This window comes from Poromitra crassiceps, assembly GCF_964638095.1.
Source record: "Poromitra crassiceps genome assembly, chromosome: 2".
Taxonomy (NCBI): domain Eukaryota; kingdom Metazoa; phylum Chordata; class Actinopteri; order Beryciformes; family Melamphaidae; genus Poromitra; species Poromitra crassiceps.
The window spans coordinates 70,106-142,194 of record NC_139624.1 but is presented as its reverse complement, the minus strand read 5'-3'; the positions used below and the strand labels follow the sequence as shown (position 1 = coordinate 142,194).

General features: G+C 44.1%; 2 protein-coding genes and 1 pseudogene across 3 annotated transcripts; all 3 read left to right on the top strand.

Moving 5' to 3' along the window:
- Positions 1-12,714: 12,714 nt before the first annotated feature.
- Positions 12,715-29,506, top strand: LOC310772377 (angiotensin-converting enzyme-like; annotated as a pseudogene). The gene is made up of 13 exons: positions 12,715-12,916; positions 14,062-14,316; positions 17,478-17,654; positions 19,385-19,472; positions 21,282-21,425; positions 23,290-23,481; positions 24,118-24,215; positions 24,374-24,543; positions 25,916-26,139; positions 26,262-26,406; positions 28,216-28,313; positions 28,927-29,049; positions 29,158-29,506. The product of its transcript is annotated as an angiotensin-converting enzyme-like (transcript).
- Positions 29,507-37,675: 8,169 nt separating this feature from the next.
- Positions 37,676-45,290, top strand: LOC310791532 (uncharacterized protein). The gene is made up of 11 exons (XM_083653206.1): positions 37,676-37,814; positions 40,069-40,117; positions 40,266-40,335; positions 40,474-40,644; positions 41,192-41,299; positions 41,520-41,720; positions 41,848-42,057; positions 43,778-43,903; positions 44,021-44,185; positions 44,939-45,022; positions 45,139-45,290. Exons 1-11 carry the CDS (start codon positions 37,745-37,747, stop codon positions 45,163-45,165), a joined length of 1,281 nt encoding a protein of 426 aa, XP_083509332.1. The 5' UTR covers positions 37,676-37,744; the 3' UTR covers positions 45,166-45,290.
- A 5,448-nt stretch (positions 45,291-50,738) lies between these two features.
- LOC310794853 (coiled-coil domain-containing protein 106-like) lies at positions 50,739-67,991 on the top strand. The gene is made up of 4 exons (XM_083656905.1): positions 50,739-50,998; positions 51,223-51,576; positions 57,875-58,048; positions 67,753-67,991. The coding sequence occupies exons 2-4, from the start codon at positions 51,507-51,509 to the stop codon at positions 67,965-67,967; spliced, it is 459 nt and encodes a 152-aa protein (XP_083513031.1). The 5' UTR covers positions 50,739-50,998; positions 51,223-51,506; the 3' UTR covers positions 67,968-67,991.
- The last annotated feature ends 4,098 nt before the right edge of the window (positions 67,992-72,089 follow it).

Here is a 72,089-nt window from a genome sequence, read left to right as displayed (position 1 = left end):
ACATTTAGTCTTTAGGCTTTAGGCAAGGTGCCACAATAGTCTACTGGAAATTTCTTGGACCCAGTAATGTTGTTTCTTATGAACTTTTATGATTGAAATGTCATATTTATGCCTAGTGGATGAAATTCAACTTGGTTGCTAAAAGGGGTTTTAGCAACCAAGTTGAATTTCATCCACTAGGCATAAATATCAAATATGACATTTCAATCATAAAAGTTCATAAGAAACAACATTACCTTGCCTTGCCTAAAGCCTAAAGAGTAAATGTGGAGTGACACCAGAGGTTTAGCGCAGGTTTAAGCAACCACCACCACCAAGCTGAATCTAACTGACTGTACCTGAATGCAACGTGGGTGTCCTCTGGGTAAGAGACATAGAACAGAGAGAGAGGTGTGAAAAAGTGTTGTTTTGCTTGCACCTGTGTTTATTCTGCCTTTTCGACACAAAATGGGCCCCGTGAAAAGGGTCTATGATGTTCCCTGCACCTTCGTCGAAATATGCCACTCCCACAAGGGCTATGTTCAGAGAGAAAAAAGACATCCCTGATCAGGGTTCAATCTCAGCACACCTGCTTCAGAGTCCTCTGTCTTAACCCCTCAGCTATTGACTTGAATGAAAATAACCTCTTGGAAGTAATATATATACTTTTTTTTATTTTTTTATTTTACCTTTATTTATACAGGGAGTCTCACTGAGAGCAATGCTCTGTTTTTCAGGAGCACCCTGTTCACATTCACACACACATTCATACCTGGAAACTGACCAGTACAACCATAGTCTGATCTGCTGGCCACTGATCAGCTGATAAGTTCAACCAGTTTGATGAGTCTAACCGATGAGACAGTTGGGTGTATCCCATTTGGTGAGAATGTATCCTTTCCTCCGTCCTCACAGCCTTGTCTCCTTGTTGACACAGAAACCAAAAAAGAGCTGCTTAATAGCAGATCCTGTGCCCCATCAGACAGGTCACTGAACTGCACACCAGAATCACCCATGGTGCCAACATTTCAACTTATAACTTTGCAGATAACTAACATCATGCATATAGAACAAGAAATCATTTTAACCTCCAAAACACATTGACAAACAAACAATTGACAAACAAATCTACAAACAGAACACACTACCCCAGGGCATGCTGGGAACTCCGTCCACTTTCCTCTTCCACAGGTAGAATTTCCCAGAAAGCTTTGAGGCATAACTTTTGACACTCTGTTGGACCTTGATGGGATGCAAACACATGGAAAAATGGCCATGGATTCTGTTACCATTAGCCTACATAAAACAATGTAAGATAAATCAAGGTCCAAATGATTGGTAGCTTTGAATTTAGAAACTGAAAATCATACAATCTTATTGAGATTGTTTTAGATGGGAACCCTCCTTTGCAGTATAGAGACAGTCCGCATGTCTGGGAACGCCCATACAGGCTCTAGGAACGCCCACAATAGACGCTGGTTAGCTGGCTCAGCCTGGCTGGGGGCGTGGTCAGGGTGGGGTAAAAACCCCCGTTCTATCCATTCAGCAAAGTTAGAATTTAGCTGCTAGTCCAGCCCAGGCAGACACGATCGGGGATTTAACCACCGCAGAAAACGCACATCTGAGCAGACGTCTTGTGTTCTGCTCTAGAACCCCCAAACCTGTAGTTTAGAGCCGCAGCACCGTCTTTTGGTGAGTCAGCCCATGAGATATATCTGCGGTTTTACCCCACTCGCGCGCCAGCCGTTTAACATTTTGTGGGCGTTCCCAGACATGCGGACTGTCTCTATAGTTTATTGAGGAACACACCCTGAACTCATTTGATTGGTCACTGCAACTGCTTCTTCCTGAAAACATGCGGCAGGTAAATAAAATGTGGTTAAGATTAGGGTTTAGGGTGTGAAATTAGTGCAGTTTTTGGGTGTCCTTGGTCTTGTGGCATAATGGTTAAGGTGCTTGCCTTCCAATCTGAGAACTGGGGTTCGATTCCCAGTCAAACCATACACATCTTTATAAAACATTAGGTTTAGGCAAGTACAACAGTTTGGGTTATACTAGTCTTCTGGCTAGTTGTATATAAACAACTAGCCAGAGGAAAGAGTGAAAACCCGCTTTAAGAAGGCTGACCTGGTGGTGCAGAGAGGGTGCTTCCTGCCCTGCAGTATTGAGGCCTCGGTCACTTTTGAGGTCGTGGGTTCGAGCCTAGTAAGTAACTGTACTTCTACTTAACTAAAAGGAATGTGTGTACTTTTCCCACCTGTTTATCGATACCGTGTAAAATGAGTTCAAATGCATGTTGACAGATTACATGTGGTTAGAAACTGACAACCACTACCAATCACAGTCATCATGCCTGCTGCTCTAATATAAACTTCTGGAATTGCTGAACTAGAAAGTTTACCACAAAGCGACTCAAAGCCTCAGTCTTCTGATCCAACATCAGACACCTTGTTGTCCATTAGGCCAGGTGGTTTGACTACCGGAACAGGGTAACTTCTTATTTGTTTGCCACTAGAAAAAGGTTTTTGTTAAGTGTCTAAGAGCCTTTAGCCTCGGTCAAACCAGCCACACCTGAACAATCACAACAATCGTGGTAATCCACGACAGCTGCGCTGGATAAGGTAATCTCATCATGAATGGAATTAATGAGGGAGAGAAGTCTTCCTCAGAAAATCTGGGTTAAATCGTAACCATGCGTTCATCTCTATGCAATCTAAATCCCATAGAGATAGGCACTAGAGATAGGCACAGTGCCTATCTCTATGCAATCTAAATCCCATAGAGAGGGAGATGTACTCAGAACTTTAAACAATAATCTGAATTTATTATCAAACCCAAGAAAAAGTAACGAATAAACTACAAAAAGTACAATGGAGTGTGGTAGTCAGTATCAGTATTGTCTGGAAGTGTATGGTGGGTGCAGTGGGAAATGTGTGGTGTGTGTTGTCAGTGTAAAACAAAAGACAAAAAGGTGAGAGCAGCGTGGTGTCAGGAGGCAAGCATGGCTCTGGCTGTAGCTCTGCTGACTGGCAGGGCAGGGAGCCCTAAGTAGAAGACCTGGCAGCAGTGATCAGGTGCTGCCCATCTCCAGCTCCCAGCTCAACAGCAAGCAACCTGTAATGCAAAGCTGGAACAGTATGCAGGCCAAAGTAAATGACGATAGGCCCTATGGCCGTCACCCCCCCCCCCCCTTAAGGAAAATAACATAAACATAACATAAAGAATGATGAAATGATGAAAGCACCTGACTTGTCATCATTGGACAGACAGAGCCCAAGCTCCCTTTTATATATAAATATATATATATATATATATATATATATATAATGAGCTTATATACAATTAAGAAGGATTTAAAAAGAGCAAGTCAAAACAATGAGCGCGGACGTGAATTCTGCAAACAAGTATATTAATGACCCAGACGTGGTCTGAGCTTCAGCTTTTAACATGAATCTTAGTTAAAATTGGCTGTCCGAGCAGTGTCAGTCACAATTTATGACAAGTTATGTCATCAGTCAGTGATGTCATGATGTCACTTGAGCAATTGTGATGTCATCCGTGATGTAATAAATCCTTCCTGGCTGAGGATATAAGTGGTGGGAGTATAAGTAGGGAGAGGCCTATACTCTACATTGGAGACATTTATTTTCGTAAGAAAATGGAGCATAATTGGGCCTTTAAGCAAGAAGTTTACAAAGGTTTACAAAGTTACCAAAAGCAAACAATGAGAAAAGCAAAAAACAAAAAAAAACAAAAATCAAAATTTCTCCTATTCTTTCCATACAGAACGGTAGTTAACTTTCTTTTTACTTTTCGTTCCTCTCAGGTTTTACTCTTTGCAATTCTGCTTCAACACCCCATGTGAAAATTATGATTGTAAATTTCAAAAGGCAACCTTTTCCTAGCCTGGGTAAACCCAGCCTTCAACGTGACGTCACAGGCTATGCCTGTAGCGTAAGTTTCTTCGTGACTCATAGCACATAGAGGTCACGTGGAGGCTGGGTTTACCCAAGCTAACCTTTTCCCCCCTTCTGGCTAAACAGTTCAAGGCTATCATCACACACAATAGTTAGCTTATGGTAATAGCACAGACTTAATTCAGAAATATAGAGAAACTCCCTGGATTCTTGTGCTGCCATTGTGAATTTGTGTGTGTGTGTGTGTGTGTGTGTGTGTGTGTGTGTGCATGCGTCAGGCCCGGCACCACAGGGGGCTAGTGGGGGTTGTATTTTCTGCTGTAGGGGCCTCTCCTCAGCTGCCTCCCACATCTTCGTAGCGCATTAGTTCTCCTCGTCGCTGTGATCGGGACTGATGGCCAGGCTGTATCCCGGCGAGGTAGGGCTGTAAGTGGAGCCTTTAGAACTAGTTGGTGAGTAGGTAGGGGAGGTGGGCGAGTCCATGGGCGAGGTCAGGGAGTAGTGTGGTGAGTGAGGTCGTGAGCCAGGGGGGTGAGTGAGGTCGTGAGCCAGGGGTGAGTGAGGTCGTGAGCCAGGGGGGTGAGTGAGGTTGTGTGCCAGGGGGGTGAGTGAGGTGGTGTGCCAGGGGTGAGTGAGGTGGTGTGCCAGGGGGGTGAGTGAGGTTGTGTGCCAGGGGGGTGAGTGAGGTTGTGTGCCAGGGGTGAGTGAGGTGGTGAGCCAGGGGGGTGAGTGAGGTCGTGTGCCAGGGGTGAGTGAGGTGGTGTGCCAGGGGGGTGAGTGAGGTTGTGTGCCAGGGGTGAGTGAGGTGGTGAGCCAGGGGGGTGAGTGAGGTCGTGTGCCAGGGGTGAGTGAGGTGGTGTGCCAGGGGGGTGAGTGAGGTTGTGTGCCAGGGGGGTGAGTGAGGTTGTGTGCCAGGGGGGTGAGTGAGGTTGTGTGCCAGGGGGGTGAGTGAGGTTGTGTGCCAGGGGGGTGAGTGAGGTTGTGTGCCAGGGGTGAGTGAGGTGGTGAGCCAGGGGGGTGAGTGAGGTCGTGTGCCAGGGGTGAGTGAGGTGGTGTGCCAGGGGGGTGAGTGAGGTCGTGTGCCAGGGGTGAGTGAGGTGGTGTGCCAGGGGGGTGAGTGAGGTTGTGTGCCAGGGGGGTGAGTGAGGTTGTGTGCCAGGGGTGAGTGAGGTGGTGAGCCAGGGGGGTGAGTGAGGTTGTGTGCCAGGGGTGAGTGAGGTGGTGAGCCAGGGGGGTGAGTGAGGTCGTGTGCCAGGGGGGTGAGTGAGGTGGTGTGCCAGGGGTGAGTGAGGTGGTGTGCCAGGGGGGTGAGTGAGGTGGTGTGCCAGGGGGGTGAGTGAGGTCGTGTGCCAGGGGTGAGTGAGGTGGTGTGCCAGGGGTGAGTGAGGTCGTGAACCAGGGGGGTGAGTGAGGTCGTGAACCAGGGGGGTGAGTGAGGTCGTGAGCACACATCCCCAGGAACGTTGTGACTGCAAATGAGGGGCAGACACCGTTAATGGTGAGTTGGTTGCCAAAACAGTGAAGTCTCAATAAGATGAAATGTTTTTAGCATGACCTAATAACACCTTATGTTTCCCTCCAGGCTGTCAAGGTCAAATATGAGAGCAGCAAGCTGTCAAACATCAGACTCCATCCTGCCCTGAAGTCTCCAGTGATCGAGAAGATGGCTGCAAGTCTTCTCTGAACTCTGACCCAGACAAGCCCTCCACTCCTCCTTGCCTCCCCATTCCCTCCCTGATTCTATTCATCCATCCCTCCACCCCGTCCCCCCAAGTCACCCTATTTTCTTATTTCACCCTTCTATCATTATCTATCTTTATTATACTGTTTTCATCTCATTTTAAGATTGTTAAAGTGTTGTTAAAATGTTAAAGTTTGAAATATTTTCATTCTGTTAAATAAATAATGTTGTAGTTTATATTGTAATTTAATGTTTCTTGTTCTATTGTTGTGTTATATTGTTGTAATAAATGTGCTTTAAACCTGTGATTTGACTTTTTAAAGGACAGTAATGAATGACTAGTTGATATTGAATGATGGACTCATCAGGTAAATAATTTTTTCTTCTCAAATATTCATTGGTTGCAGGTTAATTTGGTGCAGCACATGACGTGGCATTTCATAGTCATTATATACACGCACGCACGCACGCACGCACGCGCACGCACGCGCACGCACACACACACACACACACACACACACACACACACACACACACACAGTAGACTATAGTCTAGGTGTGTTGGGGCAGCATGATATACACACCATCTGCAGCTAGAGGGAAGTAGCTTGTGCAAAGCTGACGTGAGCCATCAATGTGAGCCATGAAGAAGAGATACAGATAAGGTGAATAGATTCTGTTTCATTTCTGTCACCCAGACAAAGATCACCGGGTTGATCGGGGGCCGAACAAATATTGTCATGCCGCAACCCAGGAACTTTGAAGATAGAGAGGACCACAAAAAAATGTTCTCGCTACCAGAGGGCCAGATTTAGCTCAGGGTTGGGGACCGAATGGCACCGGCGCGAAACATTTTGGGGCATTTGAAGTCAGGTTTAGAGGAATAACTCATTTTAAATGAACAGTTGTGATGTCATTATTCAGTCTTAAACACCAATATTTGATCCTTTTCTCACTGACTCCTATGTCACCACCTGCTCTCCCTGCAGGGCTTGAAATTAACTTTTTTGACCACCTGCCAATATGGTTGCTAGAAGTTACCAGCCAATTAGAATTTCCACTATCCAAAATGTTTTTCTTGAAATAAACCAGAATATGAGTGGGTTAATTTAAGCATAAGTATCAATAAGTGGCCCGGGATTCTCAAAGCCTGTGTTGAGGGTCATACGAACAAAAATGCACTCTTGAAGCTAAAAAAAAATCCAAAACCAACAAGTTAATTATTTTTACTTCAATGTAGAACAGCCATTTCTTACACATGAGATCACTTTTATCCTTTTAGTCATAAGGATTATTGAAAGATATTCCATATTCCAGACTCAAATGTTATAACAGAAGTGGAGTATTGGCCAGAATGACATGAATGACATGAATGACACTTATTCAGCGGGTATCTTGCATGTTGCGTTCAGGTGCACTGTAAACTTTTTTTTTTTTTTTTTTTTTTTGCAATTCCAGTGCGGGCCACACAGTTGGCGCTCGCGGGCCGCATGTGGCCCACAGGCCGCCAGTTGCCCAGGTCTGGTTTATTATATCGCAATCGCAATATTGTCCACCATAAGCACAAATCGCACCTTTCCCCCAAATCGTGCAGCACTACTGTAAACATTTTGAATGTAGCTGTTTATATACAGTAACACAAATAAAACTATTTTTGACTGAAGCATGCCAGTTTACTCCCTTTTTGACTGAGAAATGTGCCAATTTAGTAGACAATTAGGTATAGTATATCTATCTAGTATAGTATGGTATGTATAGTATCATAGTATGTCTATATCTAGACATATAATATTAACAGTCAGTAGTCCATACACACCCCGGGGAGAGGATATAATGAAAGAAAGACGATTCCAGGGAAGGCACTTTTTTGGTTTTGAATGACAGCAGTCCATAATTTAAGAGGGGGTAACCACTAATAAGCTACCCGTCATCATGGTCTATCTATCATATAAAAACATAATCTAGGGATGTATATGAATTTAAAAAATAATTCATTGCAGCACTCAAAAATAGTACAAAAATATCAAACTGTGTTAGATATAAGATCATACAAATAAAGATAATACACAGGGCTTATATTACACCCTGTACATTAAAGAAAATCGATCATACATGATCTAAACGGTGCTGGCATGGATGTGGAGTAGAGGGGACGCTCATGCACTTGTTGTGGAACTGCCCTCTTGTACTGGTCCGACATTACTGTAATCTTGTCTGGTCTCCTTGGCTTTGATATTAAACCTGGTCCTGTAACCTGCATATTGGGGGTGAAACTGTCTATTGAGCAACCAAAAATGGTCCATGATGTTATAACATCGGCCTTTCACTGCAGCTAAACGGATCATTCTAATGAATTGGAAACAACGGAAGCCAAACTGTTTCAATATGGAGACCTGGCGTAAAGACTTCATGGACTTGTTGTCAATGGAACAGGCAGCTCTACTCCTCCAAGACAGACTCAGGATCTTTATGGACCCTGGAGCTTTGTCACAATCCTCACTGGAATTTCTTAAAGAGACTTTGAATTGCTGAATCTTTGTTTATATTCTGTACACCCCCCCCCCCTTTTTCTATTGTCTTTGTCATGTCCTGTTTGTATTATAGAAAATAAAAAATTATAAAAAATCAAATCACAAATAGAATTTGCCCACCCAGATGGTACCGATATGTACAATTTTGAGCTGTGTCCCATTCCCTCGAGAAGTCATTCTTCTACCTTAAGGGCCAAATTCACCCCTTATGATGGGACAGTATGGGTACATTATACCTTTTCTGAATCCTTATAGTCCTGTGAGTATTCCACTGTTTGTTGTTTGTATCTCTGATGTTCCTATGCCACAGTGCTGAAATAAAGACTATAGTTTAGACGAAAATTGTGGAAAAACGAATGTCACTGACAGTTCGAGGAGCTCCTGTGACCTCTGTATTTGTCAGACAGACATACAACTGAGCTTAAATGAAAGCTAGGAAGCTACCCTTTAAAATTCTATCAAACATGTTCTCATCAAACATGAGGAAAGGTCCTCAAAACGAGCCTAGAATAGGATATGCATCAGCACCTAGAGTCCAAATTATTGTAGGGGCTGGCTAACTTCATGAGCTGATAACTGTGACAAAGCTACCATTCTGCAAAGGCTATTGTTGGAGAAAATATAAGTTCCATGGGTATTTCCTAATCAATATGCTAATAATTGCATATGCATAATTAATGCTATAAGTTAACATGACATGACATCTCACACATATAGATTCACCTGTGGCATTGAGGACTTCTCTCCTTTTGCTGAAACCTTGGACAGTGCATCGCGACCCATAACAATTGATAACAGTTTCCCTGTCAGACGGCACGACGCACACACATTTCCAAAGTTCATCCCCCCTCCTCTCTGCCTTTCCTCCTCTCTGAGTATAAAGCATATGTCAAACGCTCAGTCATCACTGAATATTGGGACTCTGTATAACAATCAGATGTATACATTGAGATTCAGTCACTTCTATAAATCCAGTTTATAGGAGAATGTATGGTAATAAATATACTTTCATAAGACATCTTTCTGGACTCCTGGCTTCAGTTTATTTGGTTTATAGCTGTTACGTATATTATATTGCAGATGAGGAGTGGATAAATTCCATTCTCTAACAGCTATCATACTAAAATATCATCTATACATGTTCAAAAATCCTGATTAGAATTTGCCCACTTGAGTGGTACCGATATGTGAAATTTTGGGGTTTGGCCCATGGACTATCAAGTCTTTGCACTCAAATCCAAAGTGAAGACAGGCAAGTCCTGAGAAGTCCCAGGTCCTAAACTTTGAGTTCCAAGTCCTAAACAAGTCATAATGCGCATAACGCTGACATTGCATTTTCATATAATCCATCATGTACACTTGTCTTGAGCAATGCATTGTATGCACACAGCACACCTCAGTAAAAGAGGAAACATCAAAATAGCCTAGGCCAGAGGTTTTCAAAGTGGGATGTGGGCGGGGGCTCCAAACAGTTTCAAGGGAGCTATAGGCTCATTGAATTAAAGTGAAAAATATTACATTAGATTAGTTATTATTACATTAGTTATCAAAAGAAGATCAGATCACTATATATTTGGCAAGCTGCCACTTTGTACAGTGTCCCCAGCACGTCACCCACCCTGCCGGACGAACTCAACGCGTTCTACGTTAGGTTCAACCCCTCTGCCCAACAGCGACTACACGGACTCAGGCGCCTGAAGAAATTCGGGCTAAGGCCAAAAATTCTCAGGGACTTCTACAGAGGCACCATTGAAAGCCTGCTGACTGGCTGCTTCACCACCTGGTACAGGAACTGCACCACCATCGACCGCAGGGCGCTAAGAAGGGTGAGGCGCGCGGCCCAGCACGTAACAGGATGTGAGCTGCCAGAACTGCAAGATCTGTACAACCAGCGGTGCCTCAGGAGGTCCATGAAGATCATCAAAGACACAAACCACCCCCACAACAGTCTGTTCTCCCTGCTACCCTCAGGGAGGAGATACAGGGTCCCAAGAGCACGCACAAATCGCTTGAGGGACAGTTTCTTCTCGCAGGCCACGAGACTCCTTAACATATACAAATAGTGTAGTAGCCGTACTGTACCGCACTGCAGCTGCTACCATCACGTATGACTAATGTTCAATAGTATGTTAATTGGGTACCGGTATATGCTATTTGCACCTAACAGAATGTTATTATGTTTAGTTATGTTTGAAGTATGTTCATGCCATTTGCACATATGTGCAGTGAATACGCCACTGTCTGTGGCGTGTCTTACTGCTTTATTGCTTGTTGCCTCTTGTTTTTAGTTTTTATTTTTTGCACTATGTTGTAACGGAGTCTACAGCACAAGAATTTCACACATGATACTTGTACTACGGAGTGACAATAAAAATCTTGAATCTAGAATCTTGAATCTTGAAATCTTGAATCTTGAATCTTGAAATCTTTAATCTTGTCCAATTTGTAAAACTATGCACTCCAGTCAACAGCATATTCCATTTGATACTGAAAAGAATGTCCTCAATGTTATTAAAACAGTTATACAGAAACATAATTAGTAATGCATAGCTTCGTTTAAATGCTTGATTTATACTTTTAATGTGCAAATTAATCATTTTCAATGGCTTGTGTGTTCTTTTATTTTGAAAAACTCCGACCGGAAGTTCGTCAATTGCTAGTTCCATAGTATAGTGTGTGTGTGTGTGTGTGTGTGTGTGTGTGTGTGTGTGTGTGTGTGTTTGACACTTATTTTTACAGTCTATGGTTTGACAAGCTGCCACTTCCAGTGAACAGCATTTGTCCGTTAATATACTGAGAATAACGTTAATAAAACAGTTATTGTTATACATAAACATAATGTGTATTGTATCTCTTCTTAAATGCTTAATTTATTGTTTAAATGTGTAAAATTAATCAAGTTATTGGCTTTTGTGTTCTTTTATTTTTAAAAGAAACATACCGGAAGTTCTTACATTTGCCTGGCTAATTTCCCGACTTTTTTGGAACGTTACGTCGTCGACAACTCGGGTGTGACGTCACTCAACCGTGAAATCCTTCGCTCCCAGTTTTAGGAGACTTGCTGCTACCATTTGTTAGAATAGGCTCTTTTCACGCCCAAGTTGAACGCGGAAGTAAATAGAGACGGGGCAGTTTCACTTCCGGTGCGTTGCCATGTAAACAACCAATATGGCGCAATCTCGCAGTAAAGCTCGCTGTAGTGTCCCGTTTTGTTCCAACAACAAGCAACGGCAGCCTTATCTAAGTTTCCACGAGTTTCCAAAGGATGTTAGATTGCGAGCTGCATGGGTTATAGCGATGAGAAGAGACGAGGCTGCCATGTTCAAAATCTACAGCTATGTTTGCAGTCGTCATTTTGATGAGGATGCCATCTACTCGACCCTGAAAGGCTACAGACGTCTTAAATTTGGAGCTGTTCCCTCGAGGTTTGACTGGAACGACTGGGGAAGAGGACGAAGGTCGCCATATGAGAGGGCCGGTGAGCGACTTGGCGTTGTTGATGTCAGGGACGCTGGGTGTCATGAGGATGATAACGGCGGCGCAGATAGCGTTACCTCGGCTGATGAAGCTGTGACTGCTGCTCCTTCAGATCACGACTATGCTTCCCCCCCTCCACCTGGTAAGCTTCAGTGCCTCCCCGTGAGAGTCAGTGATATTATACTAAAATTCTAAATGGAATGAAAACGTGACTGTGTGCTCAGTGCTGCTATCAGCTAGTCAGATGCTAGTCAAACTAGCATGAAACCAACGTTAGCTTGGTAAATATTATTAGGTACTGATGTGTGTGTGTGCGTGTGTGTGTGTGTGTGTGTGTGTGCGTGCGCGTGTGTGGCGGGGGGGGGGGGGGGGGTGCGTGAGAGAGTATTAAAAGCGCTGGTAAGGCAGGGAGTAAGCTGAGGCGCAGGGGCTGCGCTTCCCACAGGTGGAGGTAGTGTAGCGATCCTGGGTCTGTAAGGATAAAAGCCAACACGTGAGCCTTTAGCTAGCTTGATGGTTAACGTGTTGGGCTTGTAAGTTGGAGACCCGGGTTCGCGAACGGCCTCGCCTGTGTTGTTACAATATCTTTAGAGGAGAAACTGTTGAATGTTTGCTATTAATCACCACTAGTAGCGAGTTGCGAGCCCTTCTTCACCACTCATGTGTACAGCAGCCTCAGTGCAACGGTGCAGTGGCGGGGGCCGCCGCCAGCGTGGCCGCTGTTCCTCAACACAAACAAAAACAAAAAACATTTTTATATGAAAAAATTGAAAATTAGGAACACTTCTCACGATTTTGCACGTCATACCCGCGCAGGGGTGCCCATAATAAATCGTCTCTGTATTGACATGCTCCACTTTGATGTGCAACCACCATTGTTACACAATAACTACATGAAAACCACCGGCTAATTACCTGTGGGATTTGGCATGTATGTGGGGATTTACGGGGTTCTGTGGGACCGTGAAGGCAACAGCCAGTGGGTTGGGTGAGAGTTCTCGCTGAGAAGAGCCTGGTGCCGCGAGGTTAGGTGAGAGAGAGAGGCTGGCTCACCTGGGATTGGCTGGGGGAGGGAGGGGAGCTGCGTGAGAGCCTGGGAGAGATGGCTGTGTGTGGAGAGGTGGAGAGCTAGGCTAAGCTAGGAGAGAGCTAGCGAGAATAGCCGTGGGGTTTGTTGTTTTCAGCCGTGGGCACGGCCATCAGTGCTCTTCGGGTTCGCCATGATGACTCCCTGCGTCGGCTATGGGCGGAACACAGGAACCAAAGCTTCAAAGATGTGATGTTATGGATCCGGCAAGTTTCTTCAAGTACTTATTTGAATACTTCGTTTGGTATGTCCATGCTTCTTATTTTTTCTCTAGCTCTGGCGAGGTTCTGGCTGCTAGCTACTGCTGCATTTCTATGGCCGGGGGAACGAAAACACTGGCACACAAATAGACCAGACAAATAGACAAATTATTGTTAGTATTATTATTGTTATTGTTATTATTGTACAAGTAGTGCTGGGTGATAATATAATATTATGGTTTATGGCAGTGATTCTTGCCATAAACCTCACCCGTCCTGCAGCTCACCAAGCTGGCCATGCAGCTTCACCCGCAACTCGGCTGCTGTGTGGCCAATGAGACCGAATGAGACCAGCTGACACCACTGATGATGTCAGATTTATGACATCACTGATGATGTCATCAGTGGGATTTATGACATCCCTGATGCTTTCACAGTGGGATTTATGACATCACGGATGATGTCACAGTGGGATTTATGACATCACTGATGATGTCACAGTGTGATTTATGACATCACGTTTGATGTCACAGTGGGACAGACACACAGAGCCCGAGCTCCCATTTATGTTGGGGATATATAGATAGATTAGATATGGCCAAATGGTGCGAATTAAAAGTGCAATAGAACACAAAGTAATCTAAGAAGGATAGAACATCAAATCAAAATCATTGCATTGCCTAGAGACTAAAATATATATATAAAAAAAATGGGAGTGAGATGGGACGGGAGTCATTCTACCAGGAGTGGGACGAGACAGGATTTTTTTTTTACCCTGGCCTGGGATTGGCACGGGACAGGAGTGAAAAACCACTCCCATGTCATCCTCCACTTTAGACTGCTGAGAGAGGCAAGGCTGCAGAGAAGTGTGGGCTGCTTTAAACGGCTCCTTAACAAGGAGCTGGCTGTGGCTTCTGTGCCTTTCAACCAGCAGACAAGGGTGAGGAAGGAGGTGTGTGAGGGAGTGGATGAGACAACAGCCCCAGGGTGGAGGAGTGTGAGGGAGTGGATGAGACAACAGCCCCAGGGTGGAGGTGTGTGAGGGAGTGGATGATACAACAGCCCCAGGGTGGAGGCGTGTGAGGGAGTGGATGATACAACAGCCCCAGGGTGGAGGAGGCGCACTCTCACTTCACGAAAAGTTTTTTTTTGCCTCTTCTTCTAACTCTTCTGACACGTTGCACTGTAGTGTGTTTCCTCCCTGAGAGCCAAGTGGAGCAGGATGGACAGCTTTGTGTCAGCAGCGCTGCTGCTGCTGCCGGTCTTGGGACTGTGTGAGGCTCTGCCTGCCCGCTGGCTGCCGGGGGAGTACTCCAGCACCGCGGCTGAAGCAGCGAGGTTCGTCAGTGACTACAACAGCACGGCCGAGGAGGTGTTCTTCCAGAGTCAAACCGCCAGCTGGAACTACAACACCAACTTGACAGACCACAACTCCAAGCTGCAGGTAGGTACGACGACGGTTCCATGTCATTGGTCGCACACCCCAAAAGTCTGAAAAATGTCCCATTGGAGAGAAAGCCCGTTTATCTGACAATAGATAAAAAATTAATAAAAATTTAAAATAAAATTAATAAAAATAAATAAATAAATAAATAAAAAACTCACGTTTTGAGTTGAGTTCCCCTCCATTCCTCGGGCCCAGGCCGGTGTCATGTGACCAATGGGCAGTCTATACAGAGATAAGGCATGTTGAACTGGTGTGAGTTGAACCTTTCCCATAGAGAGGTCCCTGCCCGGACTGGCACCTCCCACTCACAAATGGATGCACGGTAGAGGCTGACATTATTTCGGGAATCCTGTGGGGTTTGTTTTGGTTTTTACCTACTTGTTTTTACGAAGTATGTTTTTGATATCTGATTTTAATTACTCTGCTTGAAACTTGCTTCTTATTGATATTCCTTTTTACATTTCTTTTACTACAGTGAAGTTGAGTGGGCTCTGAGTTTCATTGCAGGTGACAGATGTTTGCATTGTTGCCGGTATGACAAGAAACTTGAAAACTTCACAGGAACAAAGTAAATGGGAGCCGGCGGGACAGGAATCATAATACCGTAATTTCCGCACTATAAGCCGCACCGGAGTATAAGCCGCAGCAGCAAAATTGCCTGTTTGTTACATATATAAGCCGCACCGGACTATAAGCCGCAGGTGTTTTAATGTTTTTTTTTTTTTTTTTTAATTGTGTTTTAATGTTTAATTACCATATGTAAGGGTTCATGCACAGAGGGGATTGTCGGGAAAGAGATGGCTGTTTGAGGAAGCTCCCATTTATTATCATTTCAACAAAACAACATAACACAACACCACCTGTGTTTTTTTTTACAGTGCACACAGTGTCCGCGGTGTGGTGAAAAGAGGGCAAGAGAGGAAATTAAAACAGAAGTGGATTTATAGTTAGAAAGAGTGCTAAAGAAGAGAGAATTCAGTTTTTTTTTTTTTTTTCCCCGGAAAAATCCATAGATAAGCCGCACCGTTATATAAGCCGCAGGGCCAAAAAACGGGGAAAAAGCCGTTATATATAGTTTATATAGTTATATATAGTTTATATAGTTTATTATAGTCCGAAATTTACGGTAACAATAAATCAGGTTGATATAAATATGTAGTTAAATAAACAGTCGGAATGGGAGTCATTGTTCTTAAGACGGGCAGGAGTTTTCTTTGTGGGACTGGGTTGGGAGGGACAGGAGTGAAAATCCACTCGAGCCCTGGTTGATTTGGAGAATGACAGGCTCAGTTTCCTCCCAAAGTGGCCAACTTTGCTCGCGTGTTCTGAATAAATGTGCAGGGGGTCTTGCGAGCTTAATATGTCAACTGATTATTTGTTCAACTGTCTGACTTTTTGATATTTTTAGTTTGTGCTGTAAGGTTACCCTTAAACTTTTATCTAAGGATGCCTTTAGGAAAAACATTGTTGCATAAAATCACCCAAAGATTACCTTAGGATGTAGTAAGGGAAAACCATTCGATCTAGAGTGTTTGCTCTTAGCTACTTAACTTAAGTATTCCCTTATATGCTTGTCAAAAGTATCGATAGTATCGATAAAAGTCAATACTAAAAATTTGAAACGGATACAATACTCATTTGCAACAGGTATCGATAGTATCGATATGTATCAATACTAAAAAATTGAAACGGATACAATACTCATTTGCAACTGTATCAATATCAGCAGTGCTTTCTCTTAATGAAAAATCAAACATACCACTGATTTCTCCCTCCCTGTCATTGGTGGGTATCTTTTGCTTCAATAAATTCAAAGTATTCTGATAGGCTGATGACTAGAGCAGGTATAATCTGCTGTGTTGTGATAGGCTGATGACTAGAAGCAGGTGTAATCTGCTGTGTAAGGTCAAAGTTTTTAGTGAATTTTATCAGGTCTAGATTATGGAGAAGCGTGCATCTGTCCGTCCATCTGTTTGTTTCTTTTTTATGCCTCTTGATGTGTTGTCATCCCGCCGAAAATGGTATCGAGTATCGATATTTTCCTGGGTATCGGTATCGAAGTAGAAATTCTAGTATCGTGACATCCCTATTCCCTTATGAATTATGCGTTGCAACAAGGTCCTTAGTAACTAAATTATTTGTGTAACATAGTAACATACCAGAATGGCTGAATTTATGGTGGTTGAAGAGGCTCAGACACAGAGAGAAAAAAGGAAAAGAAAAAAAAACATATATAAGGACGTTCAGTGTTACAACGTAGTGCTACCAGCCACATACGGTGCTTATGTGCTTCTAGGAGATGCTGTGCGTGGGGCCCCACGCAAAGGGTCCGCGAGTCACCCGTCACCCCTGACCTCGTCAAGATAGGCCAGAAACGGGTCCCAGACGTTGTTAACCACAACTGAAATGAAGGGGAAGAGGGAGACTTCCATTCCTTCAGAATTAGTCTTTTGGCGACAGTTGTCCCCTGTGTCAGAGACTGTTGCACAGCTGCAGGGAAGTTCAGAGAAGTCTCCGAGCAGCCAAAGATGGCAAGTTCTGCCTCCGGCTGAAGGTTTATTTTGGAGGCCTTAAGAGTACCAGTCAAATATCCTGGCCCAGAATCCCGCTAGTGAAGCACAGAACCAAAAGGCATGAGATCTTCCACGGTTCTTTTGACAGAGATTTCTTGCATTGATTTTGTCCATTATTTCTGGCCACATCCTCTGTTTGTGCATATTTTTTTTTACGGCTGCTGCATCATAGAAACAATAACTTTGTATAATTTGCTTACGCTTGCCACATTCTACAAGGAGAATAACATTTTCATCTTCGGTCCAGTTTGGCTTTCTATGTCTATATTCTCATTGTTGTCCATTTGGAAGAAGCTAGCTATAACATGCTGTCAAGTCATGTTAATGTTGAAGGATGCTGTGAGTGAAGTGAGCAGAGTGAAGCGTGCTGTATTCTGACAGTAACTACCGTAAAAACCTCAGTCTAAACACAAGCAAGGAGTAAACCTAAGATCCTTTATGGAACGCTCCGAAGTGAATCCCTCAGCTTAGGCAAAGATATTGCCTAAGGGACAAACTTAAGATTGAAACTTAAGGTAATTTATGCAACACCTTAATATTTGCAGAGATGACAAACTCAAACTCATTCCCCCCATGGCTCTATAGGTAAATGCACACCTAGAAAAGCAGGCCTTCACCGAGGCCTGGGGGAAGAAGGCCAAGCAGGTGTTCCCTCCTGAGTTGGTGGACACGTTCCCTGTGCAATTCGCTGACGTCAAGAAGCTGATAGGCCAGATCAGCAGACTGGGAGCCGCCAACCTGCCGGAGAATGACAGAAAGGAGGTTTGTTGTCATCATCATCATATACAAGGAAGTGGGTTCTGTTTGTTTCAATTTCTGTCCCACATTGGATGATGTCATCAGTGATGGTCACTCGAGAACAATTGTGATCTCACTGATGATGTCACAATGTCTATGAAGTTGAGCAATTGTGCGCTGAGTGATGTCACTCGAGCACTGCATGTGGTTTTATTACTTTATTAGTTAGTCTGAAGTAATAATTACACTTCAGGGTTAAAGTGGGTGCATCTCATTGTAAAATTGGACTTCAAACGGCCCAAATCTGGCTTCAAACGGCCCAAATTGGGTTTCAAGCGCCCCAAATTTCACGCGCGTCGGCCCATATCGGCCTGGCCTGCTTGGTATCTAATGCCCGGCCTGAATTATGATCCCAGTCCGCCCCTGTTTTTAACTATATCGCCCAGCCCTACTCATGATATATAATATACAGTCTCTAATGTATGATTCAACTTTTCCCATGTTCTAATCTAGTGTAAAAAAGCAAACAAACTGAAAAAACAAAAGAAAAAAATAAACAAAAATCGCAATAAATCGTAATATCGAATCGCAATAATCGTAGAATCGCAATACTTAACACGTTCACTGCCAATGACGAGTTGATACGTCAAAAAAAATCCAACGGTTGACTGCCAATGACGTGTTGATACGGTGGGACGTGGATCAACGCCCCCCACGTCTCCTATAAAAATATTGGAGCCACCGAACGTGTACAACCCATTCCACCGACCCACTAAGTGGCGACAGTGCTCTCCAGACTAGAAAAAGCAGAGCCAAAACTGCAGGGAAACGCGCGAGGAAACCATTCTCATACTGTAAAATGGATTGGCGAAAACGCTTTCGCTTTCGCGCATTATCGCGCTGGGAGCTGGCGGTGGGGGATTGCAAATTTGCATAATAGATTATGCGTGCAACACACTTTGAAACAGCGGCAGAAAGCCCACAATCGCACGCAGCTTCATTGCAGCTGAGCTCACAACCGAAACGACTCATGCAGACTCGCCCAAAGAGCAGCCGCCAGCAGCCAGGCAGCACAGACAGGCAGAGCCTCGCTTGTGACAAACGCTGCAAAGCCATCAGAGACACACCCACGGAGGGAGGAGTTTGAAGGAGAGGGGGGTTTCCTGCTGCTATGGAGGAAATTACTGTTCAAAACTATTGTTTAGATGTCTGACGTCTTACGCCAAAAATAAATGGTTAAAGTGACTGTTCTATCGAATTTCACAAAAAGCCATTTATCTCAGAATAAATTTTCAGACGCTGAAACCATGCTGTATTCTACTGCTAATGCCTACATCACTACTAACTCTACAAACTATCTCTTTTAGACAGAGAAAGCACACACTCTATTAGTTCTTTTGAGATCATTTGTGTTCACAAAATCTTAGCAGAAAAGAATCCTCGGCTCTTGAAAGATGAGCCAGAATCCTCAAAAAAAAACCTTGGCAGAACCTACCTACAGTATTGAAAAAACGGCTGGCAGTGAATGTGTTAAGAATCGCAATATAAATCGAATCGGCACCCAAGAATCGTGATAGTATCGAATCGGGAGATAAGTGAATCGCCACAGCCCTAATATATATAATGTAATGTACTACTATATATATATGTTATATATATAATATATTATATTATGTAATGTACTACTATATTAGCAGAAATGCTGAACTCTTTCTAAAATGAAAGCATGACTTCCACTCTTTTCTTGTCTCCAGTATAATGAAATTCTCAGCACCATGGACAAAATCTATTCAACAGCCAAGGTGTGTCCAAAGCCAAACGTTTGCTGGAGCCTGGATCCTGGTAAGTTGGTATAAATACATTTTCACATGAATTATTTGAAACCGATTTCTTCGAATATCTGCAGAACAATCTCTGTTGTGTCTACGGGTGGAAACCTGTAATTACACATCCGGAAGATACAGGCTCTCGCATGTTTACAAGGGCTTGGTATGGGAAATGAGCGCTAAAACGAAGTGTGGAGATAGGTCTGGCTATGCAAGACTACTGCGTTGCCACAACGCAATTCCTTTTTTAGGTAGGTAGTTAGGCAAATATATATATTATTTTTTTTACCCTTTATTTATCCATTCCAGGGAGGACCATTGAGAGCAAGCTCTCTCAAGGATGTCCTGATTACAATAATACAATTACAATCACAAAAGTTGCAGTACATCATAAAAATCACAGATGCAGACAAGTAAAAGGGCTATCCAAAGCAGGTGCAGCTCCTATGTAATGCATCCTCAAGTAGCGCCCTGAACGTCTCTATGGAGACCCTGAACGTCTCTATGGAGACCATGAACGTCTCTATGGAGACCATGAACGTCTCTATGGAGACCATGAAAGTCTCTATGGAGACCCTGTAGGTCTCTATGGAGACCCTGAACGTCTCTATGGAGACCCTGACCTGAACGTCTCTATGGAGACCAGTCTGTCCAGTTTAAGAGAGTCCTGAGGTTTTGCAACTAGCCCTGAAGAAGGCCTTATGGCCGAAACATGTTGGCTGTTTTATTCTGTTCTATGTTCTATAAAGCTTTTTAATGAAGAAGAGTGCCTTGGAACCTTTTTTGATGAGTCCTGAAGTTTGTTCCATCTATCAGGAGCATCAAAGGTAGGTCATTCCAGTAGGTGGAATGACCAATCTGTCCGATATCCTGTAGCTCTAAAACTGAAAAGAGAAGACAAATAAAAAGTATGGTTTGGCTGGTTGTTGACTCCTCCTCTAAGGTTAATTTTTTAATAATTAATAATAATAATAAAGGGGATTCAGTTCTAAAAGGAGTTGGCTAAACGTACGCCACTTTTTCAGAAGGGGGGCAGCGAAAGTGATGTAAATTAACGAGTAACATAACTAATTACTTTTGATACCAAGTAATAAGTAAAGTAATCTTTTTACTTTTTCAAAGGAGTAATCAGTAACTAATTATATTTCCTGGGGGCACGGTGGTGCAGTGGTAAGCGCTGTCGCCTCACAGCTAGAAGGTACTGGGTTCGATTCCCACCTGGGACGCTGTGAGCGCTGAAGGAGTGCGTGCCCGTCCGCATGTCCTCGAGTGCCCGCCGCCCGGGTGGGGTCGTCAAAAAGGGCCTTTCTGTGTGGAGTATGCATGTTCTTCCCGTGCCCCCTGGGGGTTTCCTTCATATAGGAACCCCACACCAAAACATGCAATATCCTGGTCGCTGATGTGGTGCCTCCTCTGGTCGTTCGGGGCGCCTGTTCGGAGGGAGGGGAACTGGTTGGAATAACGTGATCCTCCCACGTGCTATTTTCTTACCGGTGAAGCTTCCCCTGTCAGGTGAAAAGAAGCGGCTGGTTAACTGCCCATGTCTCGGAGGAAGCATGGAGCCAGTTTCGGCTCTCCCCAGATCGGCAGAGGGTGGAGCAGCAACCAGGATAAATACATTTAAAAATTTGCACTAACGGGGGATAAAAATGGGATAGAAAAAAGTAACTAATTACATTTCCTGAGTAACTTGCCCATCACTATAAGTGGACACATATCTATTGTTTTAGCCTCCTCTTTCTGTTTGGAGGCGAGGCCTCAGCGTCCCTCTATTTGCTGTCATCTCTGTGACTGAGGGTGTGTTGATTTTGTTCTCTCTCTCCAGAGCTGACATCTATCATGGCCAACTCCAAGAGCTACAAGAAGCTGCTGTACGCCTGGGAGGGCTGGCACAATGCATCAGGTGTACCTCTTCAGAAGTACTACCCCCAATTTGTGGAGCTCAGCAACAAGGCCTCTCAAGCTGATGGTAGGAACTTCACCATGACCTGACATGTTGCAAGAACATGACAAGTCAAAAGTTTGGATACATTTTTCTTTATTTTTACAACACTATCTTCTATCTATCTTCTATATATAAAATTGAGTATGTGGGCTTTGTCTGTTTCAAGTTCTGTGTTCGGCCACAGCTATGCCGTTTTACGTGCGATCGGGCTGAAACCTTCGGGCGTGTAAAGTGACCTGACCGAGCCAAAATTTTTAATTAAGGTTAATTAGCTAATGATGAGGGACTTCATACTCCGGTGTACAACATTAACAACAAATATAGAAGCCTCTGAGGTCGAAAGGGTACTCTTACTTGGCCCTAGTAAAGGTTTTATTGGTTTTCTTTATAGCTTATTAAGGTCTACCTCTACTCTGAACACACTGGCCACCAAGCAGACATGGGAGAGGGACCTTGAGGTGGAGATTGATGACGAGGACTGGTGTGATATATTTGATAATGCCAAAAGAATTTCTGTGTGCAACAGACTGTGGTCGATGCAGCTAAGAATTATACATAGAGTGCAAATATCACCCAGCCTTCGTCATAAAATGAATGCTAGCCTGTCTCCCCTCTGCCTTAAGTGTAAGATAGAGGTGGGAGATTACACTCACTGCATATGGTCATGTCCTAAGATAGAACGATACTGGTCAGACATAGTGCAGCAGTTGAATGTCATTTTTGGTGTGGAGTTGGACCCAGACCCTGTCAGCCTTATTCTTGGTCTTCCCCATAAGAAACTCCTTTATAAACATCACAAACGGCTATTTAATTTATTAACTTTTGCTGCTAGAAAAAATATTCTTTTATTTTGGATTAAAGACAAACTTCCAACACAGAGGAACTGGCACCAGATAATTATGCAGCTTATGCCTCTGGAGTTCATGACATGTATACTGCACTCAACAACCGATGTCTTTTATAAAGTGTGGGAGCCTTATTTGAAATATATTGACCCTAACCTAGCAGAGACACTGACTATTGGATACCTCAACCGAAGTGATATTGCCACCTGATTATTGCCTTTTGCCATGTACATCTAATTTAATTTAAGTTATTTTATTGTATTCTCATTAATTTGTCCATCCTTTCCTTTAATGTTGTCCACATCTATGTCTTTGCTAACTTATGAAGTGTCTGAGCTGCCCTGTCTTTTTGTTTTTGTTTTTTGTCTTTGTCGTTGTCTTGTCTTGTAAAATTTAAAATTTAATACATTTTTTATTGAATTTTGTTTTTTAGCTAATGATGTGATGACATCAGTGATGTCATCAGTGATGATATCATCAGTGATGATGTCAAAAGTGATGTCATAAGGGCGCGCGCACACAGACACACACACACACACACACACACACACACAAGGAGGCATTGTGACAAGACTGATCAGTGATGTCATAGGGGGGTACACACACACACACTGATGATGTCATCAGTGATATTATAATGGGACACATACATACACACACACACACACGGAGGCATTGTTGACATCACTGATGCAATAACATTTAGTGAGCAACACACACACACACACTCGCCAATTGGGCAGGCGAGGCCACGCAGCAGCCGAGCTACGGGGCGAGGGTGCGTACTCGCGTAGCGGCCAAGCCTAGGCATTGAGCGCGCGTAGCGCATGGAAAGAACTTCATACATAGGATCAACTTCACTATTTATATTTGTGCAAGAAACAAGCATTTAAGCATAAGCTTTTAGATTGACATGACTTTAAGATAAGGAAAAACATTGAATCAGGGGTGTTCAAACTTTTGACTGGTAGTGTGTACAGTACATTAAAAAAATATATACATCAGGCAAACATCTGACAAGATGAACATTATGTCCTGTCTAGGTTTTAAGGACACTGGAGATTACTGGCGCTCCTGGTATGACACTCCAACATTTGAGGAGGATTTGGAGAAAATCTACAAGACCGTCGAGCCCCTCTACCAGCAACTGCATGCTTTTGTCCGCCGCAAGCTCTACAAGCAGTACGGCCCCAAGTACATCAACCTCCAAGGACCCATCCCAGCTCACCTGCTAGGTAGGGCAGATGCACCTTTTGATGTTGCCAGTACCTGGCTGGAGGCATGAATGTGTGTTACACACTAGACTAGCCTATACATCAACAGTTATTATAGATGCATAGGAGGAAGTGAAATGTAATCACACCAACTCCTGGTGACAGTCCACAGTATCGAGGGAGGCACGCCATTGCCTGCCAGTCATTTTGCCTCACTGCTTTAAAGAAACGGTGCTTGTGAGTAGAGATGTAATGGTATGAAAATTTCACATCACGATTATCGTGACCAAAATTATCACGGTTATCGTATTATCACGGTATTCGTAATAAATTGCTGAAAATGTTCAAAGAGTAGTGAGAGACTCACTGAAATCATTTTACGTTTTATATTGAAAACTCAGACCCAAAAAGGATTGACACACTCACTGAAATCATTTCTCCAAGGCTGCGCGTCTGCGTCTGGGAGACGGTTGCCAACTTTGGTTGATGATGGACAGTATTTACCATGTTTTTCAAAGCACTGTAACCATGGTAACACGGTAATCACGGTAACACGGTTTTAATGATAATGAAAATTTTAAACGGTGCGGTTATCGTAAGGAATTTGATCAGCAAGTTGATGCTGATGCTCGAGTGTCTGTTCTCCCTCTCCTTCAGGAAACATGTGGGCTCAGACCTGGCACAATATTTATGACATGATGGTCCCCTTCCCTGACAAACCCAACGTGGACGTGACTGATGAAATGGTCAAACAAGTAAGTCAGGGGAAAGCTGACATGACTATGGAAAAAGTGAAATTCAGTTGTTGGGTCTTGCAGACAATGAAATCAAACCCTTTCTGTTTTTCTGTTGAAGGTTGCTTTGCCAGAACCCACTGAGGTGAAGCATTTCATTGTTACCTCTCTTTCTCCAGGGTTACAATGCCACACTCATGTTCCATGTTGCTGAGGACTTCTTCACCTCTCTGGGCTTGTTGGAGATGCCCCAGGAGTTCTGGGACAAATCCATGCTGGTGAAGCCTGTTGATCGGGAGGTGGTGTGCCACGGGGGTGCCTCGGACTTCTTAAACCGCAGAGACTTCAGGTAAAACAGACAAGGTCCTGCGGAGTCAGCTTAGAACATTTTGCCTGGATGGAAAGTCAAAAACTTTGGAAAGAAATTTAAGCAAAAGCCTTTAGATCAGAATGGCTTCAAGTTCATGAGAAATGTATACATTCAATCAGGTGTCAAAACTTTTGACTAGTACTACTGTATTGATCTTCCATTACCGTTGATAATACTGTAACGGCACAGGCGAGGCTGGTATCGAACCCGGGTTTGTCATTCGTAAGCGCAACACATTAACCATTAAAGGGACCAACATGCTCACTTTATGCATAGAGACCGGATCGCTACACTGCCTCCCCTCCCCTGCGCTTCCGCGTACTCTGCCGCCAATCATCCCGTTTATGGCGTCCTTCCGCTCCCCCACGCAACCGGGGCGCCCTGCGCCTCCGGTGACCGCACCGTGATCCCTACCGACTAGGGGTGCACAGATCGATCGGCACGCAATCTGTATCGGCCGATTTTGACCTCATATATGCGATCGGCTGATTGCCGATATTTCTTTATATTAAGTTACTGTATTAAAACTGCTGTCATACAAAAATTTACAAAAAAAAGGTTATTTTCTCTTCCAAAATAGTTTAAAAACAATATACAATATAAAATTGCTTGAAATGCTGCCCATTGAAAATCAAAGCATATACGCTGGTTTACGTAGTTGCTAGAACAATATCAATATACATACTTTTCACACCAAACTGAGCTCAACTTGAAAATAAATAAATAACAAGTATGTTATTAGAGTAGTTGCAGCCAATTTAAATTCTGTCACTTGGATTTTGCTGTTTGAAGATAGTTGTTGAGCTGAGTAAACCCTGCAAAACCTCTCTGCAGAACTAATACAATTTAAACAATTACAGCAGTTAAACACATAAAACAAGTAAGGAATGTAGCTTTTATTTTTTAAATTTTTTTATAAAAAAAAGCCCTATCACTAATCAGGCTTTCCAACAATATAAAATACAATACCAATTGGTATTATTAAAGGGGAGAAATAATCGACCGAATTAACGTTTCCAAACTTTTTTAATCCTACAAGGTAATCGGTGATCAGTCGATGATCGGTTGGGCAGATATTTCCCATAGGCAATCGGTGATCGTGGCAAAAAACGTGATCGGTGCACCCCTACTACCGACAGATCCCACTTCTGACACCAATATAACGACACAGGCAGGGCTGATTTCGAACCCGGGTCTGTCATTCACAAGCACAACATGTTAACCATCAGACCAAAGGGACAATCCGGTTGGCCAAGGACCAACGTGCTCACTTTATCCATCGAGATGGCTACAATACTGTCGTTGATTATACTAACTGATAAGGAATGAATTGATAGTTCCTCCTCTTCAGGATTAGGATGTGCACCACAGTGACTATGGAGGCTCTCTCCACCGTGCACCATGAGATGGGACATGTGGAGTACTACCTGCAATACAAGGACCAGCCTGTAGGCTTCCGGAGAGGAGCCAACCCCGGTTTCCACGAGGCTATCGGCGATGTCCTGGGTCTCTCCGCCTCCACACCCAAACATCTGTACACCATCGGCCTACTGGAGGCTCTGACCGCTGACCATGGTAATTATAATAATAAACTTCACTTAAAAAGCACCTTTCAGAATATAGTGACAACCTTTTCGAAAAACAATCAATAAAATTCACGAGTTATTAAGTGCTTTATTTGTAATCACTTCCTGCAGAGACTGACATTAACTTCCTGTTGAAGACGGCTCTAAGCAAGATCGCGTTCCTCCCCTTTGGCTACCTAATTGACCAATGGAGATGGGGCGTGTTCAGCGGAGGCACGCCCCCAGAGCGCCTAAACTCTGACTGGTGGTACCTCAGGTTGGCAGTTAAGATTACTCATTTGATTTTGATTTTTTAATTTGTTTACAAACCCCCCTCCCCCTCCCATCCCATCCCATTTTTATCCCCCATTAGTGCTAATTCTAATGTATTTATCCTGGTTGCTGCTCCACCCTCTGCTGATCTGGGGAGATCAGCTTCCCCCGAGACATAGCCAGCCGCTTCTTTTCACCTGACAGGGGAAGCTTCACCGGTAGGACATAGCACGTGGGAGGATCACGCTATTCCAACAAGTTCCCCTCCCTCCGAACAGGCGCCCCGAACGATCAGAGGAGGCACCACTTCAGCAACCAGGATATTGCATGTTTTTGGTGAGGGGTTCCTATTCATAGCTTTCAAGGGGCGTTACGTGCTGCCGGGAACGCCCACCTGGCGGTCAAAAAAAAACTTAGGTAGGCTGCCAACCAAGTCGACTAGTTTCTCACGCTGTGTTTGTTCAGCCAAAATGCCGGATACCTGTTGTGCTATCGGTTGCACTAACCGACGAGGAGACACGCCTGGCTTGTGCTTTTACAGAATCCCGTCGGAGAAAGAAAGGAGGAGGTTGTGGATTTGTGCGACGTGGTTCAGTCGCTGGGGAGGGCAAAAAAATTTGCTTTTTTTTCTACCATCAAAGTACACACGTCTTTGCTCTTTGCGGCCAACATTTCATCAAAGGTAAGCTCAAGTAACGTTACAATAATGATTAATACCCCGTTAACGTTACTTGAGCTTACCTTTGATGAAATGTTGGCCGCAAAGAGCAAAGACGTGTGTACTTTGATGGTAGAAAAAAAAGCAATTTTTTTTGCCCTCCCCAGCAACTGAACCACGTCGCACAAATCCACAACCTCCTCCTTTCTTCCTCCCACGGGATTCTGTAAAAACACAAGCCAGGCGTGTCTCCTCGTCGGTTTAGTGCAACCGATAGCACAACAGGTAGGCTATCCGGCACTTTGGCTGAACAAACACAGCGTGAGAAACTAGTCGACACGGCTGGCAAGTTTTTTTTTTGACCGCCAGGTGGGCGTTCTCGGCAGCACGTAACGCCCCTTGAAAGCTATGAATATGAAAGAAACCCCCAGGGGGCACGGGGAGAACATGCAAACTCCACACAGAAAGGCCCTTTTTGACAACCCGACACAGGCAGTGGGCATTTGAGGACATGCGGACGGGCACACACTCCTTCAGCGCTCATAGCATCCCGGGTGGGAATCGAACCCAGGACCTTCTAGCTGTGAGGCGACAACGCTACCACTGCGCCACCGTGCCCCCCTACTCATTTGAATCTTTGGACCAGCTGAGAAAACGTGGTTTGGGAAAGTGAATGATTGATGCAAAAATGATTGGAGTAATGCCATAGAAGAATCCCATAGACAAACACCTCTCACGCCAAGGTTCTAGACAATTTATTTGTATAATTCACAAGCATGTCTCAGAGGGCTTCACAGAAAATTTGTCTAGCTAATTCTAGCTGACACAACAGTAGCAAATTCATTGAACAAGGGGTGTGTGTGTGTGTGTGTGTACCGTCCCTCAACACCTACTGAGGTGCTCTTGAGCAAGGCACAACCCCCGACAGCTCTAGTGGAGCTGCTCAGTGGCCAGCAGTACATGACTGTGGTTTTAGTGGGCAGCTCCCAGAGATGCAAATATGTGAGATGCGCGTGCGAAGCGTGCAATATTTCTAGTAATAATAATACCGTAATAATAATAATAATAATTCATTCAATTTGTGTAGTGCCTTTCAATGACCCAAACACACTGGAAACTGAATCCATATATTCCTTCTGCCATTGCTCTTTAAAGGACAAAATACCAAGGCGTCTGCCCGCCCACCAAGCGCACAGAGGAGCACTTTGATCCGGGGGCAAAATTTCACGTTCTGGAAACACACCATACATCAGGTAGCATCTTGTCCAAACATCTCCAACTGCCACCACTGACTAACACAAGGCACACCAAAGGTCTTCTTCTTCTTCTTCTCTCTTCTTCTTCTTCTTCTTCTTCTTCTTTTCTTCTTCTTCTTCTTCTTCTTCTTCTTCTCTTCTTCTTCTTCTTCTTCTTCTTCTTCCTCCTCCTCCTCCTCCTCCTCCTCCTCCTCCTCCTCCTCCTCCTCCTCCTCCTCCTCTCCTCCTCCTCCTCCTCCTCCTCCTTCTCCTCCTCCTCCTCCTCCTCCTCTCCTCCTCCTCCTCCTCCTCCCTCCTCCTCCTCCTCCTCCTCCTCCTCCTCCCTCCTTCTTCTTCTTCTTCTTCTTCTTCTCCTCCTCCTCCTCCTCCTCCTCCTTCTTCTTCTTCTTCTTCTTCTTCTTCTTCTTCTTCCGGGCCCCAAGATGAAAAATGATGGTTAGATACAGTAGGTGGTGTAGAAATGCAGGATTTTCCTGTCTCTCTCTCCCTCTGTCTGCATGTGTGTGTGCTTGTGTGCAATGGCTCGATTTGGATAGACCTAAGAGACTAGAGTGTCAGATGATGGTAAATACAGATGATGACGTGATGGTGGTGATTATTATTATTGCAGGTATTTTGTCAGCTACATCCTGCAGTTCCAGTTCCACGAGAAACTGTGTCAGGCAGCAAAGCACACAGGCCCTCTGCACACGTGTGACATCTACCGCTCCAAGGAGGCGGGGGCCATCTTAGAGTATGTGTACTCATAGGGCCTCCAGAGCTGACCACATTTACAGATATGAGCAAGTCATGTTTAAGGATGCAGTTTATGGATGCAACCATTTCAATCTTCTTCTTCCAGGAAGATTCTTCAGGCTGGCTCTTCCAAACCTTGGCCTGAAGTGCTCCAGGAAGCCCTGGGCACCAACAAGATGGACGCCGGTGCACTGATGAGATACTTTGAAGCCATTATTAAATGGCTAGAAAAGCAGAATGTGAACGAGACCCTGGGCTGGCCAGACCTCAACTGGCTCCCGCCCATCCCTGAGGGCTACCACTCAGGATATCTGTAAGCTCCGCCCATCCCTGAGGGCTACCACTCAGGATATTTGTAAGCTCCGCCCATCCCTGAGGGCTACCACTCAGGATATTTGTAAGCTCCGCCCATCCCTGAGGGCTACCACTCAGGATATTTGTAAGCTCCGCCCATCCCTGAGGGCTACCACTCAGGATATTTGTAAGCTCCGCCCATCCCTGAGGGCTACCACTCAGGATATTTGTAAGCTCCGCCCATCCCTGAGGGCTACCACTCAGGATATTTGTAAGCTCCGCCCATCCCTGAGGGCTACCACTCAGGATATTGGTAAGCTCCGCCCATCCCTGAGGGCTACTCAGGATATTGGTATGCTCCGGCCATCCCTGAGGGCTACTCAGGATATTGGTAAGCTCCGCCCATCCCTGAGGGCTACTCAGGATATTTGTAAGCTCTGCCCATCCCTGAGGGCTACCCCTCAGGATATTGGTAAGATTGCACAGGCTAATACTGAGTAGACAAAAATCCACCTTCTACCTACCTTTGACATACTGCATATATGTCAAAGGTAGGTAGAAGGTGACTAAAGGAAAACGACACACATTAAACTCACCTGTAGGAATGTAGATTAAAATCACAATAGCACCAAAATACACAGGTCAGGTTGACATGTTTAGATGTTTTGACATGTTTAGACTTTTTCTCAAGTAATTTTAGTGATTCATTTCTATATTTCCATTGTTAATGGTTAATGGCAGATGGGATTTGTTGCCGTTTTCTCTACACCTGGGCCGTTTCTCAATAAGTGTTCTTGTGTGTTCTTGCGTTCTTGTGTCCCTGTGAAACGTCATCAGTCGCAGCCCAAGTACTGTTCCAATACAAAGTTCACATTTCGCCAAGAACGCTTAAAATTCCCGGATGTGTTCTCGACACGCCCACTTTACCGAGGATGCTCTGGTTGGTGACTTGTGTCAACTTGGCAAGGCAGATATCCCAGCATGCATTTCGGCATAAGCAGAGGCAGAACCAAGCCCCCAGGAATAGCGCTGGGCTTTGAAGCCATTTGAACATGCTGGCGAAGCTCTGTATTGCAAGTCACGTGACGCCATGCAGCCCAGAAAGGAAAATTCCCATCCACTTGCATGGGGACTCCGGCAGCTGTTAAACCCAGGGGAATTTTTTCCGGGTGTCACTCAAAGTATAAAACGACTCTTTTAATTATCAACTAATTTTTTATGGGGCATTTTTTTCTTCAGAAGCCACTAAGAGCCATATACGGGGGTATTTTCTTCTTGTAATACAATCCATGGGTGGGAGGGGTGGGAGACGTCATGGAACACGTCATGGCACACATGCGCACTTCGCCTTGGGCTGCATAGTCAGGAAGTAAAACCAGGAAGAAAAAGCCCCCATGATGGCTTCATGCGCCAATGAGCTACCTCCGTCCGAATGCATGGGTGGGCGTGGCAGGTCCCCTATCCAGTTATTTTAATACATCCATGGGCAGAACGCAGCAGAGAAGACGCCATTAGCTCCGGAAAGTTTTTTACAATTTAAAGTTTTATTTCATCACTAAATTAATTTCTGATGACTTTTGATGCCTACAAGCAGGGTAGTAGGTTTCAATAAGTGCCACTTTACGAACATTTATGGCGAAAAATGGCAAAAAGTTCCAGAGCACAATTGGCTGCTTCTACATCAGCTGAGCTTTTTATTTGTGTAGTACTGCAGGCGGCCTCTGCGCTGGTATTGCGCAATACTCTCAAGAACGCATCGTCTCAAACTGCCAACAGCGTCATGTGTGCTTGTGACCTAGCAAGTTCATTCTTCCAAGAACGACTAGCAAGAATGTTCTCCCCAAGAACCCAAGAACAAGAATGCATTCTTGGTATTGAGAAACGGCCCTGGTGTGCATATGCATTTTCCTTCTCTCAATTACACAGGTGTCTGTCATCACACCTGATCTCATCATGTGACTGTATCATGTGACACTTGACCACTATATCTATGATGGCGTCCTGTACTGTCTTGTCTGATGAAGAGCATGTAGCTCGAAACGCGCTACAGCAATAAATCTGGAGAAAAGGAGCTCTGCGGTGTGCGAGTAGTTTTTATTCTTTTTGTCTCACTGATATCACAGTCTGCCACGATACGATTTCGATTCAATTAGCCCTTTTCACAGCTGCCATTTTGTGTCTTAAAGGCAGGGGAAACGCAGGCACTGCAACCAACTCACTAATTAGGGCCCCAGCACTGGAACACCTAAATGGACTGGAAGTTGGACACCCTAATTAAGGTTTTGGTGCACCTGTGAAACTTCCTGCCTTTTAGACACAAAATGGTGGCTGTGAAAAGGGTCTATTCAGGGGCCTGCGATCGATATGAGATGATATCGCCCATTTAACACAATCAGTTACATTTCCATCAACTCACAAAAAGCAACTCAAATATTTGACAAATGTATTTTATTTCTGAGCTCTTCCAGGCATTTATATGAAAAACAATCTGTTCAATCTAAAGTTTAACTCATTCACTGCCAACAACGTATGAACACGTTTTCAGAATCCAGCTGTTCCCTGCCAACAACGTGTTTACACGTTTTTGGCATCGATTTTTTTTTTTTGACGGTGGGTTGTGCATCTAAGCCTTTTACATCTCTTATATAATTATTGGAGCCACCGAACGTTTACAACCCATTCCACCGACCCACTAAGTGGCAACAGTGCTCTCCTTGCTAGAGGAAGGAAAGCATTTTTTTAACTTGTCAAGCCATTCTCAGCCCAGCCATTCTCCTTTTCGCGCTGATTGCTGGCGATGCGGGATTGCAAATTTACATAATAGATTCAGCCGATCTACTATGATCGGGTGATAGATTACAGGTGGACGAACACACTTTGAAACACGCAGCATAAATATGACCAGAATCGCAAAAGCTTCTCTCAACCAAAACTCCAAACGAGTGAGTCCATCCCGACTTCCTCAAACAGCGGCTGTGCAGACAGGCACAGGAGAGCAGCAAAGCACTGACTGGTGACAAGCTTGTCCGCCCACGGAGGGCGGAGTTGAAGCAACTCGAGAGGGAGGGAGAGAGAGAGAGAGAGAGAGAGAGAGAGAGAGAGAGGGAGGGAGAGCGAGAGGGAGGGAGAGAGAGAGAGAGAGCGAGAGGGGGAGGGAGAGAGAGAGAGAGAGAGCCAAAAATGAATGGTTAAAGTGACAGTTCCATCCAATTTCACAAAAAGCCGTTTATCTCTGAATATTCTTTTTCACGCTAAAACCATGCTGTATTCAACTGCTAATGCTTACATAACTACTAACTCTACAAACTAACTCTTTTAGACAGAGAAAGTACACATTCTATTAGTACTTTTGAGATATTGTATGTTCACAAACTCCAAGCTGAAACGAATCCTCGGCTCTTATAAAATGAGCCATAATCCTCAAAAAACGGCTTGGCAGAAGCTATCTACAGCAAAAAAAAACGTCTGGCAGTCAATGTGTTAAGTGTAAATGATTTTTTTAATCAGTTAACATAAAGCAGTGGTTCTCAAATGTTTTCACGTGAAGGACCCCTAAACTGACAGAAATTAGACCACAGACCCCCATTTGATATGATGTTGTCGCATGTTCCCCCATATGATAATAAGATTGATGCTTTTAGATGTTTTGTTACAGAAAGTGTATAAAACCCATGACCAAAATAGTCATTGTGTTACTTATGAATGGAATCATAGCGAAAATAAATTACCCCCCGTTTGGCTGGGGACCCCCTGGAACCCCCTCAAGGTTCCCTGGGGGTCCCCGGACCCCCATTTGAGAACCACTGCCATAAAGGGCCCTTGATGACCTTTCAATTATGAACATAATCAATGCCATGCTTGGATTTACAAGGCGTATCTTCAAGATGACGATAGATATCTCACTTTGCATCAATACACGATACGATATTGATGATGTAGCGATACATCGATAATAGCTCGATGTATTGTCACACCCCTACAAACAAACTAACTACTGTATCTACCTACCTATCCTGTTTCATTGACATAATTAGCTATGTAAAAAGAGTATCAATTATTTGCCTCAGCTGGAGAAGAACCTGGAGATGTCCAAACACACCATGGAGTACGGACAGAAGGCCCGTCTGTACAACTGACTTCCAGGACGGCTCCGTCAAGCGCTTGATCACCAGCAGAACTGGAAGAGGTGCGTGGGGCGTGGGGGGGGGGGGGGGGTTGCAGCAGTTGTACTAGTTACACAAACATTTCTGAGTCAGGGCTGCTCAAATAGCCATAGGCACAATAGTTTTATTGGTTTAGTTAAAGAATAACTGCGCACTAAACCCTTTTTCTTCAGCTGAAACCCGATGTATGTGATACAAGTTTATTTATTAAGAATAGTGGTGTAATAGTATGGATTCAGATCAAAATCCTGACATTTTAGTGTAAGTCAGAGATGTATGCATTTTTTATTGTACTCTGTTCTTACAAATGTGATTGTATGTTGTAATTTTGATACGATGTTGTAATTTTGGTAGGCTATTGTATTCCTGTTTGCTTCTCTTACTTTTCTTCACAAGTTGCTTCTTGCTGGTTTGATTTGATCATGTGCACGCTTACATAGCTGAATCCAGAGCATGTTGTTGGAAAGTGAACAACGTATGTGAGCAGCAAGAGACTCCGTGACCATGTTTAAAATGTGTTTGTGTCTCAGAGACTCTTTCCTCGTCACAGTGAGAGGCTGAGATGCTGATTGAAAACACTGTTTAAAAAGGAGACTCTTCAATCATCTTCAAAGCCCCTGCCCTTTGCGTAGGGAAACCCCTTAGGGTGCCAGTGGCTCTCATCGCTCCAGGTTCCCCTCAACTCAAGAGACACTAACATTTAAATGATGAAGCTTGGAAGAAGGTAACAGACCTGTGGAGCATTTAGCTGAACATATAGTAGAGAGATGATTGTCTCCTGTTTAAATGCACAATATTCCCCCACAGACTGACTGTATCTATAGAATCAGTGTGACATCACACCGGAACCACAGCAGTTTACTAGTAGCCTATGAGTTGTGCCAAACAAACGTTATATCTCAAAAACTATACATCACATCGCTTATATTTTGACATTCTGAGTGAGAGCAGAAGTAGCTCAAGGGTCTGATGTATAATATATGTATGTCGTGTTAAAGTTGTGTGAACTGTCGCAGTTTTTAAAATGAAGTGAATTTAGTAGAAAGCACTGCTAGCGTGAGACACTCAAGGCTGGCTCCATAGGGTCCCATTATAAGCTGCCGTTTGTGTACCAACACTGATCCCTCGTATAGCCTACTGTAGCTCTTGGGGTCAAAAAGGTTGCTGACCCCTGACCCCTGCACTAGATTGTCTTTTCCATCTGCCACATGAGAAGGTCCCAGATCATGTGGAGAAAAAGGGGGTTATTTTAACAGATCAGTGTGGTAAATTAAAATGATGGGAACTAACCCTAACCCAAGGCAAACAACCATTAATATAGTAAAAATCTATTATATTTTCAGCAAAGCATTATATTTTCCCCTTTAAAATATAACTTACACCAGTTTCATACATCTTATGATGTCAACTTTAATTTTATCCCATACACCATAAAGGTATAAGCCTCTAGGTCTGCATGGAGTGAGGTTACACCACACCAGCTGTCAGCCACACTGCAGCTACATGTTGCAGCACAGTGCCCTCTAGTGGTGTCGACATACTGCTGCCTGCTGTCTGGTCTCAACTGCTCCACTGGTAGTGGTTACATCCTCCTATTGATAGGATTCTGTTACATCACCACACGGCCATCATGGTAGGAAAGTAACAGGTGATTGTAATCAATTAACAGGTGATTACAATCAAGTGACACAAGCAGCCAGGGATGTACTACCGAATGGGCCTACCGGCCGAGCCAGTAGCCAGGGGCCCATAACCCAGAGCGTCTTCACAGGGTGCACCGTGGATCTTGTCCAAACCTGGGATCAAATTAACCCTTATGGCACCAACCCTTTATTTTTGACAAAATGTTCCACAAGTTTATGGACAATTAGAGGGTTATTGTACTTTTGGTTTTAATTGAGTGTGCCGCACTGTAAGACCCAATAGGCCCAAATGCAAGACTACATGCCTATAAGGTTTAAACTTCACTTCCTTGTGTTTTTGTAAAACAACTTTGAATTGAACTGTAAATCCATTGTGTGTGTTGCTGTAATAGCTGTATATTTTTTTGGGGGAAAACAGTGTGCAAACAGCCAGGGATGTATTACCGAACGGGTCTACCGGGCCCAGGCCCAGGGGCCCAATGCTCCAGGACCTATCTGTCAAACTCCTGAAGTTTACAGACAACACAGTCATCATCTGCGACTGCGATGAGTATGCATACAGACAGGAGGTTGAACGGTTTGCCCTCTGGTGCGGTCAGAACAACCTGGAGCTGAACACTCAAAACTCAAAACTGTACAGAGGAGTCCCCCAGCACTGGCCACCTCGCTATATCCAACAGCTCTGTGTCTACGGTGGAATCCTATAGCTTCAGTTCCTGGGATCCATAATCTCTCAGAACCTCCATCATCCAGTCTGTCCTCTGCAACTCACATCACTGTCTGGTTTGGGTCTCCCACCAAACACAACAGGCACAGACTGCAACAGATGGTCAGGACTGCAGAAAACAAGTCATTGGTGCCAAACTGCCCTCCATCCAGGACCTGTACTCCTCCAGAGTCAAAAAACCAGGCAGGAAAGCTAAGGAGAAAAACATGTTAATGCAAGGTGTAAAACCATAGGTGTAAACGCACCGTGATCAGGATGTGATCAGATCTGCCTGACCACATCTGGAGGTAGTCTGGCTCACATTGAGAGATCTCTTTCACCCCATTTACACCTGGTTTTTAAATGCGACCATTATCCAGATAACTTGGATACAGGTCATATTTAAAAAGGTGTAAATGTTTGAAAGCCTTTGTTTACAATGTGGTGTGGCTTATTTACACATTTACTGTGGGCTTTCATATTTAGGCTACTTGTATTTGTAAAATGTAACTACTTTATCTTTATTATTAATTATTATTAACTATTGCAGTCCTCATGACAGCCATGTAGGGGTGTGAAGCCTTCGTTTCCTGAGTTATTTTTCTCCTGTGTTTTGTATTAGTTAAGTTAGGTAAGATACCGGTTGTTTCTTTGGGGTTGTTTTTATTTGACAGGTAGCCTAAGCTTAACTCATAAATAGATTTTGGTTATTGTTTTGGGTTGTGCACATCACATTACATTAAAAACAACTGTTGTTGGACTGCAACCTATGGTGGCCTGGTCATCCTTGGGAGAGGGGAAAGGGGGGAGTCGCCTTTTTTATGTTATGTCTCTGGTTACCCCTAGGCTGGGCATACCACTGCCTATAATCCTATGTCAAAACAATGAGAGCAGAACAAAATGGCATTCAATAATACATTATTATAAGGTTCCTGACACTTTAAAAGTTGGACTCTGGTATTGATCATGCCTCCAATACAGCTGTCCAATTGTTTATACTTGAATATCAGGAATATTAGGCCTATGAATTGTGTCTCACCTACTGCTGTTCTGAGCTTGTGCCATTCCTGCTCTGTCTCAGTGCAGGTGTGGACAGACAGGGGGCACAACCTGCACATTCACCTCTGAGTAGTAATAATAATAAACTTTATATAGCACATTTCAAACATAAAATGCCAATCAATTACATCACCAGTTTGAAACAGCAAAGCAGCTGTGTGGTTACACACTGCAGTGCCAGCAAGACATGAGCAGTGATTTGACATGAGGATGACAGGATCCGAATCCCCAAGGAAAAATCTGTCATGAATCCCAAACACCCCCCCCCCCCCCCCCCCCCCCGCTCCGTGACCGTTGCATGCAGGGACGTGAAACCAGACCTGCTTTGCATACAGGAATCATGGTTAAAACCAAACCTAGATTTTAATAACGCGGTGTGAAGGGTATAATGGGATGTGTGGGAGTAGTGGAGGGGAAGAAACTAGTTGTCCGTTTTTTTTAGAGGAGCTGGACTGATAACAAGACTAATGGATTAGGGGGAACATTGGATGGATTTGTCCAGAAGGAGGCGGTAATGCAACATGTTGGATGCCAACCGCCGTAAAAACAAACAGAAGAAGAAGAAGTGACCTTCCGGTAGTAGAAGGGACCAATGGTGTGGACGCGTTGACGACGGTGTTTATGTAATTGACCTGATTGGTCGACCTGGCTAGAGCGGGGAGCTTTAAATATTCTGTTTGCTGACACTGACGTCAGTCTCTCGCCAGTCCTTGCCAGTTACAGTAGAGCCACACTCTCTTGACTGTCGTACCGAGCATTGGAAGTCAACGCGTCCGTTTGAAGAGACGACTAGCTAACAGCCAGAAGACTAGCTAACAGCCAGCCAACATGCACCCGAGTGCCTACCGCCTGCGTTTAGCAGGAATCCAGCTTCTTCCTAATCGAGGTTTGGAGACAGGTGAGGCATTCTGATGATGAAAATCGATGGAGTTTGGTGCTACCGTCTCTGCTAGCCAAAAACAAGCTAACGTCAGTTAGCACATTAGCTAATGTGCTTGCTGGGTTGAGTGGGTTCTAACTAACATGAATTAACGTTACATCTTGAAGGTCGGTGGTTACGGTAATGGTTAACGTTAGGCAAGTAAACAACTTGGTTATAGGGGTTGGTAAAAAAAAAAATGTTAAACATGTTTTAATGGCCGCCGGGGTTTATCTTTGCAGGGCAATGTACACGCCCATTAGCTAACGTTAGGCTCTCCTATCATGCTAACAGTTTGTTTTAATTTACAGCATTTTGGTAAGCTAACTTAACAGATGGATGTTTGCAGTGCCTTTAAGACTGTTGTGATTATCTACTCACAAGTTGACTAGCGTTAGAAACCAGAATTAACGTCCGTGTGGAACAGTGGAACCCAGGTTCGGTGAAAGCAGTTAATTTGGCATTAGCCATATCCCTATGAGAATATGGTAATGGAAGAGCAGGGGTAATCTGCTGTGTATGGGGCTGTTCACAAAGCGTTTTTGCATGGAAAAAGCTGCCTGGAGCACTGTCTGTTTGTGAGGAGAAATAAACTTAACGGACACACCGTGATAGGGTGATCTGACGTTAGCTATTGCAGCAGTTCGGTCAAGTTGGAAATATACAGATTCGCACTTCTCGGACTGGAGGATTGCTCGTTTACGTGAAAATGAGGTTGTAGCTCGTTGTCTACCTTACTAAGATGGGAAAGAGGCGTCGTGTGTGCGGTACAAACGCTTCGTTTATGAGATATTGATCCAGGAAGTGCGAATCTGTCAATATATTTACAACTTTACCGAACTTCAGCCACCTCAGAACTAATGTGTCCGGTCGGTGTGGTCCATACTGCTATAGTTATGAGCTGCCTGTTACAGTATCGTCAATCCACTGATTACAACGTCATATGTTCTGCCAAAAAGTCATAATTAACTGCAACCAAGTGATTAACGTTAGCTAAAGGTGATAGCCAAAAAGTGATTATTTCTCCATATTGTGGCTGTTATGGAGAATGACAGTGCAACAGATTCTGTTAAAGTGTCATTATTATAAACAAGACACCAAGCCCTGCCAGCTCAACAGCAGTGCTGTTGTGTAGCTGAGCCTGACGTCCCTACTGTTGTTGTTGTTGTTGTTGTTGTGGGTGGTGATAGCCCTTTTTAGTATTTACTATATATTCTCATTAGTATAGTAATATGCTAGTGTTTATATTTTTTATTCTTGTTGAAATGGCTGGTGTGATCTAAATTGCTTGTCATTTGTTAGGATATGGCACAGACACTCTTGATCATGGCATTAGATATGAGTCTGTAGCCAAAACCAAAACAAAGGCTTTGGGCCTTGCATAGCTGACTTGATTGGCTGTAAATGCACAGGGCTCCCCAGCAGATAGCATTGTGCATGATGCTACAGGGAATACATCTTCTTTGCATGGCTGTATGATGACGTAAAGGAGCTTAGTAGCTAGCAACACGCAGGAGGCGGCCTCCCTGTTGGCCAGGGCGTCAGGTGTGCGACTCGAATGGCTGAGGGGAGTGAGTTTGGACAGATAGAATAGCAGAGGTGAGTCAGAGCCAGAACCTTTTAGAGACGTGCAGGGTATCCGCGGGGTCTTGAAAAGTATTAAAAGTTGATCAATCAATTTAGGGGAAATTAAGGCCCTTAAAAAGTATGAACAAGTTTTGATTGCCATTGGAGAGGTATACAATTTGGTAGCTATTGTGCTGATGGTGTTAAATGAGCATATATTGTCCCATATCGATCGCAGACCCCTGAATTGAATCGAAATCGTATCGTGGCAGACTTTGTGATATCAGCAAATCTCGTATTGTTGTCCAAATAATCAATATAATATTGTATTGTGATGAAACTTGTGATTTACACCTCTATTGCTGATGTGACCAGTGGCGTTGTTGAGGTCTGGAAAAAGTATTAAAAAAGGTCTCAAAAGCTATTGAATTTAACTTCAGGATTCCCTCATATACCCTGGAGAGGCTGTGTGAAGCAGGTCCTGGCTCCTCGCGGGGCAGTGTTGGTGTGGGCCGCTCAGGAGGGAGAGGCAGTGCCTACAGGGCTGAGCTGCCTCCCACCCTGATTGGTTGACAGCTGTGGGGCAATCTGCTTTCCTTGATAGTCGGTGAGAGAAACACTGTTGTTGTACAGTATATTAATGGACTCTTTCTTTCTTTCTTTACAGGATCTAATTCTAAGCGTATGGTTCTGCTTCCTGAGTCGCCCAAAAAGCGGTAAGCACCTAAGAACTGAAAACACTTAAAGAAGCCCCACCCCCTTTAGATATTGGACAGGTTCACAACTCCTGCCCCCATCCTCCCCCATATGAGTGCTGGTTGTATGACAAAAAACTATTTCTCATTTGGGTCTTCTCTCTTTCAGGTTAGACGCAAGTCTTCATGAGGCTAGAGTGGATCAACTGATAGCATGGAATGGAGATCTCTCTTCCCAGGTAATCTAAAAACAGGATGTAAATCCTTTCTAGTCAACTTGGCATCTTGGGGCTTCCGGAGACTTGGATTACACCAGACGAGCAATCCCACATTTTCACTATTAATGTTTCCTTTTTATTTGCGTCTTGTCTTCACAGCTGGCCATCTCCAAGGCTGAGGTTACCAGGCTGAAATACACTCTGGAATCTTCTCAGATGGAGTGGAGCAGAACTATCTGCTGCCTTCAGGCTCAAATCAGCCAAGCAACAGCCGACAAAGCCCGCTTGATTCAAAATGAGCAGGAGACTGAAAAGTACTACAAGTCACAGGTGAGTGTGATCTCACACACTACCCACTGAACACAACATACTTTTCAATTTCTCTCTTGTGCAGATCTCTAAGGCTGGCTTTACACGCTGAAACCTTCACGCAACTTTAGTTGGTTGAAACTGAGGTGAAACTAAGTTGCAAATGATTTGCATGGTCTAAAGCCCTCAGCAACGCACTTGAAACTTGTCTGAAACTCTGCTGCAACAGTTGCAAAATTCTCAAGTTTGTGAAACTAGTTTTATGCAACAGCCAATCAAAATGCTGATAAGTAGGCTATGCTATTAATGCACTGATGCATGCTCGCATTTGCATGAAAATTATGTTTCATGCTATTTGCAACCTGCAACTACCGTAGTTGCCTAAAAGTTTCACAGTGTAAAGCCAGCCTAACTTATTTGAAGTTTCACAGTGTAAAGCCAGCCTAACTTAATTGTTGAATGGTGGTTGGGGGTACATTTGTTTAGAATTAACATAATTACACCAGAGTATTTATTTTGAAGTACGTAATTAATGCTTCCTTTTGATGTGTGTCTTGTGTCTTCACAGCTGGCCTTCTCCAGATCTAAGCTTCTGATGCTGATAGATATCCAAAAATTTGCTGAGGAAGCGTGGAGCAGCCTAGAGTGTAAACTCCGTGAAGCTACAGCCAGCAAGGTCAGATTAAAGCCTCACAGCTACATTTAGTCCATTATGACCTGATGCATCATTTGTGATTATTTTTTATTATTTTGACATATATACTGTTACAATGTTGGATGTTCATATTAAATATATATAATTTAAGAAGTATATGATTTGAGGTGGATTTTCCCTTTACGCAAATCTAATTTTTAACCACTGCACAATTCCTCTTTCCACAAACTGTCTAAAACAGGAAGTGATTGAGACGGAAGCAATAGATCTGAAGAATCAGCTGAACACTGCATCAAGCTCCATGAAGCTCATGAAGGAGAGCATCTCTGCTAAAGAGCAGGTGCTGAACACTGCATCAAGCTCCATGAAGCTCATGAAGGAAAGCCTCTCTGCTAAAGAGCAGGAGCTGATTGAAGCACAGCAAGGCTACCAGGAGGCAGAGGTGAGTGTGATCTCACACAGTCACCAATGAACACAACACACTTTGAAGTTTTACATTTCTCTCTTGTGCGTATCTGTTAACTTAAATGTTGAATGCACAATCCTCTTTCCACGAATTGTCTAAACAGAACGTCATGGAAAATCAGGTCCTTGATTTGAAGAAGCAGCTGAAAGGTCTAGTAAGCTCCCTGAAGGCCAAAGATCAACAGCTGGCCTATCACCAGGAACTCACTGACCTGAAGGAGCTCCAGACGGACGGCATCTCTCACTATCTGAAGGCGGAGGTGTCGTTCCTGCTTAAAGAGGACCTGTTGATGGACGAGTACTACGAGGCAGAGGTGAGTGAGATCTCACACAGTCTCCACTGAACACAACACACACTTGTGCATATCTCCAACTTAAAGAGTTGATTTTGAAGTAAAACAAGATAGATTGTGTGTCAAGACTAGGGTTGTCACGATACCAAAATTATGACTTCGATACCGATACCTGCCTAAATATTGCGATACTCGATACTTAAACGATACCACGGCAAAAAGCTAAAACAACAGGAAAAGTCGTGTAATAATGGACGACAGAAGAACATGGGAGTTAAAATTCATGTTTTGAGTCTTCATCATACTTTATGTGGTGTTCAAAGATAGCTGGGGAAGGCTGCCTCAACTGATTCTGCTGGCATCTCATTTGACTCAATAGAAAATGAGGAAATGTGTTCAGTAGAGCGCAGAATAGAATAATGTCTGTTCAGTCTACTTTAGTGTAATCTGAGTTTGAGCTTCATCATTAAGTGCCAGATTTACAGTTAATCTCATGTATCTTTATTTATTTCCACAATAAAATGTATGTGGTAGCCTATGTGGTGTCAAGTGTTTTCTTGTTTGTTCATACATGTAGGCTAGGTGAGTTTTTGACAATTAGTATAACATTAATCATGGATTATTCTAAATAAATAAATAATTCTCAGTGTTATTAAAGCTTTTACATGGTAATATGCAGTAATCTGATGTTCCTTATACTTAGTGTATGTGAGTTATTTGACAGTTAACGTTATACAGTTTGCAACCTCATATCACTCTTAAACACCGTCATATAGCCTACCCCCTTGGCAGAGGTTAGGCGCATTGCCTTTAATTGCCTCGTCAAACGAACTGAAAAACGTTTGCTTGTCACAAAATAAATCACACTCGCTTGACTTGACGTTATCACATTCGCTAAACTGTGACACTTTGTACTAGTCGGATCGTCTGTTGGAGAGATGCTTTGGCAAGTCAAGTGGACGTGTTGTCTCCCTTTTGCCTGTGTAAACATCGTTTTACAGACGGACAGCTTTGATGTCCGTGCATGCTTCGGCATAGCCGTTGTAATCTGACTGTATGGTTGTAATATTAAGTGCTGACTCCGCCCGTGTGGGCCAGATTCAACATACGCTGTTAGAAATGACAAGCAAACCCTATCCTGCTGCTCTCAGGTAGGATAGAGGCTGCAGTGAAGGCGAAGCGCTGTGTGTGTCAGACAGGCAGAGCGAACGAGAGAGAGAGAGAGGGAGAAAAGCCAGCAGGCAAAATCCGTAGAGATTCAACACATTAACGTTGCTTCCCATGGTCAGAAAAAGTCGCCAGATTTGTCGCTAGTTGCCTTTGAGAAATAAAGTCGCCACGTGGGTCTGAAAAGTAGCTAAATATATCGACAAAGTCGCCAAGTTGGCAACACTGCATGTCCACCCGATCGGCTGAACAGAGGAGTGGAGAGTGGAGTGTCAGTGAGACAGGGGAGGGCGGACTTGGCACGCCCACAGGGAGTTGAAACAGACAGAGCAAAGCTGCAGCACACAGACTCCGGTGGAGAAACAGACGGTGGCACATGGATGCAACGCAACTCATGTCATTTTTAAAAGTACCGGTACTAAATTAACGTGGTATAGTATCCTTTTTAACGTCAGGGTATCGCGGTACTGTTGTAGTACCGGTATACCGTGCAACCCTAGTCAAGACACACACTCTGTCCCCTTCATTCCTCGCCCACCAATCTCACTAAATCCCTGTCTGTATCTTCCTCCAGTCTTGCCTCTTCCCTCAAGTCTTTGACTACAAAGACGAGCTCGACCCTCCTGGCAGCTCGTCCGGGGCAGTCCTCTCTGCGTCCATGATGCCTGAGCAGCTGCACGACAGTCGGACTCAACCCAAGGTTGGTTTGCTTTTTGTATTATTGTTGTTGGGAATGATGAATATTTCTTACATTTTGCACTAAATAGTGCTGGTTGCTATAATGTTGGCAATTTGTCTCCCTGTCTCAATCTGACAGAAAAGGGTCTTCAGCTGTTTTGCTCGTCCCTTCTCTTCGAGCACCCCCAAGAAAGGCCTGAGCAAAAGGCACAGTGCTCAGGTGGCAGCTGAAGCAGCCAGGAAGTCTGCCAGAGTCACCAGCAGCACGGCCAAGACACCAGGCCTGCCAGGGAGCGCTCACAAGGTGACCAGCAGCACGCACATGTTTGAGGGACACACTCTGAGCCATTAACCATTCATTGTTTCACACTCACTGAGAGATTTAATCATAGAAATACAAGATATACACGCTAGCGCCTCCTCTGGTCGGTCAGGGCGCCTGTTCGGGGGGCAGAAGGGAACTGGTGGAAATAGCGCGATCGTCCCACGTGCTAGGTCCTGCCGGTGAAGCTCCCCGCTGTCGGGTGAAAAGAATCGGCTGGCGACCACACATGTATCGGAGGAAGCGCGTGTGCGTGTCTACGGCTCTCCCCAGATCGGCAGAGAGGGTGGGGCAGCGACCAGGGCAGCAGGGGGAATTGGCAAAGTACAATTGCGGGGAAAATCAGGAAATAAAAAAACATTAATTGAAAAGATTTAACCCATTGATGCCTGATGCAGCATTTGCGTGTATATCCCTCATTTGTGTGTGTATCCCTTTAAGACCGCGAACCGCGTCACGCCATTCGCGGTCTTAAAGGGATACACACACAAATGCTGCATCAGGTATCAATGGGTTAATATAGAAATACAAGGGACAGCTACCCCGTGGAGTCTGTGCTTAGTTAGAGACTTGCACACACACTGTGTGAACACTAAATGCATGCAATCACACATGCCTAATATAGAATATACACAATTAGAAGGAGCAATTTGATCAGAGATGCCGTTTTATCTCTTGTATTTTAGATGCTTGCTATAATGTTGGTAATTTTGTCTCCCTGTCTCAATCTGACAGAAGAAGGTGAAGACCAGCTGTTCCCCCCGCCCCCTCACTTCAAGAAGACCTTCCAGCTCTCAACCTCACCCCGTCTTGAGTCGAGTGAGTCTCTTGCACGTACGCACACACACACACACACACACACACACAGTACATTGTCTTGAAAACAGCCCTGCATATAATGCCTCTCACGATTGCACTATTTGTGGTTCTCTCAGGTTGCAAAAAGGGAGCTCTTCGCATAAGGACAGAGGAGGGAGAGCAGCTTCAGGAGGAGCCAGAGCCCCCACACATTAAAGATAAGGACCGAGGAGGGAGAGCAGCTTCAGGAGGAGCCAGAGCCCCCACACATTGAAGATAAGGACTGAGGAGGGAGAGCAGCTTCAGGAGGAGCCAGAGCCCCCACACATTAAAGATAAGGACCGAGGAGGGAGAGCAGCTTCAGGAGGAGCCAGAGCCCCCACACATTAAAGATAAGGACCGAGGAGGGAGAGCAGCTTCAGGAGGAGCCAGAGCCCCCACACATTAAAGATAAGGACCGAGAAGGGAGAGCAGCTTCAGGAGGAGCCAGAGCCCCCACACATTAAAGATAAGGACCGAGGAGGGAGAGCAGCTTCAGGAGGAGCCAGAGCCCCCACACATTAAAGATAAGGACGAGGAGGGAGAGCAGCTTCAGGAGGAGCCAGAGCCCCCACACATTGAAGATAAGGACCGAGGAGGGAGAGCAGCTTCAGGAGGAGCCAGAGCCCCCACACATTAAAGATAAGGACCGAGGAGGGAGAGCAGCTTCAGGAGGAGCCAGAGCCCCCACACATTAAAGATAAGGACCGAGGAGGGAGAGCAGCTTCAGGAGGAGCCAGAGCCCCCACACATTAAAGATAAGGACCGAGGAGGGAGAGCAGCTTCAGGAGGAGCCAGAGCCCCCACACATTAAAGATAAGGACAGAGGAGGGAGAGCAGCTTCGGGAGGAGCCAGAGCCCCCACACATTAAAGATAAGGACCGAGGAGGGAGAGCAGCTTCGGGAGGACCCAGAGCTCCCACACATTAAAGAGGAAAAGGAGGACCTCTGGACCAGTCAGGAGAGAGATCAGCTTCAAGGGCCAGAGGAGGCTGATATCTCCCAGTTCACATTCACTCCTGTCACTGACTGTGAATATTGAAGATGATTAAGAGAAGCCTCAGTCCTCACAGCTTCATCAAAGCCAAATTGAGGAGAACAGAGAGGCAGAGACTCTAGCCAGTAGCAGCTCAACTGACCAGATGAAGACAGAAGATGATGGAGAGGATTGTGGAGTATCAGAACCAGCCATGAAGTTAGATCCATTTACAACCAACTAGTGCCGGAAAAAAGTGCAAGACTTCAGACTCTTCTGAACCTGAGACTGAAGACACTGATGATTTATGACGGAAACTCTTGAACCTCAGTCGGGTTTAGTCACAGGTGAAGAAAGGCTTTAGTTGCTCAGTTTGTCATAAAAGATTTGACTACAGGAGCAATCTGCTGAGACACATGACAGTCCACACAGGTGATAAACCAGTTAATTGTGCAATCTGTGGTAAAAGATTTAGTCACAAATCACATTTGAAGCCACACATGAGAGTCCACACAGGCGAGAAACCAGTTAATTGCTCAGTCTGTGGTAAAAAAGTGTTGGTTGTAAAAGACGTGAAGAATCACACAAAGAGCCACAATGGAGAGTAACCATTTTTGCTGTCTGTGGTAAAAGACACATAGGGAGAAAGCCCTTAATTACTCAGTTTTTGTTTTATATACACTAATATAATTGTGGTCTGTGGTTGATTGTTGATGACGGTAGTTAGATGTAGCTAGGCTCACAGTCAGCCTGTTTCTGAGTGAACAGCTGAGTACAGTTGGGAAACTATAAACAGGCAGAAAAGGGAAAAATAACAACAGGAAATTGATATTCAAATGTGTTTAGTTAGTAAAGCAGAGGAAGCAGATTGAACTGCTAACTGTTCTGTTGCCTTGACACTTTTGTCTGACTCTTTTTTTTCTGGCTCTGAGGAGATCTGTCTGAATACAATGTGGTTCCATGGTGGAACATACATTAAGTCAACTTTTAACTGTGCTGTTCATTCTGTTTGTGTTCTTGAAACTACGTTCTGCATTGTTCAGTGTTTGTATAGCAGGTGAAACTATTGACCATAATTACAGTTTCATCTGATGTTCTATTCCGATTTGGTTCAAAACAGCGTAACTATACGCATTTCTATACAACGCAGCCAGGAAAAGTTTATATATAATGCAAAGAATCCAGCCGGGAAAAGTTTATATATCATCATACAGTATAAAAGGGAGCAAGTGGGCTTTGTCTGTTTGCTTCTATTTTTGTCCCATCACGATGATGTCATCGTGGATATCATTATCAGCTTATCACATCACTGATGATGTCATAGGCATTGTGAAATCATCAGTCACTCGAGCAATTGTGATGTTTTCTTTATAAAAGGGAGAGGCAACGGCCCCTGAGCAATTGTTCGCTGCACATGCCAATAGAGCAGGTGATGCCATGCAGCAGCCGAGCTGTTGGCGATGCCGCATAGCAGCTGAGCTGTGTATGCGAGCTGCAGGGCAGGCGAGGCCGCGCAGCGGGCGAGCCTAGTAATTGGGCGCACGAGATGCCTAGTATATATAGAATGTATATATGTATATAATTCCTCCAAATCCATGTGAGAGGTGGTGCAGAAGGTCTGTTTGTCTGTCTGCACCAGATTCATATTAAAGAAGGATTTTCACTCTGTAAAGGTCAGACTCTGCAGAAAGATCTGTTTGTTATTGTGGTTTCATGCAGTTCCCTCTTAATCCCTCTGGAACTAATAAAGTTATTTGAATCTTAACTTTTTGCCTTCAATTTTCCTTGTTTTTTTTTGTTTTTTTTTTTACTCCTATGACTGAAAAAATACAATGAGGTCACTAAGAACAGTAAACTGAACTAATGGGTCCTTATGGGAATGTTATAGACCGTTTTCACAGAATTGTGTCGCTATAAAAGTTTGGAACCTCGCTTATATCATGTCAGTTATTGTACTAGCAAACACTGCAACATGGAGTAAGCTGTGGGACATTTAAAATGTTTATGTTAAGTTGAAACTGTCAATATAAATATTAGTCAATATAGCTCAAATGAGATCATAATTTCTAAGAAATGACAGTCATATGAAGTGAGTTTTTGCAATGTCCCCTAAGCTGGCCCAAATCAAAAACACAATAAAATACCCCAGCCAGCAGATAAAGAGCACATTATTGTTACCGTCAAATCTCTATGGTCCCCCTACCTCACGGGCCCCAGTGCAACCGCACTGTCTGTCTATATCTACGGCCCTGATCTAGACAAAGATGGGTTACAAGCAAATCAATTAGAGGTGGCAACAACAATGAGGCCATTTACACCTGGCGTTAACATGTGGTTTCTGCCATCAGATTGCAATCAGATTGTATTTTATCACTTCAGCCTGATTCCATTTACACCTGGCGTTAACATGCATTTTAATGGTTGTCCTCTCAATCCGCATAAAGTTGGTGTATATAGATTGAGAGGACACATTGCATTTACACTTGTGTTCAATGTGTACACAATGCATCCCTGACCACCTCCGGAGGTGGTTTGGCTGATCAGATTGCAATCCTTCTTCAATGCGTTTTGGGGGTGTTTACACCTGGCATTTCAAGTGATAAAACACAATCTGATTGCAATCTGATCAGAGAAAAAGCATGTTAGGCTTCTATATAATATAATGGCCTCTATATAAGTAAGGCATAAGGCATATATATAAGGCATATATAAGGCATATATAAGGCATATATATATATAAATATATATTATATATATACCGTATATATATACAGTATATATATATATAGAGAGAGAGAGTATATATATATATATATATAGAGAGAGAGAGGTTCTGGGATGGAGACCAAAGGAAGGCATTCGTATCAGATCCAGCAATAAGTCGGAGAGGGTCGGTCACTGGGGGGGAAGTAGGGAAGAGGAGTGCATGATTAGTAGGATCAGAATGGAACACACTAAGTTAAGATGCATTAGGGCTCATTCATTTTGGAAAATAAAAACTTTGCACAGTTTAATTACTTTACAATATTCAACACAATTCTACATAGAAGAATTATGGGCAGGTAATGTAAAAATAATGTAAAAAATGTTTTAGCTCATGTTGTAGTTCCCACAGAAACCACAAGATGGAAGCACAAAACAAGGAGCCAAAGTCAGGCCTGCTCTCCACCTCTCACTGTTGGCTACTGCATAATTTCAGTACAGATGTCAAATATGAATAATCAAGATCAATATTATACATCTATATTTAATATTAACCTCGTCCTCTAGTAGTGCAATGGAATCTCCTAACTGAAACAGATTACAATTTAGATGAAAAATGACACCCCAGAATTAACCCTCTGACCATCACTGGCAGTATCAACCAGCTTTTTGCGGTAGTCTGCCTCCTATCAAACTATCAAAACAAGCCACTCGTCAAGGCTTGGGCCAAATAACTATGTGTTAACCTACTGAGCCAACCTCTCTGCATACTTGCACACTGAAATCAATATCTAGTAGCCTCGCTACTTGATCGTTTCTTTTTCAATTTAAACAAGAACTGGATTCTCTGATGTTGCAGACTTGATATGTATTCTATAGCTAATTAAAACACTTTACACCACACTTTATGAGCCTAGTTACTGTAGGCTACATTTTTACAGAGGTCTAATACTGTACCCTTTTGCCCTGCCTGTTTTTAACTTGTGCACAGCTTTATTTTTTGTGTATGTGAGTGTGAGTACTATGAGTGCAAAGCAAGCCAGAGTCCAATTCCTTGTATTGTTTGTACATAGGCCTACTTGGCCAATAAAGCTGATTCAGATTCTGACGTGGCTTAATTTTGAAAGTTGTAATAGGAAGTGCTACGTGTTATAAATGTACAATAGCTTTACACTAGTGTAGCGGAAGTGTCACGTGATTTTGGGGGACAGAAGCAGATGGCACACAGCTGTAACACATTTTTCCATGTTTTAACCAAAGGAATGATGGCTATTGTTTACGCAAATTCTTTTAACGTAGATAATTTGCTGAGTCTAAACCGGACAGCTGACGACTAGCCGCCCAACCTGACCCGTTACTTGATTTGCTTTATTCGATCGTTCAGTCGGGTCGTGGTGATGATCCCCGTCAGTGAGAAAACACCAGGTTAGTGGTCGTTGCAGCTGCACACAGAAGACAACATAAAAAAGAAGGTTTGGAATATGAAAATATTAAGAAAACATAAATGATGAAAATTAGACGTAGCCTATATGTTATACACTAACTAGCCTACATTTGGCTACGCCTTGGTTACCCTTGGTTAACGTTACATAGTTTTTTAAACGAGTAATTCATTTTGAAAGATTTATGACAATCCCGTCTCCGTCTTCCCCGTCTACTAGCTCATTAGAAAACCTTGACCACACAAAACACAACTAAGCAGAAAACACAACTGAAACGTTACTGACCCAAACAATTTCTGTCTGACTTGTTTTGAGCCCAAATTTTGGCCTCAATCATACAAGTGAAAATTGAGCATCGTACGAGTTGGGTTCTGAGTTCTGAGGGACAACTTTTTGCGCTTTTACTTTGAAGGCGAAATCTGCCAACCGGAAGGGTGGGTGCCGGTAGCTGCTTGTAGCTCGCCACAGGCAGGAGGACAGAGCGGATTCCATTGGAAAGCTGTAGTGTAGGTAGCTAAAACGGCAGTAAAAAAACGAGGGGAATCGTTCAGCAGCTGTCGAAACGGGAAAGATTTAGACAATATACTGAGGGAATCATTTGAGAAAACTCAGACAAATGCGTCTGGGTGACAGAATGGACAATATTATGATTTGGAGCACTTTGGTTGGACATCGTTTTGCAGTACTGTGAAACGTTCAATTCAGAAGGTGGCGGTAATGCACACAATTATGTTTGCCAACCGCCATTAAACATCAGAAGAAGAAGAAGAAGAAGAGGGGAATCGTTGGCTTGTATGTGTCGGTTAACGATGTCACCTCTGGGATGAATCCACCACGGTATGTCGGTTAAATGCTGGTTAATGTCTGGGTACGTTAATGTAGTCATATGGTAGGAAAACATGCTCCTTTCCTCCTTTCCACTTTTAGCCTCCCTCTCATTCTTCCAGGCAAATTAGCAGGCTAGCCCGTTTGTGTTTTGTCTCAAGATAGCATGTGTGTTTGCTCATTCTAATCCACCAGCTGATGTCATATCTAACCTAGCTAAACCCTCTCCCCTCCAGCTCCCACACCTCTGTGGAGATACATGATTAGCCTGGACGATGAGCAGGAGCAGAGGATAAGAAGAAGAAGCAGCGGCTGGCTGCCTGGCTTCCTGCAGGATTTCCCCAGGCTGTTTGTTTGATTGTGGAAATGGATGGTCTGTGGAGGAGCAGCGGCACTGAGCGCGGAGCTAGCTGGCCGACTGTCCCGGCTAGCAAGGCGACGTTTCCAGGCTTTTGGATGACTGTTGACCCGGGGAGATCAGCACTACTACCTACCTTCCCTCTCTGTTGAAGGAGTCAGGATGGGGGAGCCCAGTCTGGACGACGCCAATGTCAAGGTGGCTGTTCGTGTTCGGCCCATGAACAGGAGAGGTGAGGCTCTCACACTGCTGTCACAACACACTGAGGGGTTTATGGGTCATCAACTGCGTGTCAGATTAGAGATATTATGGATAGATTGTATCTCGGATTAATGAGATTATGGGTAGACTATCTCAGATTAATGAGATTATGGGTAGACTATCTCAGATTAGTGAGATTATGGGTAGACTATCTCAGATTAATGAGATTATGGGTAGACTATCTCAGATTAATGAGATTATGGGTAGACTATCTCGGATTAATGAGATTATGGGTAGACTATCTCAGATTAATGAGATTATGGGTAGACTATCTCAGATTAATGAGATTATGGGTAGACTATCTCGGATTAATGAGATTATGGGTAGACTATCTCAGGGTAGACTATCTCAGATTAATGAGATTATGGGTAGACTATCTCGGATTAATGAGATTATGGGTAGACTATCTCAGATTAATGAGATTATGGGTAGACTATCTCAGATTAGTGAGATTATGGGTAGACTATCTCAGATTAGTGAGATTATGGATATACTCTCATATAGGTATTACCTATCCATAATCTCACTAATCTATACCTGATCTGAATAGGAATCTCAGATTAGTGAGGTTATAGACTATCTCAGATTATTGATATTATGGATAGACTCAGATTAGTGACATTATGGATAGGCTACTGTATCTCAGATGAGTGATATTATGGATAGATATCTCAGATTAGTGAGGTTATAGACCATCTCAGATGAGTGATATTATGGATAGATATCTCAGATTAGTGAGGTTATAGACTATCTCAGATGAGTGATATTATGGATAGACTAAGGCTGGGCGATATCGACAATCAAATATCACAATCTTTTTTGACCAAAAATACCTCAATATCGACATTGCAACAATTGTAGGGGGACTATAGACCTTATTCGCTAACACCGGACAGCACAGCGCCATATTGTTGACATACCGTCCTGCAGCTGACAACTATAGTAACGGCCTTATTGTCGTTTCTGTTCCATTACAAAATAGCGATAGTGATGACAGCAATAAAAACCCCAGAGTTGTTGTTTGTATGCTGCCGTTAATGCCTGTAATAATAAACAAAAGAAAAAACGAGGTGAACAGACTTTGCTGTGAGGAGCTGTCAGAAAGTTTCACCTGTCTCTCCCAACTATCCACACACCTCTCCTGTGCTGCTGACATATCCTCCGTCTCGCTCCCTTCACGTCTGTGGACGGTAGAGATAGAAACAAACCACGGGGACTTTATTGCTGTCATTACTACAGCCACATGTAACGCAGGTCACCATCCGAACACAATAGGAACGATACAGGTAACGCTAACGGCGGCTAGCTTCCTATAAATGCTGCTCTCACATAGGTTGTCACTTAAGAGCTGCAGCGCTATGTCGAGAACATGGCGGCGGTGGGCGTGGCCGTACGTGAGTGACGTCAATCGTGGTTCCATGGTGGAACATAAGTCAACTTTCAACTGTGCTGTTCTTTCTGTTTGTGTTCTTGAAACTACTTTCTGCATTGTTCAGTGTTTGTATAGCAGGTGAAACTGTTGACCATCATTACAGTTTCATCTGATGTTATATTCCGATTTGGTTAAAAACAGCCTAACTATACGCATTTCTATATAATGCAAAGAATCCAGCCAGGAAAAGTTTATATATCATCATCATATAAAAGGGAGCAAGTGGGCTTTGTCTGTTTGTTTCAATTTTTGTCCCACTGATGATGTCCCATCACCATGATGTCATCGTGGATATCATCTTATCACATCACTGATGATGTCATAGGCATTGTGAAATCATCAGTCACTCGAGCACTTGTGATGTTTTTTTTGTAAAAGGGAGAGGAATTGTTGGCTGCACATGCCAATAGAGCAGGCGAGGCCACGCAGCAGCCGAACTGTTGGCGAGGCCGCGTAGCAGCCGAGCTGTGTATGCGAGCTGCAGGGCGGGCGAGCAGAGAAAGACCTTCACGTCACATGTCACTGTTTGGATCTCACCTCACCTGCAATTACTGCTCATGGCCATATGTGATGTCAGGAGAGCTGCCAGTAGCCTATGTAGGCTACTTGTAGCCTACTTTGTTTGTTCCTTCAGAAGACCAGACCTGATCAAAAGAGAGGTGTGCTTGGCGAGTTCATGTTGATGTGCTGATGATGGTCGAGTCCTGTAATGTGTCTTTGCTAACACAGGAGGTCCCAGTCGGCCAGTTAGATGCTACAGGCCCCCACCAGCCTGAGCAACTGTAGTCCTGTCCCGATCTGCAGGCAGAGTGCTTGGCAGGCACTCTGATTCACAATCTGGATCGCACAGTGACAGCTACGAAAGCTGAGATTTTTTTTTTTTATTGTATTGTAATTGCACATTTTCCCTTAGATTGTTTTTGTCAGTTTGAGACTGAGCCAGTGTTGGTGTAGGCCTATCAATTGACTAGTCATGAAATCCATCAAATTCTTTTTGTGTCCGCTAGATGTAGGCTATTTTTTATATATTTGCGAGTTCACTGTCCTTTTGTCCCTATCTTACATGTAATATATATATGCTTTGTATAGGCTATACTTTTTCTATTCATCTGTGTGATATTTGTAGCTATTTAGTGTTATTTGTATTTCTTGTCAAAATAAATTGACAAATAACCTTGGATACAATATACTCCTATGAGTATGCATGGTTCTAGCTGTGAACTTTAACAATGTCTTTGAAGCTTAAAGCAGCAGTGCTGGACTTGTATGATTAATGATTTCTATTAAACCAAACCATCAGTATCAAAATCATATGCCAAATTATTAGGGTCTACAAAAAAACTGAAAAACAAACAGTATCAAAATAAGTCAGAGTCCTCATCCCCTGCAGTGTGTACAAGAGAGAGAGTCATTGTAATATGCTACAGTAATTATTTTTGTAAATACAGGTGAAGTCATCAGCTTTTGTGGCTTATAATCATGGACTGTATGTATGGTCTGTAGAAGTTTTTATTCCATACATTATAATTCAAGACACTTCTAGCAGTAGCTAAGAAAAATACAGTAGGCCCTATACAAAAATAAAACTATAGCCTACAGAAACTAAAAGAAAGAATGAAAGAAATTAACTCAGAAACACTTTCTCCGTTGTGATTTGTGCATGCGCAAGTGGTGGCAACTATTGAACATGCATAGTCCACTCCAGAGCCGTACTCGAGTCCACTGCGTTTCTTGTTTATTGCTTTTACGACAACAACAACTTGCTTTACGTTCCTCCCTTCTCAGAAGACTTTGCTAGACACTTAAGTCCCCTAATGAAATCCCACAATTGCCGTGGCCTGAGTCTGTTATGTTATATGAAGCTGGCTATCTGAGCAACATAATTATGCTAACAATAGAAGCTACACACCATCAAACCTGTTACAGCATGTTACTGGGTTGTCAGAGGAGAGGAGACTTACAACAGGGAGCGCGTGAGGTAAATGCTGGTTTGAAGTTGTGAACAGTGGAGATTAGTCTCATAACTGTGGGCTTTCGTGACAATTCATTCATGACATGAAACTTGTCTCGCTATGCAGCTGCCTGTCACTGGCTTGTCAAACCTACTGCTGTACAGTAGCTGTTTGTCTATTCACTGTCAATGGAGGCAACAGAACTGCAGCTAGGGGCTACTCAATGGAGGAGGCCTCTGCTAGCTGTTAGCTTGTCTATTCACTGTCAATGGAGGAGGCCTCTGCTAGCTGTTAGCTTGTCTATTCACTGTCAATGGAGGAGGCCTCTGCTAGCTGTTAGCTTGTCTATTCACTGTCAATGGAGGCAATAGAACTGCAGCTCGGGGCTACTCAATGGAGGAGGCCTCTGCTAGCTGTTAGCTTGTCTATTCACTGTCAATGGACGACTGTGCTAGCTGTTAGCTTGACTAGTCGGCTTGAACACTTTATGCACGTTAGCTTTTTATCTTTTTTTGTTTTAATTATTAATGCGAGCGTAATCACAGCTCTCGGAGGTGTTTTGCGTTTGGTCCTGTGCAGTGTTGGGGGTAACTCATTACAAAAGTAACATATTACATGTAATATATTACTTTTAGCAGTAACTCAGTAATATAACTTATATTATATTATCAGCGGGATATATGCCACAACACCACGCAGCTCGAGTGCTATATTGCTTTTATAAAACGGTTTCCAAGTATAATAATATAATAATAATAATACTATAAGTCCGACTGGCATGGTATTCTGATAGAGTCAGTTGAAACACTACTGTAAGGCGGGACCGCAAGAACGTGCAGGTGATTTGATTGGATCGTTCTGGAGACTGAAGTTGACATTGGCCAATCCTGGCGCTTGCTGAGAAGCTGAGAGCTTTCTGGAAAGCCCGACACGCAGCTCGAGCGCAGCGCTGCATTCTCAGCGCTTGCTGAAAAGCTGAGTGCTTTCTGCAAAGCCCGACACCAACTAACGTTACGGGGTTAAATGCGGGGTTAAATGCGGGGTTAACAGCCTTTTTTTTGCAAAGAAGACATTAGCCCGCGTCTATTCTTGTACAAAACATAATTTTCTGCAAAGTATTAGTAAAGTTATAAGCGAAGATCGATGCACAAGGATCTGACAGCTGTCTCCGCCATTTGTTTTTTTTTACATTGTCATTTGAGGTAACCAAAGGCTTTTAGTAAGAGAGTTGCCATGGCAACCAATAACCCATGGCCATGGGTTATTGGCCATGGGTTATTGTGTGGGTTACACACACACACACACACACACACACACACACACACACACACACACACACACCCCCCTGGTGGCTTTCATCTCCTCCAGCCCCCTATGCAGGATGCCCCATGGAGAGGAGACAACAGACTGTTGTGTGTTTGATCTGTGGGAGTGAAGCAGTGGGGAGGGCCCTGGGAGAGACAAGGTGTTTACAGGGTTTCATCTGATTGGCTGGCTCTGTTACAGAGGTTTACCCATCAAACTCTTTATACAGAGGGGACATGTGGAGGGTTTCTAACTTGCTTTTAAAAGTGTTGATGAGTGTCTATGATCTCTGCAATCAGTCAGTACATTTACATACACTTAAAACATCGAATTATTGCGTTAGTCTAAAACCGGACTTTTGAAATGCATGTTGCATGCTGTAGCCAAGGACTCAACATGGCGCACACACAGACACAGGTAGATGATGCCTCTAGTGCAGTGCTGACCAATTTGGTCAGCTCTGCTTGTTTTTGGATCTGCTTGCCACGTGTGTTCACTCCTGAGATTGCATCCCTGCAAATTGTCATGGCAAATTTTTTACAAAAGATGGACAATAAAGCTGATTTTCAAAGTACCTTGAGGATTTTTCAAGTTGTGAATTAAGTCAAATTTCTCTCTTGATTACAAATGTGGAAAATACAACTGTTTTTAACTGGGTGTTTACTGATTAAATGTTTAAGCTCCCCACAAATTCAGATGCTTTTTTAAATATATATAACCAATTGCAAATTATTACAATTACCAAACAGATCAAAAGTAGATTATTATATTGAAATGTTATTTTAGATTTAGAATGTTAATTTTCTATAAAACACAATACATTTGAATGTAATTCCACAACGTCTATTTTTGGCCCTCGGCCCTCCACCCAGATTGAGTTTTGGCCCTTCATGGGAAAGAATTTGGGCACCCCTGCTCTAGTGTGAGACGCATGCGTCCTCAATGTAAACGATGGCTAGGCTAGTCAGCATAGGAGCTGAGCATCAGAGCTAAGTTACTGTATGTTACAGGCTATGTGATCTCATTTTGATAACTAATGTAATATTTGTTCACTTCCATTCACTGAGCCTCCCCTGAAACTGTTTGGAGCCCCCCTGGGGAGGCCTGCCTCCCACTTATTTAAGACCTTTATGTTTACTCTTGCTTTTAACTGCTACTAAACTACTGCCTCTCTCGGCCTGTAATTTAAAAAAAAGATTCCTGTACATTTCCAACAAATGGACTGTGCATGTAATAATAATACTGAAGAATGCCTTGTAACTTATTTAAAACAGAAATAATGTTTCATGTTTGTTAATTTGAGTATATATTTTAACTAAAACTGTCGGCTGTGTTTTTTATGTGTTTTTTATATGTGCATTGCTTTGCTGCTTGTTTTTTCGATTATTTTTTTGTAAAGCACCTTGAATTGCCTTTGTGTATGAAAGGTGCTATATAAATAAAATTTGACTTGACTTGACTTGACTTTATAAACCTCTTCTCTCCAGAATGTTACCTCTCATCTCCTCTCCTCTCATCTCATCTCCTCTCCTCTCTCATCTCTCCTCTCCTCTTATGTCCTCTCCTCTCTCCTCCCCCAGAGCCTCCCTCTCAGTACAGTCTGTTCACCCTGGTCTCTAACCTGTGGGCTCACCTGTACGTGGCTCTGGAGAAGAACGCCTGGCTGCAGAAACGCATCGAGGAGCTGGAGGAGGAGCACAACTTCCTGCGCTGCCAGCTGGACCACTTCATGGTCAGCATGAGGAGCCAGGAGGGTGAGGCCCACGGACACGCGTCACTCACCCACACTGCACTGACACCAGAGACAGCACTAGAGCCATAATACTAGATATGATTACATTGGAATCAATCCCTGTGGGGGTAATTGGGTTCTTAGAAAAGGATTCAGCAAAAACATACATTAAAAAATAGGGGTGTCTGGGTATTGTAGTGTAGAGGTAAAAGCACTCGCCTAACACCACAGAGACTGGCGTCCAGTTCCCGGCAGCTGTACTTCTGGCTTGGTCAGACGTCCCTACAGACACAATTGGCCGTGTCTGCGGGTGGGAAGCTGGTGGGTTATGAGTCCTGATCGCTGCACTAGTGCCTCCCCTGGTCGATCAGGGCACATGTTCGGGGGGGGAGGGCAACTGTGTGGAATAGTGTCCTGTTAGTGAAACTCCTCGATGTCAGGTGAAAAGAAGCAGCTGGCTTCCTCCAACACATGCACAGTTGCCAGCCGCTTCTTTTCACCTGACAGCGAGGAGGTTCACCGGCAGGACGTAGCACGTGGGAGGATCACACTATTCTCACCAGTTCCATTCTGCCCCAACCAGGCGCCCCAACCGACCAGGGTGCTAGTGCAGCGACCAGGACACAGGCCCTCAATCTTTGCTGCATGTCATCCCCTCTCTCTCTCTGTCTCTCTCTCTCTCCACCTTTCCTGTCTGCCTACTGTCCTATCTATTAAAATGCAAAAAAACAACAAAACAACAACAACAACAATGCCTGCTACAGCCAACAGGCTCGTCAATGCTTTTCCGCGCTGGCAATGGCCCTGGTGAGACAGACACACACACACACACACACACACACACACACACACACACACACACAACCCGTCATTACGAGATGTATATCTTTGACTCCAAAGTAGAGTTCGGCAATATATCAATATTATTGATATTGTGACATGAGACGATCTTCTTAGATTTTGGATGTCGTAATATCTTGATGTGGCATAAGTGCATTACAGTAAAGTGATGTCATTTTCTGTTCTATTATTTTCCTTTTTTAATACATTTTATTTTGGTTTTTCATTATGTAAAACGTATACAATGACAGTACAAAAGTGTTGTTCACAATACAAGACAAAAAAACGAGTAAATAAGATGATAAAGAGACAAAAATACGTACAAATACATCATCTTCACAGCATTAGATGAGTGAAAATAGAGAGACCATTCACATAGTCATTCAATCCTGTGGGATGTGAGATCTTTTCCAGAGGTATGCAGCTCTTCACCTCTGAGAGCCACATTCACATTGGCAATGGGAGGTCTGACTTCTGTCATACATGTTTTGGCAATGACCAGGAGGATTTCCCTAAGCTTAAAGGAGGACTTACCCCCTAGATATGTATTAGAACAGTGATTTGAAAATACCTATGGAAAAAACCAAGAAATGACATATACTCTTGTCTATACTAGACTCTTTGGCTGTGTTCAAGTCAAGATTTTTTTTCGGAAAACGACGCCATTACAGTTTGCCTACTGCCTCAAAAATAATTTATTTGAGAGGGGCCATATCTTTATAAATATCAACAACTAGCCAACGCTGGTGGCCTGTTTGTGGTTGAAAGTTATATCAATTTGGTAATTCAGTGGCGAACTAGAAATTTAATTATTTTTCTGCATGTATCTCTATGGCAGTGTCTCAAACTACGTTACGAGAGCAAAGTGACGTGGGCTCGTTACAGCAGCACACCACACAATACGACAAACCCCCCGTTCTGGGCTAACACAATGCGAGATTTCTCTACGTCATTCCCTCGTCCAAGTTGCCATATAGTCCCTTTTTCATTTTAGTTTGGGGGCTTTTCGTGATTCTTGTTAAAAGTTGTGCAAAAGTTTTCCTCTCAGCGCAGTGCAGGCTGCGCCTCCTCCCTCCTGCCAGACCCCGGCTGGCGAAACAGCCTGCTGCATGCATGGGGCGCTCTAACCTCACGGAGCAACAAACAAACACAGACAGAAATAGCTGGTGTGCGATTTAGAGAATACAGTCTGAGATTGGGTACAGGATTGAGGGAATCCCGCATCTGTTTGCGAAGGTGCGACTGGACAGGACGCTTTTCACAGACGGGCACAGTAGTCGGAGCGAGGCGAGTGTCTCTCAGGGCTACTCAGGGCAGAGCTGCAGATCTCTCCTCCTCCTCCTCCGCGCATTCAGTCTGTCCAAAATCATTACCGATATAATCTCAGTAGGAGGGATGCAGGGAAATATGATAGTAGCCGATGTGTTTAGAGAAGCTTTGTCACGTTGTCACGTCGTAGTATAGCGTTATATTTTACATGTGCGCTAAACTGCGACCATATTTGTTTGCGGAAATATCAGACTGCTCTCTCTGCTCTCAGAGCACAGAGAGCCCAGCTGCTGCTGCGCGCGCCCCCGGAGCTTGGCGCTAGTGCATGAGGTTTTACAGTACGACTCTCTCCCGCCCGCTCCCGCCTGCCTGGGCTGGAGACAGCTGCTTCCAACTCGGACTGATAATATATACATCATCATTCGAGCTTATCCAGGTAAGATATTAATAAAGTAGTGACACATTCAGCGGGAAACTAACTATAATTAAGACATGTGCCAACTTTGACGACGTTTGGTTCAGTATTTTAAGAGCAAACTTCAATAGGAATAGGCTTGGAGTTCTGAGGAGCCGAAAGGGTACAGGGGGGGTAGGGGAGTAATTATCTTGAAATCCCATAGTCTTTGGGGACAACCTGACGTCAGGTTGTACCAAATCTCCCATTCATTTGAGGAAAAAAAAAAAAAAAAGCAGTGTTCCACCCTTAGAGGGCGCTTATGCCAGTTATGCTGCTGAAAAATGATACAAATGGCAGAATGGCAACAGTTTGGTGTCAAATGTGGAAATTCTGACCAGAATTCTTCACACATCACCCCCAAAGTCATATATATTGGTTAAAAGCTGAAAAAAAGTGTTTTGGGGGTTAGTTACACTTTAAGTTATGTGAAGTTAGTAATCTGGTAATCACACAAGGGGCTCGTTTTGATGTGGATATTAAGTTAAGTTAGTAATCGGGTAATCACATAAGGGGCTCATTTTGATTTGGATATTAAGTTAAGTTAAGTGAAGTTAGTAATCGGGTAATCACATAAGGGGCTTGTTTTGATGTGGATATTAACACATTAAGTGCCATAGACGACCTAACTCGTCTTACATAATCCAGCGCTTGAGTGCCAAGGACGAGCTAACTCGTCTTACATAAACATTTTTTTTTTTTTGACGGTGGGACATCAATCAACCCCTTTTACATCTTCGAGATAACTATTGGAGCAAGAGAATGTGTATAATCTATTTTACCGACCACTAAGTGGCGACAGAGACAGAGAGAAAGCCACAGCCACGGACCCGTGGACCAAAAGCAGCCGCCTCCCGCGGAAATGGCTTGGCGATTTTACAGTCAGAAACGAAGGAGCCTCATTCTCATACTGTAGGCGGGGACGCTTCGCGCTGCTGCGGTGGGGGGTTCCAGAAATGGACTGGGTGAGCAGCATAAAGCCTAGAGTCGCACGGGGCTTAATCGGGGCTCTCAAACCCAAGAGACAGTGAGACCTATCCACACTCGCTGCCAGGGAGAGGCTGCTCAACTCGCTGGAAACTCCCAGCAGCACAGACGGAGGGAGGAGCCCGGAGACACACACACAGAACGGACAGAGATCCCCTCCCCCCAGAGCCGCGGAGCAACGCGCGAACACACACACACACACACACACACACACACACACACACACGCACACACACACACACACACACACACACACACACACACACACACACACACACACACACACACACACACACACAATACAGTATACAGACTCGCCCAAAGGCACCCACAATCACAGGCAGGTGACTATTCTGCTGAATTTCACAAAACTGCGATTATCTCAGCTTGCTGTCTCATACGCTAAAACCATGCTGTACTCAACGGCTAATATCTACATAACTACTAACTCTGCAAACTAACTCTTTTAGACAGAGAAAGCACACATTCTATTAGTTATTTTTAGATGATTGGTGTTCACGAAGTCTTAACAGAAAACAGATCCTCGGCTGTTGTAAAATGAGCCAGAATCCTCAAAAAAAAACCTGGCACAACTTACCTACAGGTTGAAAAAATGGCTGGCACTCAATGTGTTAAGTTTAGTTTAGTTAAGTTAGTAATCGGGTAATCACATAAGGGGCTCGTTTTGATGTGGATATTAAGTTAAGTTAGTAATCTGGTAATCACATAAGGGGCTCGTTTTGATTTGGATATTAAGTTAAGTTAAGTGAAGTTAGTAATCGGGTAATCACATAAGGGGCTTGTTTTGATGTGGATATTAAGTTTAGTTAAGTTAAGTTAGTAATCGGGTAATCACATAAGGGGGCTTGTTTTGATGTGGATATTAAGTTTAGTTAAGTTAAGTGAAGTTGGTAATCAGGTAATCACATAAGGGGCTCGTTTTGATGTGGATATTAAGTTAAAGTCGAACTGAACCTGTTTGTCACGTGCATAATGAGTCCGTTTCAGACTGAAAACATAGTTTGTCTAAGATGACAAGTTGAGAGGCGGGTCATAGTATCATGTCGATGATTTTATTTGACAATTCTGGGGACTGGATTGGGCTTTGGCCAATCCTGGCGTGTTCCGCCTCCAAATCGAGTGGGATTCAGTAGTTGTGGCGCTCCCCTCGGGAAGAGCCGTTTGACGGGAGGAGTGGAGCTCAGCGAGCCGCAGGCAGCCAGCTGCCTTCGTGTTGCCGAGCGGAGAGTGCAGCACGTCGGCCTGGAATCTCCAAAGTGCGACCCCTGACAACCAAGCTCTCGGATGCGCGCGCCATTATCGCTGCTATAACGATACGCTATCCCTGGAATGCGCGTTTTAACGAGCCAGTTACATTTCTTTGCATTCTTAGAGATTATAGTTTTTGTTTTTTATCCATGTTTCTAACAATTGGCCAAGTTAGTAGTTAGTTTATGGGATAGGAATTCTGCCAGATGACAGGCACTAGGCGCCATTTTCGACTTCATTTGGAAGAGAAAATTATCCAGAAATGAAGATTTGATTGACAGCTGCATGTCGTGATATGATTGGTTGAAATGGGGTAGAAATTTGATAGTATTGGGTGACGTCAGCAAACTGTAAATCACTGTTATCAATGAAATCTTGAAAAACGAACTTTTGATGTGAAAAAGTGTGAAAAACTAAAGAAATTAGATTGTTGTGATTTGTTTTGCATACATTATTAAATAGGTGCACTGCATACCCAGGTATTTGAAGTAAAAGAAAAGAAAAGTCATTCTTGGGTTCAGCTCGACTTTAAGTGAAGTTAGTAATCGGGTAATCACATAAGGGGCTTGTTTTGATGTGGATATTAAGTTAAGTTAAGTGAAGTTAGTAATCGGGTAATCACATAAGGGGCTTGTTTTGATGTGGATATTAAGTTAAGTTAAGTGAAGTTAGTAATCGGGTAATCACATAAGGGGCTCGTTTTGATGTGGATATTAAGTTAAGTTAGTAATCGGCTTATCACATAAGGGGCTCGTTTTGATGCGGATATTAAGTTAAGTTACCGTAAATTCCGGACTATAAGCCGCGGCTTTTTTCCCGTTTTTTGGCCTTTTTTGCCCCCTGCGGCTTATATAACGGTGCGTCTTATCTATGGATTTTTTCCAAAAAAAAAAAAAAATCTCTCTTTTTTTAGCACTCTTTCTAACTATAAATCCACTTCTGTTTTAATTTCCTCTCTTGCCCTCTTTTAACAACATAACATAACATAACATAACACAACACAGGTAAGCAGAAAGAAAAAGACGAAGCAATCACGCCATGAATGAGGAAATGACTCACCTGCTGGAGGCTGGAGATACACGGCTTGGGCTAAACTTTTACTCCGTGAAACACTATCGATTAAGTCCGACATCGCTCAGAGGTTTTGAGCAGCTTGAAAACAAGTTTGAAAACGTGCAGAAGTCCATCCACTCACTCACTAAAGAAACTAAGGCAACCGTGAACAGAGTTTATAATGCGGAAAAGCGCATCCGCGCACTGGAGGACAAAAACAACACAGTGAGTCCGAAAATGGATAAAATGCAAAATCGAAACCCTGCACACGCAGGTTGATGACTTAATCAGCAGGAGTAAAAGAAATAACATTCGCCTGATCAATGTAAAAGAGGAGCTGAGATCGGTGACATGGACGCTTTCGTGGCAAAATCCTGTGTTACATCCTGGACCTGAAGGAAGGCGAGAAACCACCAGAGGTGGACAGGGCACACCGGGCGCCTCGGCCACGTCCAGACCCCGGCCTGCCACCGAGGGCCATCTTCATCTGCCTACTCCGCTGGCCCGACCGTCAACTCATCCTCCAGGCTGCGGGGAAGAAGCCCCTCACCTGGGAGGGTATGCGCTTTTTCGTCCGGGCAGGACCTCTCCGCGTTGGTGCAACAGAAACGCGCAACATACAACAGCATCATCGAGTCAATGGATATCGCTTTGGCGTACTGTACCCAGCGAGACTCGTCATAACCAGACCGGACTATCTTTAGCACTCTTTCTAACTATAAATCCACTTCTGTTTTAATTTCCTCTCTTGCCCTCTTTTCACCACACCGCGGACACTGTGTGCCCAGCGGCGGAACAAGAGCTCAAAGTGAAACTGCCGAATATCTTTTGAGTTGGACTGGTCAATAGTACTGTGAGTAACTAAAATAAAAAAATAAAAAACGGAATTCTCTCTTCTTTAGCACTCTTTCTAACTATAAATCCACTTCTGTTTTAATTTCCTCTCTTGCCCTCTTTTCACCACACCGCGGACACTGTGTGCACTGTAAAAAAAACAAAAAATACCACAATGTGTGATTTTGTCTGGGGATTAGTGACCTGACTTTTGTTTTGTTGAAATGTTAATAAATGGGAGCTTCCCCAAACAGCGATCTCTTTCCCGACATTCCTCTCTGTGCACGAACCCTTTCATATGGTAATTAAACATCAAAACACCCGCGGCTTATAGACCGGTGCGGCTTATAGAAGAAAAAAATAGTCACCTTTGAAGGTGCGGCTTATAGACCGGTGCGTCTTATAGTCCGGAATTTACGGTAGTAATCGGCTAATCACATAAGGGGCTCGTTTTGATGTGGATATTAAGTTAAGTTAAGTTAGTAATCGGCTAATCACATAAGGGGCTCGTTTTGATGTGGATATTAAGTTAAGTTAAGTTAGTAAATAGTAATCGGCTAATCACATAAGGGGCTCGTTCTGATGTGGATATTGGTGATCACAGAAGGAAAAATAAATACGCATATCCAGAACGCCGTTGTTTTTCTCCCAGGGGCAGAATCTTTGGTTACAAATATACCAAATATTTTAAATATAATACAGTGGTTCTCAAATATTTTCACGTCAAGGACCCCTAAACTGACCCAAATTAGACCACTGACCCCCATTTGATATGATTTTGTCCCAGGGTCCCCCATCTGATATGATTTTAGCTTTAAGATGATTTACTGTATTGCAGAAAGTGCATGAAACCCATGACCAAAATATTCATGCCTTCTGTGTGTGTGTGTGTGTGTGTGTGTGTGTGTGTGTGTGTGTGTGTGTGTGTGTGTGTGTGTGTGGGTGTGTGTGTGTGTGTGCGCGCGCGGATCGAATATTCCTCATAGGCTTAATTGATATATAGCAGGCCTCACTGTGCTCGTCGACATGAGTGCACTGAAGCAACAAGACCACCTTGGTTTTGACCACACACCAAAACATATGTGACAATATGTTTCTGCTGGAACAGTTTTGTGGGGATGGTATGTCTGGATGTTGTTGTTGATGATGTCTCTTAGTCAGTCTGCTGTTTTCCTCCATCTAGATTGTACCATAGATACATCAGTTAGGACCTTTACACATCGAGAGTGTTTTTTTTTTTCGTGCGATTAATTCGCACGTCAATAATATTTTCAGAATCAGTCAATGCAACCGTGCATACCAACGGCGAAGTTTCGCTGAGCGTTTATTTTCTCGGACCAAGGTCGATTTTTCAGAAATTCGCCTCCGACATGTACACGTCTGTTGCTGTGATTGACAGATGGGTCAATATTCGCATCGCAGTTTCGTGCTGTATATTCGCAGCGCTCTCGGTGTGTTAACAACCTTACGTCTGCTGTTTCCCTCCATGTGTAGATTAGATTGTGCCATAGATACATCTGTATATTTCCCATAAGCCACCAGTGACGTGTTGCAGTGCGGCCGAGATAAGGCAGAACTCGTACCTCCAGCTGTGAAGCGTGTAGTGCAGTCTAGCATGGCACGCTGCGTGGGTGGCTATCTCTCTGTCATCTGTGTGTGTGTGTGTGTGTGTGTGTGTGTGTGTGTGTGTGTGTGTGTGTGTGTGTGTGTGTGTGTGTGCGTGTGGGTGTGTGTGTGTGTGTGTGTGTGCGTGTGGGTGTGTGTGTGCGTGTGTGCGCGCGCACACGCGTGCGATTGGTTCCTGATTGTTAGCGGCCTTGCTAGAGACGGCCAGTAGCTCGTCAAGAAGCGAATGTGTTTTTCATCGAAAAGATGGATTTTGGTTTCGCTCTCATTCTCCCCATTCCTGGACATTATCTTGTTTTCCAGAAAGTCCTGGAGATGTTTTCCATTAGATTGCGTATTGGTTATTGGAACATCCGTGACCATCCCATTCTTATATAACGTCAATTCCCTCTGTTCTTCTTTTGTTCCTCTCTCCTCCACGTCTGGTTTCATCCTCCCCCTATCCTCCTCACACATTTCTATTCTATTCTACTCTGTTATTTTCTATTCTATTCTATTCTATTCTATTCTACTCTGTTATTTTCTATTCTATTCTATTCTACTCTGTTATTTTCTATTATATTCTACTCTGTTATTTTCTATTCTATTCTATTCTATTCTACTCTGTTATTTTCTATTCTATTCTATTCTACTCTGTTATTTTCTATTCTATTCTACTCTGTTATTTTCTATTCTATTCTATTCTACTCTGTTATTTTCTATTCTATTCTATTCTACTCTGTTATTTTCTATTCTATTCTACTCTGTTATTTTCTATTCTATTCTATTCTATTCTACTCTGTTATTTTCTATTCTATTCTATTCTACTCCACTTCATCTGCAAATAGAGAGGCAAAGTGACCGCCTACTTCCTGCTTCAGCACTGTATCAGAGATTTTCATCCGCCATTTATTTTCCCATACACATTTCCTAAAATGCGTATAAAAATAGTTTTACTGGTTCAAACCAAACGGTACAGATATATTTAGAAACAGGAGAGATCGCATAACCTTTCACTGGGACCAAATCGTTAAAAAAATGCGGGTTTAAAGAACATATTTTTTCGATGTTGTTTTTTTAAGTTTTGGTCCAAGTGAAATGTTCTATGGTCTCTCCCGATTATAGCGTTAGCTGAACCGTTTGGTTCGACCAAGTAAAACTATTTTATAAGCATTTTACGAAATGTCTATGGGAAAATAAATGGCGGATGAAAATCTCTGGTACAGTGCTGAAGCAGGAAGTGATGTTCCACTTTGCCTTTCTATGCCATGACATGCATTTGAGCTAACACTAAAAGACAATTTATCATTTTATATATACTTTTTGCAATTGACCTCAGCCAATGTGGAGTTCTATTCTATTCTATTTAATCTTCAGGTATGACCAAAGCTCTTTTCCTCTTCTCCATCCTCCAGAAGATCGTCGTCCAGACCCGCCTCCCCGCAGGCAGAGGGTCTCCCCTGGGGCGAGGACCGGGGCCACGACGAGTCTCCGCCCCTGGAGCCGTTCCTCCACGAGCTCCCCCACCACGAGGAGGAGCAGGGGCGCCCCCTGGAGGAGGAGCCGCTGCCCCACATGCTGCTGCCGGCGGACAGCCTGGTGCTGCTGGAGAAGGCCGAGAGGAGGATGATGAAGAAGAAGAGGAGGAACAAGCAGAAGAAACAGCGGCACCGGCATTTCAACGACCTGTGGGTCCGCATCGAGGAGAGGTAAGAGGGGGACAGATGATGACCACCAGTGTTGGGCAAGTTAACTGCAAATGTGTAATTAGTTACAGTTACTAGTTATTTGTCTCAAAAAGTAATTTAATTACTTTAGAAATGACTGCATAATAAAAGTAATTATTTACTAGGGAAAGTAACAGTTGCGTTACTTTTAAAAGTCTCCTTCGATTGCCTTATTAATGCACAGATTATTGTAGTGTTGCTGTGGCACAGTGTGGGACAAGACATACTGTCAAAGTTTATCATGGTACCTGCATGAGATACTTGAACATTTGCTTACTGGGGAGGCTTATCCACCTTATTTCTAGCTGCCATGATGCCTGATGGGTGCTTCTTCCTCTTCTGGTGTAATAGACTGTTTTACAGTCTATGGTTTTAACTTGACAAAAAAAACGTCTATGAGGATTTTACAGCAGAGCCATTCTGCTCTACAGCCGTGTCGTTCGGGTGCTGGGATAACGTAATGCATTGTGGGTAGTCGGCTACTGTGGCTAATGCTAGCGGCTAGCGTAATAGTTACTTTACATGGCAGTAAAACGCCACTGAATGACCAAATTGATTTAACTTTTAACCATTTCGAGTAACACTGTTTCCATACGGACCCCCAGCGTTGGTTAGTTGTTTATAACGTGACTATATTTATAACTTTTATAACGTACTCCAGCTTCCGGTTTATAATTTCGGGTCTGCAGCCAAAGAGTATAACAAAGGAAATGGCAAGCTGCAACAATAAGTCACGTTAAACCGGACCTTGTACCCACAATTATTTTTTTACAGTGGGGCATTCAAAGATAAGGTGGATAGACTATACGGCTCAACAAGTACCAAGTACCAACTCTTTTGATGAGGATTTTCCGAAACGTCTGTGGGAAAACGAATGGGGAATGAAATGTCTAGGTCCCATGCCTGAACCAGGAAGATGGCGTGACTTTGTTACAGACTCAAACTGACACTGCCTGGTGTTGTGCTGCAGGCTAAGACAGCCAGCATATCACATCTCACCCTACTCGTCATGCCGTCCGCACACACAGCAACACACAGGCTGTAGGACCCAGCTGGCTGCAGCCTGCAACACACAGGCTTTAGGGCCCAGCTGGCTGCAGCCTGCAACACACAGGCTTTAGGGCCCAGCTGGCTGCAGCCTGCAACACACAGGCTTTAGGGCCCAGCTGGCTGCAGCCTGCAACACACAGGCTTTAGGGCCCAGCTGGCTGCAGCCTGCAACACACAGGCTGTAGGACCCAGCTGGCTGCAGCCTGCAACACACAGGCTTTAGGGCCCAGCTGGCTGCAGCCTGCACAAACAGCACCACACAGGCTGTAGGACCCAGCTGGCTGCAGCCTGCAACACACAGGCTTTAGGGCCCAGCTGGCTGCAGCCTGCAACACACAGGCTTTAGGGCCCAGCTGGCTGCAGCCTGCAACACACAGGCTTTAGGGCCCAGCTGGCTGCAGCCTGCAACACACAGGCTTTAGGGCCCAGCTGGCTGCAGCCTGCAACACACACAGGCTGTAGGACCCAGCTGGCTGCAGCCTGCAACACACACAGGCTGTAGGACCCAGCTGGCTGCAGCCTGCAACACACACAGGCTGTAGGACCCAGCTGGCTGCAGCCTGCAACACACAGGCTTTAGGGCCCAGCTGGCTGCAGCCTGCAACACACACAGGCTGTAGGACCCAGCTGGCTGCAGCCTGCAACACACAGGCTTTAGGGCCCAGCTGGCTGCAGCCTGCAACACACAGGCTTTAGGGCCCAGCTGGCTGCAGCCTGCAACACACAGGCTGTAGGGCCCAGCTGGCTGCAGCCTGCAACACACACAGCAACACACAGGCTGTAGGACCCAGCTGGCTGCAGCCTGCAACACACAGGCTTTAGGGCCCAGCTGGCTGCAGCCTGCAACACACACAGCAACACACAGGCTGTAGGACCCAGCTGGCTGCAGCCTGCAACACACACAGGCTTTAGGGCCCAGCTGGCTGCAGCCTGCAACACACACAGCAACACACAGGCTGTAGGACCCAGCTGGCTGCAGCCTGCAACACACACAGGCTTTAGGGCCCAGCTGGCTGCAGCCTGCAACACACACAGGCTGTAGGACCCAGCTGGCTGCAGCCTGCACACAGCAGCACACACAGGCTGTAGGACCCAGCTGGCTGCAGCCTGCACACAGCAACACAGAGGCTGTAGGACCCAGCTGGCTGCAGCCTGCACACAGCAACACACATGCTGTAGGACCCAGCTGGCTGCAGCCTGCACACAGCAACACACAGGCTGTAGGACCCAGCTGGCTGCAGCCTGCAACACACAGGCTGTAGGACCCAGCTGGCTGCAGCCTGCACACAGCAACACACATGCTGTAGGGCCCAAACGGGCTGTAGGACCCAGCTGGCTGCAGCCAGCTGCTATGAGTGTCTTGGATGTGAGAACAGCAGCTGGGAAATCCTGTGAGCATCCGGTTTGGGTTTGGGCCTCCCAGTAGCTCCGGGCAGGGACTAACCGGCTGGCAAAGCAAGCTCACCTTTCAGGCACCTGCTCTCAAGGTGATGTGGTCTGCTGTGCTGAAACCTGCTGTGCTGAAACTGCTCTCTTTTAGTGGGGCAGTTAAGCATAACAATTGTGCATTCTGTGAGAAAAGCGTATCATTTGGTACACCTACAGCCAAAGGCATTCCAAAAAAGTATTAGATATGAGGCGGGGGGTGGGGGTTGTGGATGTTTTTTGCGGCCACAGACTGGCAGCCTATGGAAAGTGTAACTGACACAGACTGGCAGCCTATGGAAAGTGTAACTGACACAGACTGGCAGCCTATGGAAAGTGTAACTGACACAGACTGGCAGCCTATGGAAAGTGTAACTGACACAGACTGGCAGCCTATAGAAAGTGTAACTGACACAGACTGGCAGCCTATGGAAAGTGTAACTGACACAGACTGGCAGCCTATGGAAAGTGTAACTGACACAGACTGGCAGCCTATGGAAAGTGTAACTGACACAGACTGGCAGCCTATGGAAAGTGTAACTGACACAGACTGGCAGCCTATGGAAAGTGTAACTGACACAGACTGGCAGCCTATGGAAAGTGTAACTGACACAGACTGGCAGTCTATGGAAAGTGTAACTGACACAGACTGGCAGCCTATGGAAAGTGTAACTGACACAGACTGGCAGTCTATGGAAAGTGTAACTGACACAGACTGGCAGCCTATGGAAAGTGTAACTGACACAGACTGGCAGCCTATGGAAAGTGTAACTGCAATAAATGTGTGTAGACTAGTCTGATCTGGATGATCTTCTTGTCAATACCTGATGAAGCCTCCTGCGTGTTTCGTGTTGGAATAAAACACGGGAGGAGGAACATTATACCTTTTTTACATCAGAAGTCCCACTAGTACACGTGTTTTTGTTACCCAGGAAAGCAGCAGGGGGCAACAGCAGCAGCCTTTTAAACTTTTATATCACACTCTCAACCCACGTTTCTCCACGGCTGCAGGCTGTCTCTTCCCCCTCCCTTTTCCCTTCTCTCACGGCTGCCCTAGGTGCAGTAGTGTCAGGTCAGCTAAAACAAAATGGAAACTTCCGGATAAAAATGTCAAACTAATGTCATTTAAACAAGTAAATAGCCTGACTGATGCACGTTGGAAGAGAAAAAGGTGTTTCAACAAACGAAGCAGCAAACATTGTATCAAAATACTCATTTTGATGTTAAGATGACATAATAGTGAAGCTGTAAAGCATTACTCAAAATGTGAGGGATTTAACGAGGGATTTATATTTATTTTTCAGGCTTCGCAGTAAAAGTGACTAGGTCAGCAGTATTGTTGCTCTCACCTAAACACATTTCTTCAATCTCTCTCTATTTTAATATTCTGAGTAGGATGGTTTTATGGCTCCAGTCCTCTAGATCAGTGGTTCTCAAATGGGGGTCCGTGTTACTTTGCCAGGGGGTCTGCGAAAAGTTTTCAGTTATTTAATTTTTTTTTTTTTTTTTTTTTTTTTTTTTTAATGCTACATGTTACTTATTCCTTCTCA

Bases quoted from the DNA above. Each gene is read 5' to 3' on its own strand.
- LOC310794853 (XM_083656905.1), top strand. From the start codon at position 51,507: ATGGGGGAGCCCAGTCTGGACGACGCCAATGTCAAGGTGGCTGTTCGT. The intron at 51,577-57,874 runs GTGAGGCTCTCA...CTCCTCCCCCAG, and splicing joins TCGGCCCATGAACAGGAGAG to AGCCTCCCTCTCAGTACAGT. The intron at 58,049-67,752 runs GTGAGGCCCACG...TCCATCCTCCAG, and splicing joins CAGCATGAGGAGCCAGGAGG to AAGATCGTCGTCCAGACCCG.
- LOC310791532 (XM_083653206.1), top strand. From the start codon at position 37,745: ATGCACCCGAGTGCCTACCGCCTGCGTTTAGCAGGAATCCAGCTTCTT. The intron at 40,645-41,191 runs GTGAGTGTGATC...GTGTCTTCACAG, and splicing joins AAAAGTACTACAAGTCACAG to CTGGCCTTCTCCAGATCTAA. The intron at 42,058-43,777 runs GTGAGTGAGATC...ATCTTCCTCCAG, and splicing joins ACGAGTACTACGAGGCAGAG to TCTTGCCTCTTCCCTCAAGT.